The sequence below is a fragment of the Gopherus evgoodei genome, chromosome 1, assembly GCF_007399415.2.
Source record: "Gopherus evgoodei ecotype Sinaloan lineage chromosome 1, rGopEvg1_v1.p, whole genome shotgun sequence".
Classification (NCBI taxonomy): Eukaryota; Metazoa; Chordata; order Testudines; family Testudinidae; genus Gopherus; species Gopherus evgoodei.
The window spans coordinates 328,137,515-328,209,603 of record NC_044322.1 but is presented as its reverse complement, the minus strand read 5'-3'; the positions used below and the strand labels follow the sequence as shown (position 1 = coordinate 328,209,603).

The 72,089-nt window shown below is 42.9% G+C and overlaps 1 protein-coding gene across 5 annotated transcripts; it reads left to right on the top strand.

Moving 5' to 3' along the window:
* Positions 1-14,878: 14,878 nt before the first annotated feature.
* Positions 14,879-66,240, top strand: TRABD (TraB domain containing). Of its 5 annotated transcripts, XM_030549207.1 has the most exons (12): positions 14,879-15,017; positions 15,545-15,619; positions 17,164-17,261; positions 32,943-33,004; positions 36,082-36,160; positions 41,928-42,094; positions 43,851-43,991; positions 47,138-47,248; positions 53,933-54,072; positions 56,264-56,436; positions 57,967-58,078; positions 63,079-66,240. In XM_030549207.1, the coding sequence occupies exons 4-12, from the start codon at positions 32,981-32,983 to the stop codon at positions 63,254-63,256; spliced, it is 1,125 nt and encodes a 374-aa protein (XP_030405067.1). In that variant the 5' UTR covers positions 14,879-15,017; positions 15,545-15,619; positions 17,164-17,261; positions 32,943-32,980; the 3' UTR covers positions 63,257-66,240. The 5 variants fall into 5 exon arrangements, with proteins under 5 accessions (XP_030405067.1, XP_030405068.1, XP_030405066.1 ...); XM_030549208.1 differs by lacking the exon at positions 15,545-15,619; XM_030549206.1 differs by lacking the exons at positions 15,545-15,619; positions 17,164-17,261.
* Positions 66,241-72,089: the final 5,849 nt, after the last annotated feature.

The window sequence follows — 72,089 nt, the reverse complement described above, 5'->3', positions numbered from 1 at the left end:
TTGCCAAACTTTAACTGTTTGGGCTGAAATTTTCCATACTAGGTGTCTGCCTCGTCTCTGGCATGCCCAATGAATTCGATGGTCCAGGCTCCCCAAGTTGGTAAAGACCAGGTTTGAGTGTTGAGTGGTTAAGCTATATTGCCAAAGCTGAGCTGATAGTTTGATAGAAAGAGTGACCCCCTCTGCATTGTTGTTTACCCTTTTATAGGGTCCTGGCAATGCCCTGAATATTCGTATCAGTACCCAACCTACCATGCCCAAATCTTATTTCCTCACCCAGATAAATCTTGGGGAACACTTCTTCTATAGCAGGGATTGGCAACCTTTGGCACACAGCCCGCCAGGGTAAGCACCCTGGTGGGCCAGGCCAGTTTGTTTACCTACTGCTTCCCACTGACTGCAGTTTGCCACTCCAGGCCAATGGGGGTGGCGGGAAGTGGTGGCCAGCACATCCCTCAGACTGCGCTGCTTCCCGCCACCCCCATTGGCCTGGAGCAGCAAACTGCAGCCAGTGGGAGCCTTGATCTGCCGAACCTATGGACGCGGCAGGTAAACAAACCAGTTCGGCCTGCCAGGGTGCTTATCCTGGCGAGCCGTGTGCCAAAGGTTGCTAATCCCTGTTCTATAGACTAACATATTATGACATATATTCATATGTATTAATATTGATTATCTCATCCCAAAGCCATTACCTTTGCCCTAAATCATGACTTACATATTCTGCAGTGTACCCTGTGGTTACCGGTCTGTTCCAGACTCATGGTAAACACATTCAGTTCTCTGTTCGGTTCTCCAAGCAGTTCCCCAAAGACAAAAAGGTGTAACTGGTAGGCCATTTATCTATGCCAAAGGTTATAAACACTTATGCTAACTTACTCTAGCTTAATCATACAGGATATAGTCCTGTAGGTTCCTTGCATTACAGCCAAATATTATGAGAATATATACTGGAATTTGGTATAAACAAAATCCCTAACAATATAATCAATCAAACCAATTAAGAAAACACAATATAGCAATATAGCAAGCTAGCAGACTAGCCTCATGGGCTATAATACATAGTGCCTGATTCTTCACTTTTTTTGCACCTTGTATAATCATTTACAGCAGTGCAAAATGGATATAAAATGCTACCATGCTGGTACAAAGCAGCAAGATGGACTCAAGAATCAAGCCTTGAGAGTTGTGACAGAGGAACTTCTCATTCTGCATCCTCTCAGCCCTTTTCTGCATACTCTATTATAATATTAAGTGTGTTATCGTAGACCTTGCAGATCTCCATGTTTCTGTCATGAATCTGGTATATTCATTAAGCCAGAGTCAAAGTTCCTTGATGGCATCTCTGATGGCTGATGGAAAACCATCTAGTAAAAAGAGATGATTTGGCAAAAAAAAAGCATCATATCACGGCTCTACATTCAGCAGTTCAAAGCATGCTGGAATGATTCCAGGTACAGCTAGCAGAACAGCACAGGAATCCTCTGTAATACAGTTCCAGTCATTATTATCACTTCTAAGAGAGGGTCATCTTGTACAGAACTTGATTTTAGTTTATCCTTGTGATAGGGAACCAGCATGTGTGTACTCTATGAGCACAAGTTCCCGATTTAAACTAGGTTTGGTCAAATTTACAAGCATTCTCAAATATTCCATTGCCAATTATTCCACTTCATAATTAGTGAGCTATGAGGTGAACAACAGAATCCACATACAGACGTTTTTGGTTGACTTATGCTGAGAAATGCTGTTGGTCATCATCATCATCAATGGATGGTGTCTGCAGAGTCTTCTTTATTAACATCTTCAATATGTTTCCTTAAGTAGTAAATGTCACATTGTTCATGTTAGCAGCTAGGTCAATGTGTTTAGCAAAGCACTTAGAGGGCATCTTCATTAACTGTGGTACACAGTCTCAGGGCTGCCCAGAGGATTCAAGGGGCCTGGGGCAAAGCAATTTTGGAGGCCACTTCCATAAAAAAAAGTTGCAATACTATTGTCATAAACAGATAGTTAAGAGTTAATGGAACAGAAGTACTTCACATCTCTTTTGCCTGGAAAGGGTTAACAAGAACAGTGGAGCCTGGCTGTCACCTGACCAGAGGACCAATCAGAGGACAGGATACTTTCAAATCTTGAGGGAGGGAAGTTTTGTGTGTGCTGTTAGTTTTTTGGTGGTTGTTCACTCTGGGGGCTCAGAGGGATCAGATGTGCAACCAGGTTTCTCTCCAATATCTCCGATACAGGATCTTATAAGGTCAGAATAGTGAGTACTAGGTAGATAAAGCGAGTTAGGCTTATGGTTGTTTTCTTTATTTGCAAATGTGTATTTGGCTGGAAGGAGTTCAAATTGGTATTTTGCTGAAAGGATTTTAATTTTTACTGGTACACTTAGGCTGGGAGGGTATTCCCAGTGTCTATAGCTGAAAGACCCCGTACTTATTCTATTTTAAATTTACAAAGATAATTTTTACTGTTTTTCTCTCTTTAGTTAAAAGCTTTTCTTGTTTAAGAACCTGATTGTTTTTTTTTAATTCTGGTGAGACCCCAGGGGACTGGGTCTGGATCCACCAGGGATTGGTGGGGAGAAAGGAGGGAAGGGGGAGAGAGAGGTTAATTTTCTCTCTGTGTTAGGTTTACTTTCTCTCTCAGGGAGAATCTGGGAGGGGGAGAGAGAAGGAGGGGGGAAGGTAAATTTTCCTCTCTGTTTTAAGATTCAAGGAGTTTGAATCACAGTGATCTTCCAGGGTAACCCAGCGAGGGGACGTCTGGGAGAGGCAATGGTGAGGGAAAGGGTTTACTTTCCTTGTGTTAAGATCCAGAGGGTCTGGGTCTTGGGGGTCCCCTGGCCAGGTTTTGGGGGGACCAGAGTGTACCAGGCACTGGAATTCCTGGTTGGTGGCAGCGCTACAGGTTCTAAGCTGGTAATTAAGCTTAGAGGAATTCATGCTGGTACCCCATCTTTTGGACGCTAAGGTTCAGAGTGGGGATTATACCATGACAACTATAGAATACTATATTCTCGTGGGGGTTCCTGTGTGGCCTGGGGCCAGGGGTGAATTGCCCCCCTTACCCCCTCTCTCCCCCCGGGCAGCCCTGCGCAGTCTCTGAACATGGATTTAAAGTAATCATTCACGTTTGTGTAATAGACATCATGCATTGCTGTCCATTTGTAGCCTTCATTTCCTAAAAAGTGCAGCAAGTTTGGAAGGTATCCAAACTTGTCTTACCTTATTTTCCAAGCCTTCATTGGGAGAAAGTTTCTGTCACAATTAGAAGGCACCTGTTCTTCATGTTCACATGGTAGCTTTTCACCATTTTCCATAGTATGATTCCTTTCCAACAGGGTTTTTTTCTTCCCCTTATAAATCCTGACCTTTCTCAGGAAATACACTACCAAAAAAAGCAGCTCGCAGTTTTCTTGGTCCAGTGGTTTCATATGGAAAATGTTCTTGTTCCACATCTTCAGTGATTGCCTTTAGCAAAGTTTAGCTGCAAATAAGGAGCAACTGGTAGCAGCTTCACATTGTTATTATTATATGTATGACCTTCTTGACAATCAGTAGTTTTTTGTAGGTTTCTTACAGTTCTTTTCTACAGTGTAGTTCTTAGGATTTTCAGAAACCGTTTTTGTCTATGAAATAAGTACCTCCTGCAGGAGATAGTCTCTCTTTATCTCAGGACCTATCGTGAGAACATAGAAATTAACATTCTGGCTCAGACACTTTGTCCAACTAATCAAGTATCCTGACATTCATACCCAAAGTTCCAATTTTGGTGTGTATGATTATCTCATGAGATTGAGACAAAAAAAAGAGTAAAATATAAATTATATCAGCAGCAAATTCAACCTTTCTTCCAGTCTTCTTTCAAGGCTCAGGCTAAGGCAATTAGATACAATAAAATATCTGCTCCATACATTCCTGGTTTACATGATCCTATCACCAAGTATCAAGCGACCCTTTAAAATAGAACAGGGGAAAAGTTGGGATTTATGGATCAGAATACTTCTGGTTAGTAAAAGGGAGCTCTTCACCAATCATTCTTAAAGTGAAAATAACTATTTAGAAAAGGTGCCATTCTAAAAGTATTGGCTCACTCCAATCTTCTCTTATTTATTGTACAAAAAGTCCAATGACTAAATTATTGCTAGCTAAAAACAATTAAACCTTCTGGTATCCCTGTTTATATTTACTAACCAATGGAATTCATGAGACAAAGAGACTCTTCACCTACAGAAAGTTATTCTTGCATGTAAATGTTTGCAGAAATGTGGCCCATACTGTCAAAACACTAAAGAGCTTCATTTAATCTTGCTGTATGTAAGTAAAAGATTACTTAGAGATTGATTCAATGCTTATGAATATGCTTGAAGGATTAGATTTTTTGCTGCAAACATCTATTTCACTGTACCCACATAAACTGATTGAAAAAATATTTCCATTGATAATACTCAAAAGTCGCAGACAGGCAAAGTAAGAAAAGCTGCTTGAGAACATAGAGTATATTTTAAGAGTATTTACTTTGTATATTCTGCATGTGATGTTGACAATTTGTGTTTTAACAATTATATAAAGCATTAACTTTTTGTTTCTCAACATTTATTGTCATAAAATTATTGTTTTACCCTCACTGTTTTCTGACACCCTTCCTAATTTTCTGCAACTGTGAAATTTTAAATGGATAAAAAGAGGAAAATAAAATCTTAAAAATAAACATTGATATCTGTCAAAATTATTAAAAAAGATAAAATCCTGTACTGCCAAGCCAATTTATGAAGTTAATGAAAGTCTTTCCTTCCGTGGGCTTTGGATCAAGCCCTAAGGCCCTGATTCAGGAAGAAACTTAAACACATATGTGACTTTAAACATATGAGTATCCTATTATTTATTATTATATATTATTTGTACTGGGATAGTGCCTAGGAACCCCAGTCATGGACCACGGCCCTACTGTGCTATACACTCCCACAGATGTGCATGGATTTTTATAGGCAGATTGAGATAGTCCTGAAAAAACTAGCTTAAGTGGCAGTAGAGCCCTGCCTAGTGTTTACTGACGTTGTTTACTACAATGCTGGCAACAGAGACCACGGTGCTACTGTATATCAGGGGTTACTTCAGACATTTCTCAATGATGACAAACAGGGCAAATTTTAAAAAATAACTGATGTCCCAGTTGATTTGTTTGTTTGCTTACCTTCTATAAAACGATTCAGCTTGTCCGCAAACTCCTGGCACCTCTGATACCTCAATTCAATTTTCTGAGGCAATTTTTCTGGTCTGTGGCTGACAAAAGGGATGTTTCTGGAGAGAGGTATGTTTTGTCCTTCATCCGTCTGCCTCTCGTTTCCTTTTTTGTCTTCTCCTATGTCTGTCTTGTTTTCTTTCTACACTTTTGCCCTCTACCCTCTTTCACCCCCATTTCCCATTCTCCTGTATTTGTCTTCACCCACCAATCATCTCTAATTGTAGATTCCAGCAGGTCTGGTGCCTAGCATCAGGAGAGCTACTACTGATAGCTGTCCAGTGGGAGTCGTGCTGCTAGAAATCTCAGATGGAGAGCATGCCATGTTGTCTCAAAGGATGAAACGATTTGTTGACAAGGGATCATGTCAAAGGTGCTCCATCTCAGCCTGAAGTGACCCCGGCTCTACAATGTTTCCATTACATTTAAGGGGAGGCTTATGCTCCCTCTAGTGGCTAATTTAAGATAAACATTTCTTTTTAAAAAAACAACTGTACTTAACTGCCTGAAGATGCCTCTCTTCAGTACAGAGAGCTGTGGTTTCTGAGCTCATTATTGGCTGGTTTTCATCATTAACTGAGTAGTTCATATCTGATATTCCTCAGAAGGCAAACTTAATAATTAATTTGTCAAGACAAAATTATGATTTGATCTGAAACTTTTTCTTTGGTGTGTACAAACAAAGAAAGGTTAAAAGCAAAAGGTTCGGTCAAGTACAAGTGTATCTATTAAGAGAGCCAAGTAAAATGCAGCCACTTAAATAACTAAATTAATTAAGAATCAATTAGGGCGAACTTGGTTCCTCTGAACTTTTATGGGTCTAGCTACTGTAAATCTGAAGAGTGGAAGGATGATGCTAATGTAACTTTATTTGAATTTTATTTAATTTAGTCTTCTAATAATCTCTTTTTTAAAACAAGATATTTGTTTTAGCTACCCCAGGTAGGGATTACCTTTTTATTTTCTGCCCTAACTTCTTATGCAATCTAATTATTTCGAATCACATGTAACAATAATACAGCCAGACAAATTCAAATTAGAAATGAGACACAATTTTTTAACCATGAAGGTGGTTAACCACCGGAACAAACTACCAAAGAAGTGATAGATTCTCTATCTCTTCACGTCTTCAGCTCAATACTGGATGCCTTTTTGGAGGATATATGTTAGCCAAATGTAAACACACGTTTTTGGACTCAATACAGGAGTAACTGGTGACATTTAATGGGCCCCTATGAACTCTAGAAGCTATGTGGCAGATTCTCAGCAGGGTGCCATTTCTGGATTTTACCCTTAAAATCTTGCATTTACCAAATCAGAAGGGAGTCTGCCATTATGAATTGCCATTGTCCTGGAAAATGTAAAATAACTTGGATTTATTATTTATTATATATGGAAGCCTGACAATGAACTGGATTTCCTATGCAGTGGTGTATCAGAATTTCAGCATATTCTAGCCCAGGAATTGTGGACAGTCAATTACATCAACAGGGAAGTGAATTAGAGTATGTGTTCTGCAATGAGATATACAGACCCATACTGACCAGGAAGGGGTTAAGGAGAGCCTGTGAATCCAGTCAGCCCCACCCCATTATACCTGTGCAAGGTGTTAAGCCTAGAGGGAGGAGATAAAGGAGGGAGGAGATACAAGAGGAAAAGCCCAGCTCTGTGGTGGCTGACTGACAGAGGGAATAGACCTCTTGAGTTAGCATTTGGAAATAAGGCTTCGCTTGGGTCAGAACTTCAGCAGAAACTACCTTGAAACAGCCTAGAAGGAAGAACCAACTGTGGCTAGAACCTATGTAGAGACCCCTACGTAGGTGCTGGAAGTAGGCGTGTGGAGGATGCTGCTGCACCCCCTGACTTGAAGTGGTTTCCATTATATACAGGGCTTACAGTTTGGTTCAATGGCTCTCAGCACCCCCACTATAAAAATTGTTCCAGTACCCCGGGCTCCTATGAGTCAGAGCCATGTTGGAACAGGTAGGCCTGGTTCAAGACCTTTGTTTCTTTTATTTAGCATAACTAGTTTGGCTCCTTTTGTTTTAGGATCTGCAGAAGTATCAGTGGGGGAAGAGACTGTGAGGAAAGCCGAGCTGTAGGCCATAGCAGGAAGCAGCCCAAGGATATGGCAGAGGATCTGAACAGACTTCTGCTTCTGTGGGGTCCATGGGTTGGAACCCAGAGCCTGGGTTCCCCTCCCAGTCCACCAAGGGGGGAAGTGTGAAGATCCTGAAGCCAACGGCTGGCAGGTCCCCAAAGCCTGAAGTTAGGCTGAACCTCCAGTGTGACGTTGCCAGACTATTGGTGTGCTGTACTTGGGTTTCCCCAGAAGGGGCAGGGCTAAAAGCATGGGCAGTGGGTATAATAGGCTAGGGGAGGCTCTGCCTCCCCTGGCACTGGTGCGGCCGCTGGAGACCCGGTTGTGGGGTTTGGCAGCAAAGTTTTTGTTTTATTATGCTCCATGCAGGTTCCGGGGTCTGTGAAGGAGGTACAGACTGCCTCCTCAGCCGCCCTGGAATCTGCATGGAGTATCAGAAAGTGTCTTCTACATATGCTTTTCCCCTGGGCGATTGGCTCTGAGGAGAGGAGGCACGGCGTGGCTGTGGCCAGCCCCGGGCTTCTCCAGGCAGGTGAAGGCTCGTTTTGGGGCTTTGGCCAGCCTGCCCTGGGCTCCTCCGGACAGGGGAAGCTTGGCTGGCCCGGGGCTCCTCTATCTGAGGTGTGGAGCACTCTGGGCTGCAGCTGGCCTGGGGCTTCTCTGGGAAGGTGCAGGGTGGGGGTCAGGGCTTCGTCCAGCCCAGGGGTACTCTGGGGGGGCACTCTCTTGGAAGGGAAGTTGGGGGGGGGCACAGGGGTCTTGTGGCTCCGGCCATGGGGAGGGTATGGGTGGAAGGGGTGGAGCTGGGGTCTAGCCTCCCCAGAGTGGGACTCCACCTGCCACCCATGGCTTAAAATGACTTGGCTGTAAGGACAAGTCACAGGAAGAAGCACACCATGATAGGACCAGAGTGGCTGTCGACAGGGGTTGCCAAAGGAGGAGGGGAGCCTTTGAGCAGCTACACCATGCCAAACCATGAGTGAGTGCACATGTAGTGAGCAGACTTCTAGAAGTGGTGGAGAACATGAGCAATTGATCCCCCTCAGTCTGAGGGGAGAGTGACTCTGGTAGCACAGTTGGGACAACACAGGAAACTGGAAATCAACCAGGATCAAGTTCCCAAGCTCTACCTGATGGAACAGTTCACACACCTACTCCTTGCCAGGAGCAGGGACTGTCGGTGACAAGCCTTATTCATGAGAAACATTAGGGCTGCTGGGGCAGCTTTGGAGATGCTGCCATGTTCATGAGAAGTCCATGGGGATGTTAAATCAAAGGGGGGAGGGATAGCTTTGTGGTTTGAGCATTGGCCTGCTAAACCCAGGGTTATGAGCTCAATCCTTGAGGGGGGGCACTTAGGGATGGGGAGCAAAAATCAGTACTTGGTCCTGCTAGTGAAGGCAGGGGGCTGGACTCAATGACCTTTCAAGGTCCCTTCAAGCTCTGTGAGATAGGTATATCTCCATACATTATAAGCCTCAGAACAAGAGAAGGCCTAGCTAGGAGGTCCAGTGACATGAGAAGGGACCAGACCCAGGAAGCCAATCTCCAGGGGCTTGGTAAATCACTAGGATTCTGGATGGTGCTGACTGGGAAACCAGTGCTGGAGCCTCCCCTCCAGAGGCCAGGAATCTGCCTTTTGTGAGGGCACCTGGGACACATACTGTGATTGGCCTCATTGGGGCTGTAATTATGGACAGGGCTGTCCAGATAAATGGAAGGGAGGTGATGGGCCTGAGCAACCCTGGATGTATTCAAACTTTGGTTAGGGACCATTTGGTACCAATCCTGGTTACTCCCAGGAAAACCATCTATTTACAATGCATCTATGGGAATGTTAAATCCTATCCTAGCATGTGCATGCAAATAATGATAGGAAAGCTCAGAGGATCCCTGAAGCACTTGGAGGAGAGGAAGAAGATCAGGAAGAGTCAACATGGATTCACCAAGGGCAAGTCATGCCTGACCAATCTGATTGCCTTCTTGATGAGATAACTGGCTCTGTGGATATGGGGAAAGCAGTGGATGTGATATATCTTGACTTTAGCAAAGCTTTTGATATGGTTTCCCACGGTATTCTTGCCTGCAAGTTAAAGAAGTATGGATTGGATGAATGGACTATAAGGTGGATAGAAACCTGGCTAGATTGTCAGGTTCAGCAGGTAGCGATCAACGGCTCGATGTCTAGTTGGCAGCCGGTATCAAGCAGTGTGCCCCAGGGGTCAGTCCTGTGGCCAGTTTTGTTCAACATCTTTATTAATTATCTGGATGATGGGATTAATTGCACCCTCAGCAAGTTCGCAGATGACACTAAAATGGGGGGAGAGGTAGATATGCTGGAGGGTAGGGATAGGGTCCAGAGTGACCTAGACAAATTGGAGGATTGGGCCAAAAGAAATCTGATGAGGTTCAGCAAGGACAAGTGCAGAGTCCTGCACTTAGGACGGAAGTATCCCATGCACTGCTACAGGCTGGGGACCGACTGGATAAGCAGCAGTTCTGCAGAAAAGGACCTGGGAATTACAGTGGACGAGAAGCTGGATATGAGTCAGCAGTGTGCCCTCGTTGCCAAGAAGGCCAACAGCATATTCAGCTGTATTAGTAGGAGCATTGCCAGCAGAATGAGGCAAGTGATTATTCCCCTCTATTTGGCACCGGTGAGGCCACACCTGGAGTACTGCATCCAGTTTTGGTGCCCCCACTACAGAAGGGATGTGGACAAATTGGAGAGAGTCCAGCGGAGGGCAACAAAAATGATTAGGGGGCTGGGCACATGACTCACGAGGAGAGGCTGAGGGAACTGGGGTTATTTAGTCTGCAGAAGAGAAGAGTGAGGGGGATTTGATAGCAGCCTTCAACTAACTACCTGAAAGGGGGTTCCAAAGAGGATGGATCTAGACTGTTCTCAGTGGTACCAGATGAGAGAACAAGGAGTAATGGTCTCAAGTTGCAGTGGAGGAGGTTTAGGTTGGGGAGGAGTGTTACAGTGGGTCGGTGAATGGAAAGGCTGCCTGAGACAGTTTGTATGGAAAGCCCTTGTGGCATGCTGTCTGGAGTGGCTCATGCCTGAGAGTGCCAGTGGTTGCACTGGCCCTGGGTGGGGCAGGAAGAGGCGGGCGGGGGCAGAGCATGGGTGGGAAGAAGCAGAGCAAGGGTGGGGCATTGGGAGAAGGGGTGGAGTGGGAGCAGGGAAGGGCAGAGTTAATGGGAGCACCCCCTGGCAGATTAGAAACTCGGTGCCTATAGCCTGCCTGTTTATATGCTCACGGTCATATGTGTGGTCAGGAAGGGATTTTTTCCCCAGGTCAGATTATAAATGTCCTTGGTGAGTTTTTGTCTTCCTCTGCGTCTGCAGTGTGGAGCACTGGTTGTTTGTCAGGATTATGTGAGTATATCTCACTTACTCAATTTCCTGCCATTGCAGGGGCCACTGGCACTGGTGCACTTTGGTCCCTTCTGTTCTCTGCCTGTAGCACATAATAGTTTGGTCTCCTATAAGACCCTGTTCTAATTTCAGTTGTTGGGTGTAGTATGTAGGTGCTGGGTGGGGTTGGTGTCCTGTGCTATACAGGAGGTCAGAATGGATGATCTGATGGCCCCTTTTGGCTTTACATTCTATGACTCTATGAAAACCACATCCCCTCTCAACTTTCAGTCGCTTGACTTTGATGCCATCACTTCACTAGTTCTCCAGTCCCTATGAAGTCTTTCAGGGCAGGCAAGACCTGAATTACTAATATAAAACACAGGTAACCCCCTCCTTCCTGCAGTTGTTTTTTAAAAGACCACTCACCTATACACACACACAAGCCACCAACACTATTCAGATTTTCTGTATACATCATCAAGAAACATAAAAAGGCACAGGCTCGATTTGTGTGTGTGTGGTCCTTTTAATGTCTCCTCAGTGCAGTGTAGTGCTGACACAGCAGCTGATCAATGAGGTCCTGCTTTGGAGCCCCCTAGAGGAATGTATACATTTCACTAAAGACACTTCAAAAATGTTCTTCAGTGCTCTACTGTGGTTGATGGCTAGTCACTGAAGCTCTTCTGCTGATGCTATGTTGGAGCCCCCTTCTGAAATACTCTATACAGTCTAGGCACTGGAGCAGCTGTCCTGCATGGATCCCGTATCTGGAAAAGTTCTTCCACAAAATCAACAGCTGTGAGTGGTCTATAGAGTTGGGAAAAAAGAAACATTAGTTTACTCTGATTTTCTTTTTCCATTTTGCTGACAGTGCCCAGTGTTTCACCTAAACATGTTAAAGAGTTTTAAAATAATCTGAAAAAAGCACATATCAGCCTCGCTATTGCTGCCTCCCTGTTTCCCATTGGCTCTTGTCACTGGCACCAAAATTATTCCAGGTCAACAATGAAGTTCTCAAAAAGAGACACACGGTATTAAGGCCAACTCAAAAAGCCAGATAGATCTATTATGCTAAGCTACTTAGCAGACATCAATAACCTACCTAATAACTGCTAATTAATTCAATTCCATTAATTCAGCATTCAATTTACAACCCTCTCTTCCTCAAAACTACAAAAAAAAATTAGAAAAAAAGCACAGCTGTCAGCATTGTCAACTATGTCACTTGAAAAGTTCCTGCAACGGGCATCTCTAATGATACAAGCAAGCCTGTTTTTGTCAGCAGCTGTTGAGTCTTGCAACCCTTGGGACACTGATTGTAGCCATGCTGCGGCTTCCTCTGCCTGATTGGTCCCCACACTTTGGAGCACTTCCTCTTTGCTTTCAAAAATGTTGTGCACCATAAAGCAGGCTGAAACAATACAGAGGGTACAGTCAAGAACATTGTTTCTCTGCAGAAGGCCCCTCCATTTTATCTTTGTCCTTGCAAAGGTACATTCAACACCATTCTGCTCTTGCTGAAGCAGGAGTGAAAACAATAATCCTAAGTGGAAGCATATGCTCCTGTTGACATAACCAGAGTACAATGTCATAAACCAGGGGAACAATAGGTCAGCAGGGTCTCATACTATCTCAAATGAATGTAGGAATCGCCAGACCAGAGTAGATCAGTAGGTCCCATCTAGCCTGTCTTAGATGGTGATCTGTACCAGATGGTTTTTGAAGAGGGTGTAAGAAAACTTATAGTGGACATCTGTGGAATAAGCTGCTCATTGGGGAAGTTTCTTCCTAACTCATCGCTCAGTGGTTGGCTTATGTCCAGAAGCAGAAGAGTTATACCTCTTATAAATTGAATTCATCATACCTAATATAACTGTTCGTGTTCTCTTCGATGTCAGTGTCTAATCCTTGGTTGCGTGGTAAGTACAAACTATTATTACTCTTAATGGAAAGCGTAGTTCCTTGTCATATCAAGAAACACTAATATGTTTGTACTTGATTTCCACATACTACATATTTCCTAATCAGTTCAGCCCAACTCTGATAATACGTTAATCAAGTAAAATATTGAATTATTGAATTTCATCCTATTTACTTCAGACCATTTCTCCAGTTTGTCCAGATCATTTTGAATTTTAATTCTATCCTCCAAAGCATTTGCAACCCCTCACAGCTTGGTATCATCCGCAAACTTTATAAGTGTACTCTCTATGCTATTATGTAAATAATTGATGAAGATATTGAACAGAACCATACCCAGAACCGATCCTTGCAGGACCCCACTCATTATGCCCTTCCAGCATGACTGTGAACCGCTGATAACTTCTCTCTGGGAACGATTTTCCAACCAGTTATGCACCCATCTTATAGTAGCTCCATCTAGGTTGGATTTCCCTCGTTTGTTTATGAGAAGGTCATGTGAAATAGTATCAAAAGCCTTACTAAAGTCAAGCTATACCACATCTACTGCTGCCCCCCTATCCACAAGGCTTGTTACCCTGTCAAAGAAAGCTTATCAGTTGGTTTGACATGATTTGTTCTTGACTGTTATTTATCACCTTATCTTCTAGGTGTTTCCAAATTGATTGCTTATTTGCTCCATTATCTTTCCGGATACAGAAGTTAAGCTGACTGGTCTGTAATTCCCCAGGTTGTTCTTATTTCCCTTTTTATAGATGGGCACTATATTTGCCCATTTCCAGTCTTCTGGAATGTCTCCTGTCTTCCATTACTTTTCAAAGATAATTGCTAATGGCTCAGATATCTCTTCAGTCAGCTTCTTGAGTATTCTAGGATGCATTCATCAGGCCCTGGTGATTTGAAGACACCTAATTTGTCTAAGTAAATTTTGACTTGTTTTTTCCCTATTTTAGACTCTGATCCTACCTCATTTTCATGGGCATTCACTGTTTTAGACATCCAATCGCCACTAACCTTCTTGGTGAAAACCAAAACAAATAAGTTATTAAGCACCTCTGGGAGAAGAGTGATAGCCCTGTGGCCAGCCAGAGACCAACACTAATGTGACAGAACATTTTGGTTAAGGACACCAAAGTAAAATGCTGCTCATACAGTAAGTGCCATGTGATTAAAGTCTATGGAGAATGGAGAGTGGATGGACCTTGGGTTTTAAGATACTGACCAAAATACACCCTTCACCCTATTTACGTGTAGACAATAAAGAAAAAACACATGGAAAGAACACGATTAGTCTGGTTCAGATGGAAGAAAGGCTGAGATGACCGGATTTGAATGTGTGGATCTAGCAAGACTAGGAGTAAATTTTCAAAAAGCACTGAAATGACTCAGGGGCCCTAAGTGACTTAGGCCCCTAGGAATCTAAATCCCATTGCCTTTGTGATACATAGGCTCCTAAGTGTCTAAGTTACCCAGGTACTTTAAAAAAATTTACTCTAACTCTTTGCTTCAGGCTTAGCTCTAAACTTCCCCTATGTTTGAAAAAATAAAGTATGATGCACAGAGCTTCAATCTAAGCGGGTGATTTAATGATACCAACAAGACTTTAAACGTCAGAAAACCATACAATGAGACCTCCATAGATTTGTTTTATGGGGAGCCAGGTGGCCCGAGTAGGAGCTAAACCTTTAAACACACACTTTAAGCTCTGCCTATTGCCCCAATGCTGCTCCAAGGGAAGTAGGAGCAGGAGCAAGGCAGCCCTGGGTGCATCAGTAGCATCTACTGCAGTTGGTTGACTTAGCTGGTGTTGGTCCTGCTTTGAGCAGGGGGTTGGACTAGATGACCGCCTCAGGTCTCCTCCAACCCTGATATTCTAGGATCTGCAACAACAGTCTAAGAGGAAAGGCAAGCTCTGCAGAGCCCCAGACTCCCATCGGTTTCGCTATGGGCAGGGGAGCCAGCCACGTCTCACAACAGCCCCCATCTCTGGCTGCAGGCAGCCGGACTGGGCAGAAGGGATCGGGTAGCACCATCAGCCACACGCCTCAGCTCCCAGCCAGGGCAGAGGGGAAACCACGAGCAGCGGCGTGGCACATGCGCTGGCGGTGCACCGTGGGAGCTGTAGTTTATCATCCCTTGCTCAGCCCCGCTTCCCGGTACGGCGCAGCCAAGGGGAACTACAGCTCCCAGGGTGCAGAGCGACCCCCTTTTCTCCTCCCCCCTCCCGCCCCGTATGAATGACTAATACAACATGTTGTCCGGCGGCTAACGTGTCCCTCGGAGCCGGAGAGCGCCGCTCGCTTTTGCTTCTCCTCACTGCGGTGTCTGAGCAGCCGCGCGCCCGCCTCCCTCCCGAGGCACCCACAGGCGAGCGGCGCCGACAAAGTAAGTCAGTGGGGGCGGGGTGGGGGCTTAATTCTCCATCCCGGCTCGTCCGGGCTAAATGCACCGAGGCGGCGGCAGTAGCGTGTTGTTGCCATGTTGCAGCTGTGCGGCGGGCTCAGGCACAGTTTGGGGAGTCCGAGCTCCATGCGGCAGCTACACGGTGCCTGCCTGCGACAATGTGTCCAAGAATCCGGAGGGGGATGGGGGATGTCACATTGTTCCTCCTGCTTCACGTATTCCAGGCTCTTTGCAGAGATTTTACCAGGAGGGAAGTTTACTATTAAGATCCAGGATATCCGCCTTTGGCCCCCCCACCTCCACGAAACATCTTTCACTGGAAAATATCGCCTCTCTTGGTGATTCTCCGCCTTGAAGTGGGTTTCTTCTTTGGGCAAAGGGAGCGCGTGTGAAAGAAGAGTTCGGAAAATGTCATAGTTGCCGAGTTTTTATTTGATCAGGAAGTTGGTAGCATATGGGGTGGGGGGGCTGAGAAAATTCATACCCTGAAACTTCTGTAATCTTTCTAGGGGCCTTGTGACACGACAGAAACTGACCACACCATGCTATTTAACGTGTGCCACAAAGCACAGTACTTGCGTGAGGTAAAAGCTTCTAATCACTTCCTGCTCTGCCTTCCTTCAACTGCTCCATTCCTTTCCCAGGTGCTGGGGGTGGCTCCGGTTGCGCATGGCAGTCAGGTCATTAGGAACAGGGCACTTTTAAACCTATAATTACTAGAAAGTTTTATGCAGGGTACTAGTTACATGCATGAACAGTTCTTTCCATGGGAGAAATCCCTTCACAGGCAGAATTGTTTGGCATTATTTTCTTAGTCAGCAAAGTTCTGGAGCTTTGTGGAGAGTTGTATTTTTAACAAACTTCAAAAGAAAATCAGAAGCAGTCATGAAGGGTCAAAAGTGCATCGACTTAAATCAAAGGTTGCAAATATCTGTTGCTGAATAACTTCAAACAACTTTCATGGTCCCCCCCCCCATTATATAGTGGAGAAAATAATTGAAAATCAATATGAGGTTTAAATAAGATGTAAGCCTTAAGGTCTGTGTAAGGATGTAGAATATGATAAAGATACAATTATTGATGAGTGTGAATAACCAGATAGAGTGGCTGTCAGATTTGCTGTCAGCAAAGCAATGTAAGTGAAGTAGCATGTTCTCATGGACTGAACATATGGCTGGGAGGTAGGAACTCTAACCCAGGATATGCCACTGCCTTGCTAGATGGCCTTATGCAAGTTGCTTTAAACTATCTGTGCTTCAGTTCCTGCTTTTGTAAAATGGAGATGATAATATTCACCTCAGAGCAGGACTTTTAAACATTAAAGGAGATATATAAAGGAGAGGGGAAAAAAGCCATTTTCCCCAGCACGTGTCCCCTGAGCTGCATTCAGGGCCAAAGCAGCATGAAGCATTTAAAAAGGCTTTCTTTGTACATCTTGGCTTTGTAGTTTCTAAGGCCAGAAGGGATCATGGTTGTCCTCTAGTCTGATTGCCTGTGTTGTATAGGCAATGGCCATAGAACTCCCTCAGCATAATTCATAGAGCAAGAGTGGGCATAAACCCAATTTAAAGTAAAAAAATCCATCTTTAAGACAGTGGTCTTGCACGTGGTTGCAAAAATCCTTGTACAAATTCTTACTGGTTTCAGTAGGTCTGCATCCTTGTGCCTGAGTCTGTATTAAACAGGCATTATGTCAGGATCAGAATTTTGGTGGTTATGTGATGATTTGAAAACATAAGGTGCTAAGAGCTTTGGCCACTTCTGTGATTTTGTTTGTTTTTGTTTTATGTCAGTCTCAAAACAACAACCACCACTCCCCTCCTCACATTTTTGTCTTCATGCTCCTGTTTTCTTGTCAGATATTAGTATTGTGCCATAACTTACTGTAAAATAAAGAGCTTGAATTAAGCTCCAAAAGTAGTCGTGGTTCACACAGACCTTGGTAGCAAATTTTTGGCCCCAAACCTGCCAGTGTTTCAGCACATGCTTAACTTTACTCTGATAAGTAGTTCCAGTGAATTTTACGCTTGGGACTACTCCCGTGTGTTGCTGTTTGCAAGATTGGGGTATTTATTTAACCAGTTTCCAGTAAAAGTGTTTGACTTTTGGATGTTTTTGTTTTTATAAGGGTTTCCCTGTTTGAGAGTCTTTTGTTTTGTATTTACTGAAGTAAAAAACAACTTGACAACTGCTAACTCTTGCTTCTGGAGGAAAAACGCCCAAGAGGTAAACTTTGCAAAGTGACACTGTACCTGTGCATGCATGGCACTGTCAGTAGTTTTCCCCAAGAATTATCAAATTTAACTATATGCCTGGAGAATGTTCATTTTGCATTGGTCTTTTGAGTAAATAAGATGGATTCTGTTCCTTTTAATGAACCTAAAATAACAAAACAAACGCACAAAATAGAGGAAATTTTCTTCTAGGACTTTCAGTCCTGCATTTTCAACAAATGTTAAACTTACAGGGGAAAATACATTTAAAGAATGTTATCTCTAGATATTTAAATTACTTGATTATAGTGGGTTGTATGGGTTTCTTGGTAAAAAAAAAAAAAAAAGTAAAGGTATGGTTATAGAATTAATTGTCTTGTCCTTTTTCTGTTTATGGATTAAGCAGACTGTATCATGTTTCAGCAATTTGATTTTTCTAGGTTTTGAGTTGTGATGAGGGAGGGGAGGAGCTACCTGTAACATCAGCATCTTTAACCTTAGCATCCCAGTGTTCTAACTGTATCCTCATGCCTTGTTTAATTCAGTGATGACAGTGGTAAATAGATTTTTTTGGGGGGTGGGGGGGGGGAGGGAGGGGAGAGGTGTGATGATGTGATTCCTCAACAGATGACCAGACTTGCACTGTACTACTTCTGCCTCTGTATCACCTCTTTCCAAATCTGGCAACCTCTCTCTTCCTTAAGTCTCTTCTGATTTTGCAGGGTTGACTGGGGGATTATTCTCAGTCCCTATTTTCTCCAGCACCCTGGTTTTTGATCATCATAATTCAAGTGTATGTGGTGACCCTAATGAATGTAAGTGGCAATAATTTAAAACACTGAAAGGCCCAGGTAGGCTGCTGCCTCCTTATCTATCTGATGACAATATATGGTGAGCCGCAGTTTTACAGACTCTTAGAACTCAGAGATGGGAAAGTCTTGCTGAGTTTTCTTGTTGCCAATCTGTATGGAGCAGCACAGGATTTTTTCTTGACATATAACCTGTGGTGCTTTGTCCTGCTCTATGTTAAACACCTGGATTGTATTTTCTCACTTGAAGTGTGCAAGTGAATGTTGGATCTTGTTCCCAGGTGTCCAAATGTGGGTAGTGAATAGCGGCAAAGTCAGCTGTACAGGAGCCTAGGGCTTGTCTAGGCTTAAAGCACTGCAATGGTGCAAATGCTGTGCTTAGTGAAGATGCTTCCTACGCCAATGGGTGAGCTTCTCCCGTCCGCATAGATATACTCCACCTCCCTGAGAGGTCGTAGCTATGTTGACAGGAGAAGCCCTCCCATTAATATTACGCTGTTTTCACCGGGGGTTAGGTCAGTATAACTTCGTCACTCAGGGGTGTGCATTTTCCAATCAGTTCAAACTCAACTGCTGAAATATGTTGACACTAAGAAGGCAGAATCATGATCTGCAACCGACTGTGGTTAGAGCTAGTTGCTCCTGCCAAGTCTCAGAGGTGTGGGTGGTGCTGGGGAAATGTGTACAACATAGAGTAGGTCACCTTGGTGATGGTTTTGAAACAAGTTCCAATTCCTAAATTTGTGTCTGTTGTATCATTGGGCACCAGATTTCAGCTGATGCATCATGTTGGATATTTGTAGTATGTAAATGGGAAAGAGATACTACTTGGAAATGAAGATGAGTTGTCTGTAAATATTATAAGATTTTATTTATAAGCATTTAAATTGTATCAGCCTTAAATCTTTTGTACTGTTATGTTGTTTTGTGATAACAGTAAAAAGGGATATAGGAACATACCAGTTGGTTGGCTCAACTTTCATACTGGGTAAAATATTAGGTTGGGGAAGGGAATCATAGGTACACAAAAGGGAGCAACAGATGAGTGAAAAGTATAATTGATCATGACAGAACCCTGTATCTTCAGCTCCAAAACACAGGTTTGCGCCTACCACTTATGCAAAAAGAGTTATTTGGTTAGTGAGTAGTAGTAGGATCTTATCCTCTGTGGACCACTTGTTAGAGTGGGGTGGGACATACTTATCCAGCATATTACACAAGCAACATGGATTTCACAATAAGCTATCTCTGACAAAATTATAGTTTTAGTGTACAAAAGGAATGCAGTAGATTTTAATGTATGTAGACTTGAGTGAGATTTTAATTACACTTTTTTTCATTGAAAACAAACAGATAAATTGTGTTCTATCCAAGAATATTGGAGTGTCATGGGACGAGATGGCTCAGAGTTTGCTAATGGAATACAGAGCCTTTTATGTGTGGTTGCTGGTTTGAATCCAGCCCTGGTCACCAATGACCATTGTTACATTTCATGGTGGTTCTGTGATCTAAGTGAAGTACTTTAGTGGTCTCAGTCTAGTGTCCATAGGATGAACGTTCATATTGCAGTTTGCACTACTTGGCAGAGAGGCCAGAGACTGAATGTGCATCAAGGCTGATTGTCTTTCCTCTGAAGCACCTGACACTGACCAGTGTCCGAAGACAGGATACTGGGCTAGATGGACCATTGGTCTGACCCAGTATGATCGTTCTGGCATTCCCTCCTCTCTAGCACTGATCCCAAAAGAGCAGGGCTGAGGCATATTGACACGTCAGGATGAGGAAATATGCCGGCTAACAAGGATGTGTGCTATCCCTGCTTGTGAGTAAAGAGGACTTCAGACTGAAGGGTTATTGGCACAAAATTTGTCCAGCAAAAATAAAAGGGATTAGAAGTTTCAATAGGAGTCAGCACCTAGGTGCTTTTGAAAATCCCATCAAGTGCCTGAATATATTTAAAAATCTGGCTCTTGGGCTCGCAGTGCTTCAGTTAATGCAGTTAATCTCGCTTCTCTACCTCAGGGTTTATGGAGATAAATGCATTAAAGATTGTGAGATGCTCAGTTACTATGGTAATGGTGGACCATAGGAATACCTTAGACAGACATTGCAGACAATTAGACATGTTTATAAAAAGTCGTTGAAAGTTTGTTTCAATGAAAAATTAAAAGAAGTTGTAGCAAGTTCCTTCCCCCTGTTTCTAACCACTTATACCAATAATCTTTATGCATAGACTGTAATAAACAGAGCAGTTATAGAAACAGAGAAAATCTACTGTATTTCCCTAATGGAGATAATGATGATAAAATGTTGGGGGAAACAAATGCTATTTTTCAAGTTTCTGCAGAGATAATAATGAAGAATAAATATTGGCTTAAAAAAACCTGTTTTCAAAAAAGTAGTTGACCACATCACATCATTAATAGAAAGAGAGAGAATTTTTTAAAAAGCCTTTTGTTTGACTCCAAGTCATTATCTGAATGGAACAAATTCTGTAATATTCAGGTGCGTTCAGACAATGATATAGGGTCAAATTCAATCCTAGTCGGGGGGGGGGGGGGGTGAGTCCTTTCTTCTTATGCTATGCTTGAAATATGTTCCAAAAAAGTGATAGTAACAACAGAGGAGGTGAGGAATGACTCTTTAATAGTAACTTGTTTTTAGTGTCTTTCAATTAAAGTCCTATCTGAACCCTGCATTCATGTGTCTGATGACTGTGTGTTTATCCTCTGTTTGCAGTGGGGAGAATAACAGATCAGGGACAGTTTCAGATACCTAATTATACAACAAGAACTGAAACAGTGTGGTGAACTAAGATGCCACATGTTAGGAAAAAAAATTAATCGGCAACCAATAGTTTACTAATAGATTCTATCCAAGGAGACAGACAGTGAGCATTTTGACACTCCTACTCTCGCTGATTCCTTTTCCCCGCCATCAGTGTACCTGCAGTGTCCATGGTAGAGGTGGTGTTACGCATCATACACTTACTAAACATGCTAGATGCTTTCCTGAATTGACCTTGGAATACCCACCATTGGCGAGGCTGCCTGGAGAATACAAGGCCTGGTGTGATACAGTGCCGCCTTTACTTTAGGGAAATCTGCTTTTTCACTATATCCTTTATTTATTCATTTCATTTTATGCAGGATAGGTGTTACTGGAAAACCATGCCCCTTCCTTCAAAGATCTTCAAGGAAATCTGGGTAGCCAACCTTCCCCTCCCTCTTCTCCCCCCACCCCAAAAAAAAAATCTTTTAGGGGAAGATATTGCAGTCTCTTCTCCCCAATCCAGGAAATGTAAGTGAAGATGTCTGTGTGCCCAAACTGTCTTGCAGCGGAAGGATGATAATAGTAATACCACCGCATAGATCTTAGGCAATGCTTTTCATGAGGGAACTTTCATCAGTTTCCCCATTTTACAGATTGGGCAACTGAGGCACAGGGAGGTAAAGTGACTTGCCCGAGTCACCCAGCAGACCAGTGGCAGAGCCAGGAAAAGAACCCAGGTCTCCTGAGTCCTAATCCTATGCTCTCTCCACTAGGCAACACTGCTGTGGTTCAGGAAATGTCCCTGTCTCACTGCTGCTATGGGCTGCACTAACTCTGGGGTCTTTGACCTGTGGAAGGCTTTGCATACCTTTGAAATACAAATCTTCTTTTGTTGCAGTGCTGAGACCTGTGAATAGGAGTCAGGGAATCTCAAGAAATTACCCAGTATTATGTGGTTATATGTGTTACTGTATTGCACACAAAAAGAAACCACAATATAAGAATGTTAATGTTGAAAAGTCAAGCACTAGAAAGTTAGGAAAAGCCTGAATTAAGGTTTCCCATGTAACCTTAATTCAGCCTCCTTGCGCATATACATTCTGATACAGGCTTTAATTACATGATCACATACTATTATTTTTTTCTCTAGGGGCCCATGTCCTATTCAGTGCACAGAATAGATGATGCTCACTGAACAAGCAACTATTTAATCTTTTGTTTTTCCTCATTGCTCAAATTGTGGCCCCAGTCTTATTTACCACACCCTGCTCTGATGAGAGAATTACTCATTTCCGTATGTGCTTTTGTATGGCATTCATCCCTGTGGCGTCTAAGTGCTCCACAAACATTAATGGATTTCTCTTCATGAGACCTGGGGAGCTACAGCGGTATTATTCCCATTTTACACAGGGGGAACTGAGGCACACAGGCATTAATGTCAGAAGGGTTCACTAGTTTTGGGTACCCAATTTGAGATGCCATGGGCCTCTGTTTTCAAAGAACGTAACGTTTTGTAGCACTTTATTTGTTCTGTGCGCAGCTCCCATTGACTTCAGTTGCAGATGTGAGCACTCAGCCCTTCTGTAAATCAGACCCCGGGGGTGTCAAGATGAAAATCCAGAAAATGAACACACAATTAGTGACTACCTGGGAAAAGTTTGGTTAAATGGCTTGCCCAGCATCACACTGGAAACTGTGTGGCAGAGGCAGGGATAGAATCCATTTCTCCAGGTCAGTATCTAACTGTCTTTACTATGAGACCATCCTTTCAGTTCCTGCAGTCCCCAGGTATCAGAGGGGTAGCCGTGTTAGTCTGGATCTGTAAAAGCAGCAAAGAATCCTGTGGCACCTTATAGACTAACAGACGTTTTGGAGCATGAGCTTTCGTGGGTGAATACCCACTTCCTCAGATGTATGTGAGGAAGTGGGTATTCACCCACGAAAGCTCATGCTCCAAAACGTCTGTTAGTCTATAAGGTGCCACAGGATTCTTTGCTGCTTTTGCTGTCCTCAGGCTTATTTACCGCACACCTTCTGACTTTTTCAACAAATGAGGCAGGAGTCCTACAGACAACAGCCTCCTTCACTACACAACCCCAACTCATCCCCAGAGCGTGCTCCATTCTGGGTAGTGCAGCTGTACAAGGCAATTGTCAAAGGGTGAACTGATGTGGCAAGACTGTCAGAGCTCAGATGCATCCTGTTTCAGGTCAGCCCACCTTAAGTCCTGTGATCACACAATAGAAGACTGTGTCTTGGGGCTTGGCTGCACGTGCAAGTTAGAGTGCATTAAAGCAGCCCTGGGTGCCCTAGCTCACTACCTATCCACACTGGTAAGGCATATAGAGCTCTCTGACTCGAGGGCTAGAGCGCCCCTGGTACTCCACCTTGGCGAGAAGATTAACGCTTGATGTGCATTGGCTGAAACACCCAGGCATCAGTGTGAATGAGGTGTTGCATTACTGTGCTCTGATCAGCCTCCAGAAACGTCCCATAATCCCCTTAAGTCAAGTGGCCACTCTTGTTATTGTTTTGTAATCACTGCAGGAATGCGAATATGCCCTCTGAAAGCTCTGTGTCTGACAGCCGGCATGCTTATCTGCTCCAGGACAAAGCAACCATTACTGTGGAATGCTGTGTGTGAGAGAGAGAGGCTGGGGGAGGGTGGATCTGCTGCTGTCTGAACTTACAAGACAGCATGCTGCTCAGCCCCCCAAAACCCACTCTCTCTCCCCTCACATACACACAACACACTCCCTATCACACTCCACCCCACTCCCTTCATTTGAAAAGCACATTGCAGCCACTTGTGTGCTGGGATAGCTACCACAAGGCACTGCTCTCTGTGGCCATTGCGAGAGCTGCTACTGTGGCCACACCAATGCGCTTGCAGTTATCATTGTGGACAGATTGCAGCGCTTTTCCTATTGCGCTTTATGAAGGCTGGTTTAACTCAAAGCGCTCTACATCTGCAAGTGTAGCCATGCCCTTAGAGCCAGGCTGCTGGGATATAAAGGACAGCCTGAGATCAAGGCACAGGCTAGATATACAAAAGGAGTAGAGAGGCCCTCCTGAACTGCCAGATAGATGGCCTGGGAGTGCAGTCCTGCAGGGAGCAGACTAGGAAGGTTGGAAACCAGTTTGTTGGAGGAAAGCTGAAGCAGGTCTCACTCCTCCTTCTGCCTGGAGTAGTTGAGCTCCTTCAGGAGACCCCAGGACTGGGTAAAGGTTTATATTTAGAACTTGAGTTAAACTGTCTTATTTTGGAGGAATAAAATTTGAGCCCTGAATTAAAAGGACTGAAATCAGGCAGCTGAGAATGTTTTCTGATGCATTATCTGGTGAATTGGTCCATTGGTGTACACAGGAGTGCAGGGCGGGGGGAATAGTATGTGATTTTGCGCAGTATGATAATCATTAATTACATGAAAGGAGGAAAACTGGCTTGGCAGCAGCACTGCTGAGAAGGATCTGGGAGTTGTGGTGGATCACAACTTCAGCATGAGTCAGCAATGTGATGCTGTTGCAAAAAAGACAAATGCATTAACAGAGGCATAGCATGGAAGTCACAGGAGGTGATAGTACCACTCAGCACTGGTTAGGCCTCAGCTGGAGTAGTGTCTAGTTTTGGTCACCAATGTATAGAAACGATGTAGAGTAACTGGAAAGGATCCAGAGGCAAGTGACACAGATGATGAAAGGGATGGACTGCAAGCCACATGAGCAATGGCTGAAGGAACTGGGTATGTCTAGGTTGGAAAAGAGGAGATTAAGGGGGAATATAATAGTGGTCTTCAGATACTTGAAAGGCTGCCATAAAAAGATGGAGAAGAGTTCTCTTTTGCCACAGAGGGCAGGACAAGAGGTAGTGGGTTCAAATGATAGCAAAGTGGATTTAGATGAACTCTCAGGCAAAACTTCCTAACTGTAAGAACAGTAGGACAATGGAACAAATGCCTTGGGAGGTTGTGGAAGCTTCTTTGCTGGGGGTTTTCAAAGGGAGGCTGGATACATCTGTCTTCAATGGTTTAGGCACAACAAATCCTGCATCTTGAATGAGGGAGAGTTAGACTAGATCAGTGTTTTTCAAAGTTTGGGTCACGACCCAGTATTGGATGGTGGCATGAAAGGCACTGGGTTGCCTTGCTCAGCACCCAGGGACCCTAGTGGCTCTGGTCAGCACTGCTGACCGGGACATTAAAAGTCCCATCGGCGGTGCTGCCCAGCCAAGGCAGGCTAGTACCTGTTCCGACACTGCGCTGCGCCCCGGAAACGGCCAGCAGCGGGTCTGGCTTATTGGCAATGGGGAGAGGAAGGGGGGCAGTGCCTGTGGGCGAGAGCCATGCAGAGCCACTTGCGCGCCTCTACCTAAGAGCCCAACCTGCTGCTGGCCGCTTCCAGGCCGCAGCATGGTCTGCAGTGCCAGGACAGGTGGGAAACCTGCCTCTGCTCCCCAGCTGTGCTGCTGACCAGAAGCCACTGGAGGTAAGCCTGCACTCCGGTCCCCAGCCCTGAGCCCCCCTAAACCTGAAACCCCTTTCTGTACCCCAAGCTCCTCATTCCCAGCCCCATGCCAGAGCCCGCACCCTCCCAGAGCCCTGCCCCCTTCCCACACTCCCATCCCCTGCCGCAGCCCTGAGCCCCCTCCTGCACCCCAAGGCCCTTATCCCCAGCCCCACCCCAGAGCTTGCACCCCCACCCCAGAGCCCTGACCCCCCTCCTGCACCCATTCCTGGCCCCACCCTGCAGCCCTCACCCCCTCACTCCAACCTTGTGCCCCAGCCCTGAGCCTGTCCCATACCCCCAAACCCCTCATCCCCAGCTCCGTTGGGTTGCAGACATCAACAGTTTTCTTCAACGGGGTCCCCAGAAAAATGTTTGAAAATACTGGACTAGCTGACCCTTGCAGTCCCTTCTAACCCCCTATGATTCTAAGAACGAGTGGGCTGAATTAAGGTTGCACAGACAACCTTCATGCTGGCATGTCCTAATTTTCTGAGGGCTGGGTTTTGCAATCTCATTTTGGGTGGGTAGGTGGGGGGAGAGTTTAAAAAGAAAACTACAAATATCTTTATGTGGAACCATATTGATTCCCACATGGGTCACCAGCAGAGTTGGAACCTTTAGATCCAGAGCACAAACCTGGGCTAAATGAGTAATTTATAGCGCTGGTAGGTTATCTTCAGTGTAGGCCAGCCAGCAGAGAGAGGGAGATGAGGCATGTACTTTGTCGGGGGGATTCACAGCTATTGGCTGACAGCATAGGAGTGTTGAGACTAGGGCAGGGGTTCTCAAACTGGGGGTCAGGATCCCTCAGGGGATTACAAGGTTATTACATGGAGGGTCGTGAGCTGTCAGCCTCCACCCCAAACCTCACATTGCCTCCAGTGTTTATAATGGTGCTAAATATATTTTAAGAGTGTTTGTAATTTATAAGGGGCGGGGGTCACTTGCTGTGTGAAAGGAATCACCAGGACAAAAGTTTGAGAACCCTTGGACTACGGAATGTTGTGTTCCATTCCAGGCTGTGGAGGAGAGTGTTCTCTAGTGGTTACAGACCCTTCTGCCCTTGGCTCTTACCAGTCTCACCTCCCTCACATGCCCTTCTTATCTCTTTGACCTAGTTCCCCTTCCCAACTCTTTTTGACTCCTCATCCCAGTCTCAAACTCCCGCCTTCCCTCTCCTCACCTGCCTTTTTCCCTGTGTCTCTGTCTCCCTACTTGCTCTTCCCCAAACCCAACTACTTGCCACTCAAGCAGTTCCCTCATTCTTCCCCTTGCTGCCTGGGCTCCAGTAATGGGAGTTGTGGCACTACACCCTTGTATTCTTCATAGAGATATTGTAATTATATGATTATGGCATAACTATGATGTATTTTATGCAAGATAAGGCATGAGAGATATTATTGGAAAGGTTATGATTTACTGAATGTGATTATCCTATTTGTATTATTTTTGTATCTGAAGTTAGGAATATTATCTATGCATCTATTACAAATGTGTTTGCACCTGGGGAATGCCCATTAGACAGAATACAATCAGTGTGGATCGCCAGTTGGGAAGGGCCATAAAGGAAAACAATAGGTCTTTGAAGATGCTAATCTCCCACTAGGAAGCCTTCCTGGGCATGCTGCAAACAGCCTCTGAGTGATGGCTGCAGGGACATGTGACCAAGTCATCTGGTACTGGACTCCATGATAATACTAGTATTTTTCCACTGTCTGGGGGTGGGAATCAAACTGGGAGCCAAAGAATTCCTGCTATATGCAAAAACTATTTAAGGCAGGGGAGTGACATCATTGTGGTCCATTCTTCATCGACTTCCTGCCCAAGAAAGAGGACTGCTGGAAACACCTGAGAACAAAACGACTGGACTAGGGGAAGGGCTGAGCCCAGGCAGGAGTGTTGTCTGGCCTGTGAAAGAAAGATCTGGCGTTTAAAGCTGCAAGCAAATGCAGCTAGTTTTCAATAATCTTTGCAATCTATCTAAAACAACATTTAGGGTTAGAATTTGCTACTTATAACCAATTTCTTTAGTATATTAAGCTTCGATTGCATGTTTGTTTTATTTGCTAGGTAATCTGCTTTGATCTGTTTGCTATCCCTTATTATCACTTAAGATTTGTCTTTTGTAGTGAATAAACTTGTTTTTGTCTAAAACCTGTATGTGTGGAAATTGTAACTTGGGGCAGAAAGCTGTGTATATTTCCCTCTACATTGAGGGAGGGGGTGAATTTCATGAGCTTTCTCTGTGCAGTGCAAAATAGTATAATTTTGGGTTTACCCTCCAGAGGGGAGTGTACACTTGAGTACAGTAACTCCTCACTTAACGTTGTAGTTATATTCCTGAAAAATGCGACTTTAAGTGAAACAATGTTAAGTGAATCCAATTTCCCCATAAGAATTAATGTAAATAGGGGAGGTTAGGTTCCAGAGCAGCTTCCCCTACTCTGCAAGCGCTAGAAGTGGGGGATTCAACCTTCAGCCCACCCACTCCACTCCTTCCCCTAAGCCCCCACCCTTGACCCGCCTCTTCTCCCCCCTACCTCCTCCCCCTTTACTTTGCTCGCTGCGTCCTGGCTCCTCCCCTCTCCCTTCTAAACGCCAAGCCAGCTGATTGCTGCATAGGGGAGGGTGGGAGGAGGCCCGCCGAGTCCTCACTCCTCCCTCTCCCTTCTGCGCGGGGCAATCAGCTGGCTTGTGGCGTTTTGGAAGCAGGAGGGAAGGGGAAGGAGCGAGGACTTGGCGCGCAGGCTCCCCTTCCGTCCTCTGCCTCCCGAATGTGGCAAGCCAGCTGATTGCCCCGGGCAGAAGGGAGGGGGAGGAGCAAGGACTCGGCATGCCTCCCAAACACCACAAGTCAGCTGATTGCCACGGTCAGGAGGGTGGGGGAGCCTGCGCACTGAGTCCTCTCTCCTCCCCCCTCCCTTCTGCCTCCAAAACACCGCAAGCCAGCTGACTGCCACAGGCAGGAGGAGGGGGAAGGTGCTGATCCACAGTCTGCCGGCGGGCACTGGGGAGAGGGGGCCGTAGGGAGGCTTCCAGCTGTGGAGAAAGCAGGCAGCCAAACAAGGTAAGAGTGGAGCATTGCACAACTTTACATGAGTATGCTCCCTAATTGATCAGCAGTGTAACAATGAAACAATGTTAAGTGGGATGACTTTAAGCGAGGAGTTACTGTATTGGACAGTTCCTTAGCTGAGCCTTCCCATACAGAGCTGATCTCAGCATCTGTTTGTGTAGCTGCTGTTGGGTGTGTCCCTACCTGTATGTGTGCGGGTAAAGTGCAGTCTGAAGCCTGAGGGAAGGCTTGACTGGTTTGCTTCAGCAATACAGCGTATAGCAGTGGTTCCCAACGCTGTGCCCGTGGGCACCATGGCGCCCATTGGAGCATTTATGTGCTCTTGCCTAGTGTCCAGCCGGGGAGAGAAGCCACGGCCCTGTGCCTGCCGGGGACAGAGAACTCCGAGGCTGCAGACTGTGAGCTTCAGTGTTCTCAGTCCCTGGCAGGAGTGGGGCCACAGCTTAAGCTGGAGAGAAGTCACAGCCCCGCGCCTGCCTGGGACAGAGAACTCCGAGGCTGCAGGCTGTGGTCTGCAGGTGCCAGTGTTCTCTGTCCCCAGCAGGTGCGGGGCCTGCCTAGTGCCTAGCATGGGGGAGAAGCCATGGCCCCGCGCCTGCTGGAGACAGAGAACTTCGAGGCTGCAGGTGCCGGTGTTCTCTGTCCCCGGCAGGTGCAGGGCCTGCCTAGTACCCAGCAGGGGAGAGAAGCCGAGGCCCCGCACCTGCTGGGGACAGAGTACTCCGGGGCTGCAGGCTGTGGGCGCCAGTGTTCTCTTTCCTCCCGGCTTCTCTCCGGCTTCTCTCTGCAATGCCCATAACTGGTGCCAAAAAACGAAAAAACCTGCTCCAACTCTGCAGAATGGATGGAATGCCGCCCCGTAGCGTGTGCTGCTCCAGGCACGTGCTTGCTCCACTGGTGCCTGGAGCTGGCCCTGTATGGAGTAATTGAAAACATGAATGTGCTACTGGCCACAAAAAAGATTGGGGACCACTGGCGTATAGCAATACAGGCTGGTGGGTCAGGCGGGTTCAGTGGTACCCCAGTTCCAGGTGGCATCCCATTTTTTTCAATTTTTATCAATTTAAATTTTCACTATTATGCAAAATGATGCATGTGGGTGGGTTTCAGACAGTGGGAGGGGGTCTGACAATGAATGATAATAGACATTGAGATTCAAAAGAACTAAAGCTTTATAATTGCTAAAACACAAATTGTCAACATCACATGTCAAAATATACAGAGTAAATATCTTTAAATCAAAGTCTAGTTCTCAAGCAGCATTTTTCTTACTTTGCTTATCTGTAAATTTCAATTATTATGGATGGAAATAGTTTTTCATTATTTTTTGTGTGTACTGATGAGAACTCATACACAGGCTTGGAAGGATTAGAGTTTGCTTTTTAACTGGAGCTTGTAATTTACTCTTTTAACCCCCAATTGTAGGTAAAAGGCATGTGTTCAAACTTACCAAACCAGTTTGGCTCTAGAGCTCAGATGTACGAGGATGCTGGAAAAACTCTGGTTATTTGTACATAAATGAGCAATTCAAGTGCCAAGTTGACCTAGTACAGAGGAATAGGTCAGTAACTAAGGCACAGCTAATTTGGAGTTACACTTGTTTGCATTGTCTGTTTAGCATGCAAGCTGTTCAGAGCAGGAACTCCCTTTCATTATACAAGGAGTCCGGTGGCACTATAAGACTATGGACTAACATGGCTACCCCGTCATACTTCCCTTTCATTATGTTTATGTACGATGCTACTGAGGCATACAAGACAGGTGTAAATTAAAATAACATTTCAGCTTCACTCATCCCTTCCCCTTATAGTCTCGTCCTGCCCTGTTGGTGTCCAAGTTTTGCATATGTTTTTTTAAAAGAAAAATGAGGTGGAGTTATGGGGTTTTGTTCTTCACTGCACATTGTAATAAAAATAATTCTTCTTGAAAGAATGTTAACAATTTATGTGGCATACTTACAACTCTTGTCTGCCTATGGACAAATCATCAGGAACGTAATCTCTTGGAGTCTTTGTAAGTAATTTTTGTTTTGTTAATGTAGTTTGCCCCACAAGCTCAGAGCTTGATCTGTAGCTGCTCTCCACATAGCATCCCTCTGACTTCATGGGGAATTCTGCCTACAAAGAGTCTACAGAGTCAGGCTTTTAGTCTCATTGGAATTGTCTTGTGGCCTGAACTGCAATTGTTCTTCCCGTTCCCCCACCCTGTTTGCTGGGTGACCAGTAGCAGTAGACAACCCTATCGTGTGAATCATTAAGGCTGGTCTATACTACCTGCAGCTGTCTGAGCTACATGCTGATGCTTCTTGCTGCCCTTTTGGATATATTTTTCTTCCAGTATCCAATTTTAAGTGGCAACTGGAAAACAATACAAATCCATTTGAATTAAAACTAGAAATCTAGCATGCACCAAAAGACGAAAATGCTGTATTGCAAGAGTAATGAAGGCATATGTACAGTCTCTGTGTCTCATACATCCCAGTGTGCCAAAAAAAAAAAAAAAAAAGATAATCTTGGGTGAGTGTCTTCCATGATCTGTTCAGGTAGACTGACTTGATGGAGGGTGAAGTCATGCTTGATTTTATTAGATGTCATCAATGCGCTGCGTGCTGTACAGATCATAAAGTAAAACCTGGTCTCTGATCCAAAAAGCTCGCATTCTGCTGTATGTCTGAACAATATTATCTCAATGAACCAGGTTATAGAAGACTCTGATTCCAAGGCCCTGCATGCTCATTATTTCTTTATTTTATTAACATTTATTTTGGTGGGTTAACAATGATGGGTTCTGTGGAAGAAGTTTGCATAAGGAAGGAATAGTCATTTAATTCAATAGTTCTTACAATCTGCCGCATGCCCTGGACTAGAGGTTCCCAACTTTTCTTGTTGCACACTGCCTTCCAGATCTACCAGCAGCCAGTGAACGCCTACCCTTCTCATCACTGATATTTTGTGTGTTCTTCTTTAGCCATCTGTCCATATTTCACTGTTACGTACAGATATAGTTATAATGTGACGTATACAACTAAACACCCTCTCTCCCACCCCAAGTTCTGAGCTTAGTTAGACTGGACAGTTGCTGGGCAACTGAACCCATGGTGTACAGTAATTGAAGGTGAGAGCTCTGTGTATCTGTTCTCACTGGTACATCTCGAAGTAAATACCATATTTTATATAACACATACCACCTGTGTTTTAAATCTTTGTCTGAGTAGCCTATTATGAAAATGCAATAAATAAAATAATAAAATAAAAGTGACCATTACATATTTTCTCCCACACACCCTCCAGAGGCATCTCACATACCTCCAGAGGTTCACATACCATAGTTGGGAACCCCTGCTCTAGACTGTAACTGAAGTCCCTTTTTATCAACCTTGCATTATTGGGTCCAGGGAGAAAGGTGTTCCGGGTATATGATGCAGCGTGGAAGAATGAAGCTTGAAAACAAGAGTGGGACCAATTAGGCAAACTTATCTCAGCAGCCTCTAATAGGATGACCAGATAGCAAGTGTGAAAAATAGGTGTGTGTATTGGGGGGAGGGGGGTAATAGGTGCCTATATAAGAAAAAAACCTGAATATTGTGACTGCCCCTATAAAATCAGGACATCTGGTCACCATAGTCTCTAAACAGTCTGATTCTAAGTTACACTAAGGTCTCTTTATCCAGAAAGAGAACTATGCAAAGGGGCCTTAGTGCTATTGAAAGGCACGCCTCTTTGTTCATAATGTTTTGTGTGATGTATGACGCCAATATAAATGTTCATTATGGGAAGCAAAAACTAATGCCTGCTTTCTCAGCCTAGGGCTTGAGAGTCCACCAGTTGGGTCCAGGGTGTGGGCATTTGTGATCACCATCCTTTTCTTTAGCCAGGTACCAGAGGAGTCCCCAGAATAAAGGAGAGGGTGCATGAAACTCTTTTCTGTTGTGATATGGGTCATGTCAGGAAAAGGTAGAGAAGCACATACAGTGGAACAACACATTTCCTATTACCAAGACCTCTCTTCTTCCTTCACACCGTCCCTCGTATTTCCATTTGTATGTAGCTGATCTGCAGAAATGACCCATAGAAGCTGCGAGGATACTTAACATGGAGTATGGGTCATCTTGATTATCACTTTAAGTTTTTTTTCTCTGCTGATGACACTCATCTCAATTGATTGGCCTCTTACAGTTGGTATGGCTACTTCCACCTTCTCATGTTCTCTGTATGTATAAATATCTTCTTGCTGTATGTTGCAGTCTATGCATCTGATGAAGTGGGCTGTAGCCCACGAAAGCTTATGCTGAAATAAATTTGTTAGTCTCTAAGGCGCCACAAGTACTTCTGTTCTTTTTCCATAAACAAGTTTGTGCAATATATCTTTAGGTTGCTTCTATTGTCTTTTCTATTTATCTGGAGAAGGTTGGGGGTGGAAATGCCTATACTTTTCAGGTTTTTTGCTTTAGTTTTTCATAAATGCTCCAACCTTTGCTAGTTATAGCCCTTAATCTTTTATTTTCCCCCACCCACCTTTTGATTTTTTACAGGCCTTTTCGGATTGGTGAAATTAAACTACACTTCAGTAATGCAGGAGGAGCAACAGTCCGAGGTAGGGTTGGGAATAACCTCTTTCCCAGTAGTGATGATAAAAGGCACTTTTGACAAGGCTTGGAATCAGCAGGGTATTTAAGCACATGCCCACTGTTATCAGTCCCAAGCATTCAAAAATCATAGGATTGTCTTAAAAATAATGAGATTAACTGTGGGTTCTTGTTATTAGATGTCCAGATTTGGGACCCCTAGGGTTTATTTTCAAGCTTTTTCTCTGCAGCTGGGAGAGGTAGAAATTATGCTTTTATTTTTAAGTAAAAGCTAAGATTCTCACCTAATTACCTGACTTCAAGGGCTCGTGGTAAAACTGTAGGAGTAACTTCAAGCATGTGAGCAGTCCCATTGTAGGCACCTTAAGTACCTTGCTGGATCATGGCCTAGATGCCTTTTGCCATCCTTGAATTCCTACTATTTCCTTTCTTCTCTTTCAACTCACTTTCCCATGTTCCTGCAAATACTTTGATATGGAAGACTCTGTGTGCGTGTGTGCGTGTGCGTGTGCGTGTGCGTGTGCGTGTGCGTGTGCGCGTGCGCGTGTGTGTGTGTGTGTGTGTGTGTGTGTGTGTGTAATAATCATAAAATTAAGACTTTGTTTCATCTGGCAAATAACATTTACCCCCACATCCCATTCAACCTCTTTATGTTGATAAAGCCATTACAAATGACAGAATTTAGGGGTGTTTTTTATGCCACACATTTGAAAAATATAATATGAAATATTATTAATGTTTGAATAGAGTTGCTTCCTCTGGAAGGCTCAGAGAATGGGTACTCAGAGGCTGAGTGAGTACTTGATTATATTGTCAAGTATCAGAGGGGTAGCCGTGTTAGTCTGGATCTGTAAAATAGCAAAGAATCCCGTGGCACCTTATAGACTTAACAAGGATTAAACAAAGACTGTGAATGGCTTGCCAACTACAAAACCAGTTTCTCCTCCCTCTGTTTTCACACCTCAACTGCTAGAACAGAGCCTCATCCTCCCTGATTGAACTAACCTCGTTATCTCTAGCTTGCTTCTTGCTTGCATATATATATATACCTGCCCCTGGAAATGTCCACTACATGCATCCGACACAGTGGGTATTCACCCACGAAAGCTCATGCTCCAAAACGTCTGTTAGTCTATAAGGTGCCACAGGATTCTTTGTTGATTATATTGATGATTGTATCCTGTCTATAAATATTTTTTTACTGCAGAACAGGTATGTTGTGCACTGCCTTAAATTATTTAAATTGGGTACTGCAGAGCTGAAGCCAGAAAACAGGTGGAGAGTTTGATTGCTGCTAGTTGAGGTTGGGAGCCTTACTGCATCACAGTCAATGGCAAAAATCCCATTGACTTCCCTGGGAGTGGGATTTCACCCCTAGTATTTAACAACTGAGAATTACTGACTTGACTAATGAAATGCCCCAAGAGTTTGAGAAGTAAAACTTCTTTGCTAAAAGTAGTATAAAGCTTTCAATCATCAGATACACTTGGTCTGTCTTTACTTTAGATCTTATCAATTAAAGTGCCCCCAAAAAAGGCATCTCTAGGTAAAAATATGAATTAAATGGGATCTGTGGTGGGGTAGATGCTGTTGAAACTGCCATGTAGGATGAACTTGAAGTCACCAAATACATGATTTATTGTGGTATGTGTTTGGGTTTGGGTTGTTCATCTTGGTTCAAACTTGGATGCATAAAGGTAGCAGCTATATTTGTACTGAAGCACCTAAGTTGTCTGTGTTCAGAATTTTAAATATGGGTTTGGATATTTAACTTTAAGCACCCAAGTTTGGAATTGTTTTTACCTTGGATCGCAACATGGTAAATGTAAACTGTGCTAGAATTTCTGTAAGCAGAAATATTGTGGTATGAAAGAATAAGGTTGAGGTGGTGAAAAGTCTCCTCCTATGAGGCATTGTTTTGTTTTTTGTAGGAAGAAGCTAACAAACTTGATGGTTTAAAAACAGGAAGTGTACATTCTTTGGAAATTACTTTGGTTATCAAGTAAATATTGGTAGGTGTTGATTCATTACCAGTGCTTTCATTCAGAAGGAACTCTGAATAATTATTGAGTCAGAGCCAGTCACTGGCGTGTGAACATGTTGATGAAGAATTCCAGATCCTCCCAAAAGTTACCAGAAAGAATTTGAAATAGCGCCCTTGCCTAAACATAGCTCACAGTTGGGCTTTACCTTGTTTGTAGTATCTTTCGGCATTAATTATATTTTTCTGCCTTGCTTGGGTATTTGGTCAGTCCCAAAACACTGCGGGCTGAATTACAGGGAGCGTTGTCTGTAGTTGTGTGTTGTTAAAGCTTATATGTTAACTATGAATCGAAGGGATTTCACTAGTCAATGAGTTGTCTCAAATTTCACAAGTTGTAAAATTTTCAGGTAAATATTTGGACATCAAGTCAGATAGACCTCAGTCCTTCAAAGAGTTACCGTGTGCTTGACTTCATGTCCCATTGTCTTGAACTATTCATGTGTGGGAAGTAGCACGTGCATAAGTGTGTGCAGGATCAGGCCTTATTTTGTGGTCGGTCTGTCTGTCTGTCTGTCTGTCTGTCTCTCTCTCTCTCTCTCTCATACATGTAATTTAAAATGACAATACAAACAGAACCTTTTGAATGAATGTAGATAGCTTGTGATCTCTGATTTGCACTCTTCTCAGACTTCCAGTGGTACACAAGTTAAAAAGCTGTGAAATACAGTGTTTTCCATATGTAGCAATGCTTTTAGAATCATCTGTGCACAGTGGTTTCTAACACACACAATTCTTCTCTATAATGTTTTAAAGAGAGTAGTCTGCTCGATTAGAATGTTTAATCAGATTGTCTAAGCTCTGTATTAGTTATAAATACTCTCTTTCAAAGTAGATTTTAAATGTCTTTTGAATATATTTTTTTGCATCATAAATTTCCGGCTTACAAAAGAGCTGTTGGAAAAATCAGATTTTGGGCTCAGTCTCTGTCTAACTAATTTAGTTTATTAGTTTGAATCCATATATAATATTTAAACAAGGAGAGAGGAGTATAAACCACTTCATTATAATTCTCATTGTCCTTTGAATTCTTATTTCATGCAGGCTGCTGCAGATCCAATGTCCTCCTCTGATGCACTGGAAGATGACCAAAAGGAAACTTCAGACGCATCATCGAATATTTGTATGCGTTAGTTTGATCAGGAAAAAATAAATATCATAACCGTAGAATGTAAAGCCAAATGTTTGCACTACTAGCAAGAATGTGGTTACTAGTCTAAAAAGGAGCTAATGACCCTGTATAAAAGAGGTAGACATGTAAGTGGGGGAATTCGATCATCATTTGTGTCAAAGCTCTACCGTAAAGGCCAAATCTGAAAACATGCCCTTTTTTCATCATTGCTATTAGTTTAGGGGGGTTTTTTGTCAGTAATCTACTCCCATATTTTAAAACTAAAGTAAATATGTTCTGTTGTTGAGATTATAGTTGTATGCAGCTTGTGTTTAAGCAGGGACTTTCTCTCTAGGCAATACTTGGGTATGTACATATTGAATTCTGTGTCATGGCACCACAACGACAGTGATATTGCACTAGGTCATGAAGACATTTTGTCACTGATGCGATGTTATCCTGTTGCAATGGCCAAAATAAATTTTTGTCTGGAAATGTAGGCTTGCATGCCATTTTAGATCAGGACTGTCTGGTGAAACGTAGGAGAGTCCTGACTTGCGTACTGAGCCACTGGGTCAGCTTAGTGAATAACTGGAAAACTGTCTGAGGAAATATGGGGACTCTTTTATGACTTTTTTTTTCTTCTCATGAAATATAAATTCTGTCTGAATTTATATTTGAAGGTATGTGTAAGGGAAAGTACTGCTGATTTAGGTTGCTTGGCGTTGACCATGAAGTAGGAGGCTATCAAAAATATCCTCCACTTAAAGGAAAACTGCAGAGGATTTCTCTGAAATCCTCTGTCTGAGATGTACGCACACACACAACACATTTGGAGGGGAAAGGCATACGATAAATTACTAAATTATAGGTAAATAAAATCTGTTACATGGTTCTGCAGTTTATCTGTGTCTTTGACACCTTACTTGCACTCTGATTAATCCTTCTCTCTTGGACTATTATAATACTCCAGACCTCTGAGCAACTTCAAACTGCTGCTAACTTGTAGTGCAACTTGCCAGAGAAATATTTCCTATTGGCTTGTAAAGCAAGTTTGTTGCAAACAAAATAACACTTATCCACCTCTTCCATTTTTTTTTTTAACTATATTAAATCTTACTTAAAAAGCACCATTCAAAGCAGTTTGCTTTTCCTATTGAAATAAATGGGAATCACTCTTTACCTCAGTTCCTGGCTCTTCACAGGCTGTTTTCATGAATTAGGTCTGGTCTACACTGAAAAGTTACATCAGTATACCTATTTGTCTCATGCAAGTGAAAAATTCATACCCATGTGAGACATAGTTAAGCCGACCGAAGCCCTGGTGTTGACAGGGTCTCTCATGAGTGTGAATTTTTCACACCCATGAGAGCCATAGCTATGCCAATGAAAATGTTCAGTGTAGATCATCCCTAAAGAGGCTTAGATTAGGATTTGGAGCCATTGCTAGTGTAGACTGCACTATACGTGTTCCCCCATGTACAGGGCTTGTCTATACAAGGAAACTTACTGTTCTAGTTACACTAGTATAACTCCCTGTGTGGAGACTATTTCAGAGTAAGAATGCTGCCTTCTGGTTTAGTTTATTTGCTTCCAAAGGAGCTCTTCCAAACGTGCTGGAATATGAGTGTCCACATAGGAATTATAGTGGTATAATTAAGGTGGTATCTCTGCCAGTGCATTTTAGTCCTGGTCTGTACTCATCTTGAGCCTTTCCTGAACAGAGCCTTTTGTGACTTGAATAATATCTGTTAAGAACTAGGATATCATCTAATCCTGTGTCTAACATTACTAGGGACCACATCACCCCTTCCAGAGGCAAAACTTACAGGATGGGATGTTTTACTGGGAAATCTCAACAAACCACAGATCACAGGACTGTGCCTGCAGGGGCCCTGTAGTCCTGAAATGGCTGCCTGGCATCACAGCTTCACTGGATTAGCATTGACTCCTCCCCTCCCCCCAACAAGGCACAGTTGTTCTTCTTCGAGTAATTCTTCCTATCGATTCCAATTAGGTGTGCGTGTGCCGCGTGCACAGTCATCAGAAAGCTTTTTCCTTAGCGACTTCCATTAGGTTGGCTGTGGAGCCCCCTGAAGTGGTGCCTTCATTGTGCTGAATATATGCTCCTGCTGACCTGGCCCCTCCTCAGTTCCTTCTTGCCACCAGTGACAGTCATTGGAACAGCAGTTGCTTGCGTAGCAAATGCTTCCCTTAACGTGCTTAGTAGCCATTAGCTGTAGTTTAGTTAGTAATTTAGTTTGTGTATATAGTTGTAGTTCACCCCCAATCCCTTCCCCTTCCCCTTCCCCAGGTTCCAGGGCATGCCTCGGTCCCAGGGATTTAAGCCTTGCAGAACCTGTGGTAAATCTATGCTAACAGCCGACCCCCATGACTCATACCTAAGGTGTCTAGGGGAGATTCATCAGACTGAGAAGTGCAGGATCTGCAAGGCATTCCACCCCAGGACTAAGAGAGCGTGTGATTTTCGTCTAAAACATCCCTTGATGGAGCCCACTCTTCACCCCCAGCCTGTCGCGGATAGTCAGGACCAGGAACCGAGCATATCCGTGTGGAGCGCCCCGGCATCTGTATGCAACACAGTGCCAAGGAAGGACTCTAGTCTAAGAGACCCTCGGCATCAGTGCTCCCTGGCACCACAGGCTGTGTCAGCAACCCAGCACCACTTCCACTCCTCTGTGCTGCACAAGAGGCACAGGAAGACTGATACGGATCATTCCCCTGTGCCAAAGACAGCGGTGCCGGCAGGCGTGGCAGCAGTGCGTCCTATCCAGGAGCATTCGGTGCCAAGAGCACAGGAGTCGGCACTGTTGACTTCAGTCCTGTCAAGGGGACCATTGAGTCCAGCGCCCAGCAACACTCCTGAAAGACAGTGCCAGGTGAAGGAGTTGAAGCTGCCCTCCACCCTGGATGCTTTTGAAGCTGGCAGCGATCCGATCGCCATGATGACACCTCAGCCCTAGTGAGTCAGAGAGAAGCCTCTGGTGCCACAGTGACCAGCTCCATCTAGAGGCAAGCCAGCCATGATGAGGCAGTCGCCCTCCCCAGCTCGACACCACTCCCCACCTGGACTCAGTGCTCGCTGTCCCGGAGCAAGTACTCGAGTTTCGTCGATGGTGACTCAACTGTCGGACAGTGTGTGAGGGAATCCCCTTCAACAGCCCCCATCCTCCTTGTCTCTGCTAACGGATGCGTAAGCTCTGGGATGGGGCGCATATTTGGGACACCTCTAAATGCAAGGTCGCAGCACGAGCTCTCACGCCATATCAATTCAAGGAGTTGAGGGCTGTGCGTTTAGCCTGCCAAACCTTTCAGGCCCAGCTACAAGGGCAGCGCGTGGCCGTGATGACAGACAACACCACGGCCATGTTTCACATCAACGAGCAGGGTGGAGCCCATTCCTCTCTACTGTGTCGGGAAGCCCTCCAGCTCTGGGAATTCTGCAAAGCCCACTCCATTTGCCTGGAGGCGTCCTATCTCCCAGGAGCACTGAACGAATTGCGGACCACCTCAGCAGGTCCTTTCACAACCATGAGTGGTCCATCCACCCAGATATGATCCACTCCATATTCCAGAGGTGGGGCTTTCCCCAGGTCGATCTGTTTGCCACCCAGAGCAACAGAAAGTGCCCACAATTCTGTTCCTTCTGGAAATGCAGCCGAGGCTCGCTTGCAGACACATTCTTGATCCACTGAATGGGAAGTCTGTTGTATGCTGTTCCGCTGATCCCTCTCATGCACAAAGTCCTACTCAAGGACTGCAGAAACAGGGCAAGGATGATTCTCGTTGCACTGGCATGACCTCACCAACACTGGTACACCATGCCCTGGAGCTGTCAGTGAATGCCCCAATCACACTGCCACTACTTCTGGACCTGGTCTCACAGGACCATGGTCGCCTCCCTCACCCCAACCTCCAGTTCCTCCACCTCACAGCCTGCAAGCTTCATGGCTAAACCCCATGGAGCACCTGTGCTCAGAACTGGTAAGAGAGGTCCTGCTTGGCAGCAGAAAACTCTCCACTAGGGCCACATACCTAGCAGAGTGGAAGAGGTTCATGTTCTGGTGTATTCATCACCACATACCTCCACTCCAGGCACCCATACCAATCATCCTGGAGTACCTGGTGCAACTGAAACAGCATGGTCTTGCAGCATTGTCCATCAAGGTGCACCTTGCCGTTAGTTCAGCCTTCCACCTGGGAGTGGCCAGATGTTCAGTCTTTGCCAACCCTATGGTTGCCCATTTCCTCAAAGGCCTAGAGTGACTATACCCACAGGTTAGACAACTGCTCCCTGCGAGGTACCGTAACATGGTCCTCTCCAGGCTAATGTGGCCCCCGTTCAAACCATTGGCGACTTGCTCTCTTCTCTACCTCTCATGGAAGGTTGCCTTTCTGGTCGCCATTACCGTCAGCTAGGAGGGTGTCGGAGTTAAAGGCCCTCACTTCCAACCCCCTCCAGATGGTTTTCCAGAAGGACAAGGTACAACTCAGACCTCACCAGGCCTTCCTCCCAAAAGTGGTGTCATATTTTCTCACCAACCAGGACATTTTTCTGCCTGTCTTCTTCCCTAAAGCCTCACGCTAATGTCTGAGAACAGAGGCTCCACGCACTGGACGTTTGGCAGACCCTAGCTTTTTACATCGAGCGTACGAAACCGTTCCGGAAGTTGAATCAGCTGTTCTTGGTGGTTGTGGACCGGATGAAAGGCCTCCCGGTCTCATCTGAGAGGATCTCAGCATGGATCACGTCCTGTATCTGGACATGCTACGAGCCAGCCAAGGTTCCAGCTCCAGTCTTTACGGCACACTCCACAAGGACGCAGGCATCTTCGGTGGCATTCCTGGCTCAGGTTCCAATACAAGAGATCTGCAGGGTGACAACGTGGTCCTTAATGCATACATTCATCTCTCATTACACCATCATCCAACACTACAGAGATGATGCCACATTCGGCAGAGCGGTGCTCCAGTCAGCGTTCCCATAACTCTGACCCCACCACCTAGGTGGGGCTTGGTACTCATCTAATTGGAATCGATATGAGCAATCACTTGAAGAAAAAATGGTGGTTCTTCGAGATGTTGTTCATGTCCATTCCACTAAGTCGTAAATAACTGGCAAGAAGGAACTGAGGAGGGGCCAAGTCAGCAGGGGTATATATTGAACGCCATGAAGGCACCACTCCCGGAGGCTCCACAGCTGACCCAATGGGAGCTGCGAAGGTAAAAACTTTCCAATGACTGTGCATGCGGCGCACGCACACCTAATTGGACTGGATATGAACAACACATCTCGAAGAACAACAGTTACGAGAAGGTGAGTAACTGTTTGTTTTTTCCCAGAGAACCTGAGAGAATCTGCAAAAAGTGAATACTACCAGAGGCTGTGATCTCTGCAGGGCATGATGTGCCTTTCCTCCCACCATCCTACTTCCACCTCTCACATCTTCCTCCCTCCCTCCCTCCCTACTTCTTGAACTGCATGGAGAACCAGTTTCAATGCCCAGGGGGTTGAGGTTGGTACCACAGAGGCACCGGAGCCCTTCTTCAACAGGGAGGGACCGAGATTCATGCATAGAGGTGCCTCCTCAAGGCCTGGATCTCAGTAATGATACGGTCCCAGGTTTAAAACCAGGACAATAGTGTTAAAACAGTAGTATATTAAGTCTGCTGAGCTATTGAGTCACCTATGTATTTTTTTTAAATAGTTTCATTCACATGCAGTTTATAGACATGCATATTTTATTAAATTTTTTAGCTGATGCAGATGCATTTAAAATTCTCCTGGAGATGAAGATGAAGAAGAGACAGAAAAAGCCCAATCTACCAAGCACTGTGACTGAACTCGTCACTGAGGAAGGGTCTAAGGTGTTCGTGGTTGGTACTGCCCACTTCAGTGACAGCAGCAAAAGAGATGTAGTGAAGGTAAATATGCAGGTGGAGCCATTCAGCAACATTTTATTATATGCCTGGAAAGTTAACAAGAAATTAACTTGTTTTCATAACAATTAGAACTTTGCTATAGTATTAGGGCATCTTGGGATTAGGGTAGCAGAATGTAACTGCATGATTCAGCTATGACTTTGCAACTAACACGCATGGTAGTGTATAGGATTGGGTAGAATCCGTTTAAATAGCTTCTAATAGACATCCCTATCTTCTATTGCAGAAGCCACTAGATGCTTACAGAGCAACAGTGTATTTATGTAGCTAGGCCTTGTATGTTTGTATACAGTCCCTAAAATCAGTTATTTGGAACCCAGCTGTGTCTGTGTTGTTTCCTCATATTCTTAAAGTTATGTAGAGAGCAAAGACGTCACATCTCTAATCTTGTACAAAGTGCCATGAGCGCTGTTGTATTCACACATGGTTGAAACCTTGGTTTTACATCTCCTGCAAAGTATGGCACCCTTTATAGTACCTGGGTTAATGATTCAATACTGCTGTGGCAGGTTAATTAATCACCATATCACAAGTATGTGGCTGAGTTGAGAATAGAATCTAAGTCTCTTGACTCAGCCCTGTGCTTTCCTGGACTCCTTCCCTACGGTTAGCTTGTTGAGTTGACAGGATTATGGTACAAAGTTGTAAGCCATCGTATTTAAACAATAATTTGATTAAAGTGAACTGCTAGCAAGTCCCATATGTTATCAGTAATTGCCATAAAAGCACCTAATGGTATATTTTTAGGGCAGATGCAGGTATAGTACAAGTAGCTAGCCTTAGGGCTTGCATTCTCACCTACTGATACTTTAATGACAGACATGCCAGGAAACTATAACATTGTGATGCTAACACATGATCATATATTATTGCATAGTCATTTGGGATCATGCTGAGAATGGAAGTTGGAAGGAACTTTTAATAACTGTGCATGCTAGGACTATGGGAAGCATAGACTCGTAGACTTTAAGGTCAGAAGGCACCATTCTGATCATCTAGTCTGACCTCCTGCACAGTGCAGGCCACAGAATCTCACCCACCCACTCCTGTAACAAACCCCTAACCTATGTCTGAGTTATTGAAGTCCTCAGATTGTGGTTTGAAGACCTCAAGCTGCAGAGAATCCAGAACAGACCTGTAAAAACTGAGATTGTTTCTCAAATTTTGGGGCAGAAATAACTGAATCAGGACAGGTGTGAAGAGCTAGCAGAGCTCCTTGTCCCATGCAGGCCTTGCAATATAGATGGCCTCATCACTCTGCTTGGCCACTGGAAGCTGAGCAGGATGAAACCTTTGCTAGGATCAGTCCCTCCAGTACTTTGGACTCTTGATTTAGGCCTTGCTGATGGAAAGGCCTGTCCTAGCTAGGTTTGTGACGCAGAAGGTCATAAGTACCATTTACAGTGAACTTTGCTAACATGTAGGGAAAACGTTAAAATCAGATTTTTCTAACACAATTGTTACTCCATGTTCCTGTCCCCAGATGGCTGGCAGGTAATGCCTTTCATTGGCTTCCTTATTTTTCTTCAAATAAGTAGGTGCTAAAAGCATGTGATAACTCAGAGCAATATCAATGGCCTGAAGCAGTTTATTTTTCATTGTGTTAATTGAAAATTATTTGTGGAATGAATTCCTATTAAGCCCCATACCTTACAAATAGCTCATGTAAAAAATCAATATTTGCTGCATTACTTCTCCATCTTGTCCACATTTATGTAAATAAATCCATCTTTTTCAGACAATACAGGAGGTACAGCCTGATGTGGTTGTGGTTGAGCTTTGCCAATACAGAGTTTCTATGTTAAAGATGGATGAAAAGACATTACTAAAGGAAGCCAAAGAAATCAATCTGGAGAAACTTCAGCAAGCTATAAAGCAGGTATGATTACCTAAGTGAAAATTATGGCTGCTACCGCCTTCTATCAAGCCTACTAGCACTTCAGCCCTAGTGTGATCATAGCTACAATGGTCTGGGTTTGTCTACATGGGGAAATAGGCTGGAATAGCTGTTGTGAAATAGGTACTCTGCACTAGTTCCCCATATGGGAACTCTTGAAGTGGGTTAAGCTAAACTGCACAAAAGCACTGATAGGGCTATGTTTCACACTCCCCTAATCCGAAGTGTGGGGCTGTGTAGACATAGCCTTAGTGCTAAATAAGAGTGTCTACATGGGGAGCTAGTGCAGAATAGCTATTGCGCTTTCAGTTCACAACCTAGCTTATTTTGTAATAAATTCACTGTGTAGACAAACCCTCAGAGTTAAGGTTGTTTGTTAAGCCTTGGTTTCAGCAGTTCCTGCCTTTTCAGTGCTTACAGCCTTGATTCTACAATTGGATTTGTACAGGGATCCTCTTTGATGTCAGCAGGGCTCTGCCTGGGTTTCACCATATCGAGCCTGTTGCAGGATTGGAGAATAACTTTGCAACCTTAATGTTCATTTGACACTATTTTATGGCATTTTAGCCATACATCTTGTTTGTGTGTGTGTTCTGGGTATTTAATTTTTATATAGTTTCTGAGTAGTATATTTGGTTGCTTTTCCCCTTCATTATTAATTCCATTCTACATCATGTTAATATTTGCTATTTGTGTTCTATTGTGGATCAGTTGTCAGTGGATTAGCATTCAGGTCATATCCAAACTGGCTGGTTGTTAATGTGTGGGTGTGTATGTAAATATAAATTCTGTCCTTTATTATCTGTATCAAACAATGAACTTGTATTTGTGTTTTTAATGAAGTTGAAATTACTCACTGGGCAGTGCGAGTAACTCAATATTGGACCTTGTTCCATTTAAATTATTATAATTCTTGTGCTGTTCTTTGAATGACCATTTCAAAATCTAAGGTCAATTAATAAAGTTACCTATGGATGAGGTCCTTTGTATGTAGAAACACTGTGCATTTTACCCATTCCCAATAGTAATCAAGCCTGCCTTGAGTGGATATTTTCAAAGGCACCCAATTCCTACTGACTCTCAACAAGAGCTCGCCCCCCTAACTGCCATCTGTGCTTTAACAGTTTCACCTACTCTACAGCATGCCTGGCCATTCTCAACAACCTGCTCCCTGTTTGTGACAGCGTGATATGGTGTTAGAGCAGTGTGAAACGCCCTGGATTAGTTAGCAGGGATTTTTGAGGCCTCTTTTCCAGTTTCAGTTCTTAGTGGTTCACATCCCAAGTTTTGATTTGCCATGGAGACCCAAAACACAAAGCAAAGCTAAACCTAAACAGCAGAACTTTGCCTTGATTTCAGTCAAAGGGTCAAAGCCACCCAGTCATCATCCCAGGATCCTTTAGCAATAGCTGATAGGGAGTGCTGTGCTGGGGAGAAGGGAGGGTTTCTGAAAAGTGGGCAGTTCGGTACTCTTGGAAAGGAGCAAATTCCAAACCATCAAACCCTATAACCAAGAGCTACTCTACCTCTCATCCTGATTTCCCCTCCCGCACCTTGTGCCTGAAATGACCCACCCTCCCTGACGCCAGGTGCCCATTTACTTCCTCAAGCTAGAAATTGGCCAGAAGGGGTGTGTCCAGAGGGTGGTGTTGTGAGGCCAGGCCAGGTCATGGGGAACTAACAAGTGGTGAAGTGCACCAGGAGTGAGAAGTCATCAGGCCAGGGGAGAGTGGGAGGGAAGAGGACAGGTGGTGAAAATAAATGTTCGTTCACAGAACACATGGGACAAATGCTTCCATGAATTGAGGAGAGATCCCCAGCAAAATATGTTTTGTTTTTTTTAACTAAAGCGGCTGAGGCTGGATTCCTGCTGAGACCACTTGCTGCCGTTTGCTCCTTTAGGACAGAATGTAATTAATTAACGCTTGTGCTATGGGTTTTCTTTTTGCACAGTGGTGGAAACACTGCATGCTGGTTTGTAGCAGAAGGACACGACTGCAGTGTATTTCAGTCAATCATGTTCTTAATCTGCCCAAAACCCAGTGCTTGTCCTATTTGCTTAGACTCAAGAAAATAATAGGTGATAGGCTGAAGCAGATAACAGCAACTAGCAGCGCAAGTCCAGATAAAGAGATTTAAAGTCTTAAATAAATGAAAATGCGCAAATAATTATGTGAGTAAAATGCTACTGAGCGATTACTGAAATATAAGGATGGGGGCTTGTATTTATTGTATTGTCTGTCCACAAATACATCAGGTTTTTAAAAAAAAAAAAAAAAAAATTCTTCTCTTGCTGGGATCTCCTGAATTTGTGGAAGCATTTGTCCTTTGTGTTGTGTGACCAGACACTCATTTTCACTACCCTTCCTCCCTTATTCTGCAGTCCCAGGGCGAGTTTAAAGCTGTCTTCCCTTCATGGAAGCTGGCAGTGCTACAGTTTCCAGCCCCCTAAGTTGGATCCCTTCTTATGCCCACAGGGTGAATCAAGCTCAGGGTGTTTCTTTAAGATCTCATCTGCAAGTCCATGAACAGGAAACTGCTTGATGCTCAGCTTTTCTGGATTAGAAAGAGGAAGTTCTGGTTTGACTCATCCAGTGTTCGTCACTGTTTGAAGAATCTAACTGTTTCATGCTTAGACTGCTAAGTGTACCCCACTCCAATATCCCTCTAGCAGGGCAAATGCAGAGCAAATATGCTCATGTTCTGTGCTGCTTATATTTGGAGGAGAATGCAGTGTTTGTTCTAATTTATTCAGTTACAAATGTGTGGTATGAGCTACTCTTGCTAGTCGCATGGACAGATGCTTTCTTCTCACCTTGGGCCGGGAGGGCTGAAACAAGACTGGCTTATTTAATTATTTCTTAAACACATTTTTCTTTGAGCAAACAATCTGTTGTGTAACCAAAGAGCATTTTTAACAATGATCCCACATATAAGTGATGAAAGCAGAAATAATGGGAGCTGTGTTCAGCAGTAAATCAGCTCCAGTGGGCGGCTTCGATGTTTCTTCATCAGAATAATTGATAGTTCTCAGTGATTGCTAATGGCACAATGTCTGTGGGTACTTCCTAGTAATCCATACAGTTTGATGGTTCCCGTTTTAATGTCTTTTTTCCCTTTTCTGCTAGAATGGAGTCATGTCAGGACTAATGCAAATGCTTCTGCTGAAGGTCTCTGCTCACATCACAGAACAGCTGGGAATGGCCCCAGGAGGAGAATTCAGGGAGGCTTTCAAAGAGGTAGGGGCTGGATGTTGGTTGTTTCTAAGGTAAAAATATTGGTCTCTTGTACCCCAGTCAAACTAAATAAAGTCACTTGTTTGGCCAGAGCGCTCTTTTCTGATCCCTTTCTTATACATGGTGAGGCTGAGAACTAAAGATCTTTTACTTAAAGGGGAACTGCAAAGAGGAAGGGAAAATGATGGCTTTTACCCCTTTACTGCCCCTTTCTGGTGTATATATGGATGGTTCCGTAAAGACTTGAAAAATATTTTCGGCTTTTGTCTTCTCCCTAGAAATAGTGGTATTCGGTTCTTACGTCTCTGTTTTATGCTGAGGGATAGTGAAATCACAGTAGGTCTCCAGCTGAGAGAGAGGGGACGCTAAACATTTCATATAGAGCTTTTCTCCCAGTTTTGGTCCTTCAGTGAACTCCTCACAGGTGGAACCCTGTTCCCATGCAAATTGGGGCCTTTGTCTGGAGTAAAAAGGATTTGCATGGGTATCACAAACCAACACCCCTGTCTGACTAGACCTCTCCTGGCGAGAGAGAGCTGCAGCTCAGGTTTCAATATGTCCTGATGTTGTCATTCTAGTTCTCCGGATCAGCATTTCCCCAACTGCATTGGAACCCTCTGTGGGGGAGGTGAGACCAGGGGGCCAGAGACTTTGAATTAATAAAATGTACCACTTTTGCAATGATCAAAAACCTAATTAATGATTTAAATATACAAATTGGTGGCTGTTAAAATCAACAATTCCCACAGTTTTCTCTATATTTAGGCTAACATGTTATGTAAAATGTTACCTCAGATAGCACTGTGTGGTAACTATTGGGGCAATACCAATTTTTTTTTTTTTTTAATCCATGTTTTTCCTATCCCTCATTTGAGAGGGATAAGGTGTGTAAGCAGGCTGGTCAGCACTTTGTCTCTGGTGATCCAGATGTTGAACGCACATATAATGGGTGTGAGAGGAAAAACTGCTTCTTAAACTGGCAGTAGAACCATGTGGGGAACACGGCAGCATTAACATGGATAAGGACAGCCTCAGTATTGAGCTGTCACTCTTGAGAATAAGGGATGGATTCTGCTACACTTGTGTTTGTGAAAATCTGCTGCTCCACTCCCCCTGCCACCACTTATTTCCCTTTGTTGTCAGTAGCAGGAAGAACCAGCTACCCTGTGAACACCACCTAGAAGATAAGAGTGTAGCCAGTCCTGCAGAGGGGTAAATCTCCCCTAAGCTGGCTGAGACAAGATGTCTCTTCATGAGCCTGGTGTGCTTTGAAACTTGTTATAAATAGAGCTTATGGGGAGGCACAAACATTAGGAGAGTCAATGCATCCGAAGAAGTGAGCTGTAGCCCATGAAAGCTTGTGCTAAAATAAACGTGTTAGTCTCTAAGGTGCCACAAGTACTCCTGTTCTTTTTGCAGATACAGACTAACATGGCTGCTACTCTGAAATAGGGTTGTGACGGGAAAGTTTGGGAATCCCCAGTTCATAAGATCCTCCAGCCAAAACTGGAGTGGGCAGGGGGATTCAAGAAGTCTTATCTCTAATATAAAAAGACAAACTGAAAAAAAAAATCCTTGCAGATATCTAATAGTAGTAATAAGGGAAAGGGCACATACACAATCTTTGTCTGGTTGGCTTTCAGTTCACTTTAAGCAGTCAGTGCCAGGACAGAAACTTGTGTGATAGTAACATGAACATGCTACAAGAATTTCATGGTGCTCCTGCAGCTTAACAATGCCAGGAAAACTGCTTTTTAGCTATATGCTATAAGTCATGGGGAAATAGTCTGAATCCTAGGTAGAAGGTCAGACTTTGAAAGGAGTGAACTGGATGTATTAGGAAACTAAGCACAGACCTACTCCACTCAAAAGAACAGGTGTATCTGTGGTACCTTAGAGACTAACACATTTATTTGAGCATAAGCTTTTGTGGGCTACAGCTCACTTTATTGGATGCATAGAATGGAACGTATAGTGAGGAGATGTATATACATACAGAGAACATGAAAAGGTGGGGGTTCCCTTACCAACTCTAAGAGGCTAATTAATTAAGATGAGCTATTGTCAGCAGGAGGGAAAAAAAACTTTTGTACTGATAGTCAAGATGGCCCATTTAAGACAGTTTGACAAGAAGGTGTGAGGATATTTAACATGGGGAAATAGATTCAGTGTGTGTAATGACTCAGCCATTCCTAGTCTTTATTTAAGCCTAGATTGATATTATCTAGTTTGCATATTCAAGTTCAGCAGTTTCTCTTTGGGAGTCTGTTTTTGAAGCTTTTCTGTTGCAGAATTGCCACTTTTAAATCTGTTTCTGTAACCGATTTAAATCTCAATGAGATTGAAGTGTTCTCCTACGGATTATTGAATGTTATAATTCCTGATGTCAGATTTGTGTCCATTTATTCTTCTGCGTAGAGACTGTCCGCTTTGGCCAATGTATATGGCAGAGGGGCATTGCTCCACTCAGTGTCTCCTGACATTTCAGTTTTACTACATGGATCTTTAAATGCTGAATTGTTTTGATGCAGTCAAATTGAGTGAATAGAACAGTTGACTGCAGAGCTTTAATTCAATAATTAGTAAGTAATAGAGTTACACTGATCATGCTATGTCAGGGTTGTGCTATGAGGCACGAAGCTGAAGAGTAATCTGATGGAAACAGTGCGTGTCTAGTCCTTTTTTGGAATGGAGGGGAAAAGTAGCAAGAAGGTTGTATAGTAATATGGTAACTAGTCCTGACCCATATTGTTCTACCAGATACTCTGCGGTGTCAGATACCCTCGTCAGCCCATTGGAAATCCTGTCTCTATTTTAGACATAAATTTAATAATGCTGCTAACTTGATGCCTCCTTTTTTTCTGAAAGTCCATTATCAATTGAAGGAGAAAAGTTGAATCCTGCCAGTAGACTTGTTTCTATATTTTGTAAATACATTTGGTTTGATTCCTCACTGCCTGCCCCTTATGTAGTCGTTTACTCCTATGCAAAGTGAAAATACTATGGTATGAAATCAACATGGTGGCATTTTACAACCGCTTTGTACAGGTGTCAATGGCTCCACAAAATGCAACGCAGTGGGGAATTATGCCTGTTCTCTTCGAAACTCCTAATGGATTATACTCCCAGTACTATTGTAAATCTAGTTTTGTACAGGCTGTAATATAAAAATGATTTCTGAAATAGTTTAAGAGGAAAGAGGGTGTCAGCAGGGATGCTGATGTTAGTATCTGCATTCACAATAATCTCAAGGAAATTTAATGTCATAATCTGAAAAATGTTGTTTTCCAGTTTTTCTTTTTTCTATAATCCAGTGTGTGTTTAAATGAAACACAACTGACCAAATATGTTTTATACAATGCTGCATATCTGCATGGAATGTAAATCATGAACACTAGGATTATTGCAGTCCTTTGGTGGATAGTTAGTGGGACACATTTTTTTCAGCCTAGCCTTAACTCTTCTTGCACTTGTGGTTTTGTGGAAACTAGTTAAGTAGTGATTATAGGCATAAAATTGTGCCCATAGTTGTTTGCAGATATAATTAAGGTAATCTGGATGACTGAGTACCTGAGCTGCAGGCACAATCAGGTACCTGATTTCCAAAATACTTTTACAAGAGCCTGACCTTGTAAATCTATCCCCAACTCTCTGAGCATATGGTGATGTCAGTTTAAAGTAAAATCTTAGCTCTTTTTAATGCTTATCTTTGTTGTCTCCATTTAGTCATAGCTACCTGAATCATCTAGTAAATGTAAAGGCTCAAAAGATCACTTGATGATAACACACTAAGGGGTGAAATCCTTGTCCCTTTGAAGTCAACAGCATCAGGATTTTGCGCTAGGAATTACCTCTGCAATGTTAATGAACTCCTGTGTATTAATCCAAAAAGGATAAATGGGACTGAGGCCTTAGGATGAGTTCAGTGATCTGCCCAAGTGACAGTGGTCCCAATCCTGACACGCTGCAGGATCAGGTCCTTGATGTGATCTATCTTATTGATCATATGAAAGACACTTTTTTGTCCCAAATGAGTTCCTGTACAATATATAGTTACATTAAACTTAATGGTTCCATTAAATATTTATGAAGTGAACCTTTGGATCTGTGCTTTATTTGGTTTCATGTTCCTCTCCCTTGCTTGCCATTTGTCACCCTGGCAGCCGTGAACTGGCTCTTCTGTGGTATCAGGCTTAAGATGTTGTTTCTTGCTCAGCAGGAGCCAGGCAGAAATATGTTCATGCCAGTTGAGAAAATAGTACCCATACCAACTCTCAAATCTATTCTAAAACGATACTGATCCGAATCCTCACTGACAGGACAAAGTATTTTGAAATCATGTTTATAAGGACCTTTTTGAGAGGTGGAAAAAGAGGTTTGCCTTGGGGTCCACCTAACATGGAAGTCATGTGTTCTGTAATAGAGCCCTGTCTAGATCCTCTAAAAGCAAAATTAAAAATCATTACAATCATTTTTGCTTTTGACCGTATCCAGATCTGAATCCAAGTCTCGATCCCAATCCTATCAACTGCAATCACATGCAAAAAGCTTTCTTCTGCCTCGCCCAAAAGCTGGTGACTCTATCGGTAAGGTGCAAAAGATAGAGAGGGTCAGTGTGCTGTTTGATATGAATAGAGCCCTGGGTTTTTATTGTAATAACTGTTTCATTTCATGGAAAAAGTATTCCGTTATGGGATATTACATTGAAAATGTAAATGTTATTTACCTACAAAATATAAAATTCTTTTTTGAGTGCTAGTCCCTGTTTGTCTTCCAATGGTGCACATGTGCACGATGCGCCTGAGTCTGGAAATTTTAACTAGCAGTGTGCAGTAAATCTCCTCATGATCTCGACAGAGCATAAGTGGCAGTGTGGGCTGACGCCTCTCCAGTTCCTTCGTATTCCTCTCCATCTCTGCCAGACGAGCACAGGCAGTACCAGGAGCTATTGTAGATGATTGCCAATGACCTCCAGATAGCACTGGAGCAGGTCCAGGACCCACAACACTGGCTCTTAGATATTTTGCAATCTGCAGGCCCAAGGAAGGTGGCCCTTCCACTTAATGAGGCCATCATGAAGCTGATCTGGCATACTCCACCCCTCACGTGAGGTGCTATTTTATCACCACCCTGGGAGCTGAATTCCTTTTCTCCCACCTTGCCCCCAACTCTGTTACAGGCAGCTATGGAGAGGGCTAGGTCGCAACATCAAAGGACCACTGACAAGGACTCAGAGGTTGGAAAAAAGTCTTTTTCTCTATGGGCCTGCAATTCCGTATTGTTAACTATCAGGCCTTGTAACAATATGATTTTAACAACATTTCCAGGCTGGTGGAATTTAAGGACAAACTTCCCCCTAAGGACAGAGCCCAATTTCAGACCTTCACAGAGGAGAGCAAGTTAGCAGCAAGAACATCTCTCCAGGGTGCAGTAGATTCAGCGGATGCAAAATCCATAGGCCTGGCTGCTAGTATAGTCGTGAAGAGGGATTCTTGGCTACAGTCTGAGTTTCCCCAGGGAGATGCAGAATACCATACCTACCCCCAGAGCCACCAACATAACAGGCACTTCCCTTCTGAGTTGGGATGTTCAGCTGAACAACTTCACTGCACAAGGTACCTGGACTCCACGGGAGGCCAGACTGCACATTAATGTATTAAAAGTGAGAGCAGGGCACCTGGCTTGCAGACCCTTTCTCCTGCTTATGCATTTGCTCCTTATCCAAGTGACGTCAGACAATATCACTGTGATCCTTTACGTAAACAAACAGGACAGAGCAGGATCTCTTCCCCTTTGCCTAGAAGCAGTCAGGCTTTGGAGCTGGTGTATAGGAGCCAGAGGAGACAAGATTTCATTCCCTTGACATCAGATGTGCTCTGGTGTTCTACCTGCAAAGGACCAAGCCTATCAGAAAATCACCAAGACTTTTTCTCACTATAGGAGAAAGATGGCGAGGTTGAGCAATATCCTCTCCGAGAATCTCTAAGTGGGTTTCTGGATGCATCAAGTGCTACAGGTTAGCACACATACCTCCTCCTGATGGAGTCAGGACACAAGCCACCTCTACAGCATCCATGCAGGACATTCCAATACTAGATATACGCAAACCAGCCACCTGGAGCTCCTTTCATACATTCTCTGTACATTGTATGCTAGTTCAGGCCTCTGCTGCAGATGCAGCAATGGGAACTGCAGTACTGCAAGCATCTTCCTCACACTCTGCTCATGTCTGAGCATTGCCTGTCAGAATACATGGGACTAACACTCGAGAAGCAATAGAGGTTACATACCTGTAACTGGCTGTTCTTTGAGCTATGTGGTCCCGATCTGAATTTCACTACACATCTACTATCCCCTCTGCTTTGGATCCTGATGGATTTGAGGTAAGAAGAGGAACAAGAGAGGCATCAGCCTGCATTGCCTCTTGTGCATGTGTAGGCCAATGGCCACTGCTTGTCAGAAATTCTGGCATGTGGCATGCATGCATACCTATGTGTGGAATACAGATAGGGACCACACATCTCAAAGAACTTCCACTCACCTGTAAGTAACCTCCGTTTGCCTGATGTTTAAGTCTGACAATATTTTCCCTTGTTTCCTTAGTGTTCTTCAGAACACTTAGGTTAGTGTAACTAGTAATGGTGTCCTAACAACCTACTAACAGTTAATGTGTACCTTCTCTTGCAGGCTGGTAAAGTACCTTTCTGTAAATTTCATCTTGGGGACAGACCCATCCCTGTTACGTTTAAGAGAGCCATCGCTGCACTTTCTTTCTGGCAAAAAGTCAAGCTTGCTTGGGGCCTCTGCTTCTTATCTGACCCAATCAGGTATGAATAAGTGTTTTTTAGCTTTTATTTGAAAGGTAGATTATAAGTACCCGCTCCTACATGTTGCTGAGCATCCTCAGTTTCACTTCAGTGGGAGCTGAAAGTCCTCAGCAATCTGTCTGAGATGATTGGGCCCGCAAACAGCCAAAAGGAAGAATGATCAGTAACTTCTTATTCCCGTCCAGCCTCCCCTGCACCCTTTGGTAGAAGGAGGGATTGTGACAGGGACAAAGTGGAGCTGCATTGTACCAATTTGCAGCTGTTTTATGGTCCCTTAGAGACCTGCTGTCATATTTCAGTTTGAGAGCTGAGATATGATAACCAGCTCTCTATGCAGGGAGGTTTTGGCACAGGAGAGAATATGGTCCGTGACCTTTAAATGTCTGACTGTTCTGTTCATTAATATCCTCCTTGATAGAGGGTCTTTGTTAGCTTTCCAGGGAGTGTTACAATAATGCAATGGTTCCCATTCCTATTGTTATGATTTTTCCCCCCTCCAAAAAAACAGGTAGGCTCAAATTTGGCTCCACCTGAATTGGGGCCAAATAACTCTGCAAAAGCAGCATTAATTTGCATGGCTCAGGAGTGCATTCCTAGATGCCCTTGCAATTTACTTGTGCTCCCCGCAGATGTGTAATGGAGACATACAGAATTCTATCTGTTTCCTCTGATTCATTGCTTTGAGGGGACCCATTTGGAGGTGCCCTTCTATTCCTCTCCCTGTACACGTTCTCAAATGCTCTGTGTTATGGTGACCGATCTTGCTGCTTCAGAGCTGCTTGACAGGCCCCAGGAGGAGCAGTGTCAATAATGCTCCTTAACTGGGCCATGATGGTAGCTCCTTCCCTCAAAGCCTTGGTACATTGTCTCAGGTGTGATGCCAATTTATGTACAGTAACCCCTCACTTAAAATTGTCCTGGTTAATGTTGTTTTGTTGTTACGTTGCTGATCAATTAGGGAACATGGTCGTTTAAAGTTGTGCAATGTTCCCTTCTAATGTCGTTTGGCAGCCGCCTGCTTTGTCCACTGCTTGCAGGAAGAGCAACCCATTGCAGCTAGCTGGTGGGGGCTTGGAACCGGGGTGGACCGTCAGCCTCCCTATCAACTCCCCGCTCCCCTAAATTCCTTGTGCTGCAGCTGCCCAGCAGGCTATCAATTGCCAGCAGTTCAGCTGTCCCTCCCCCTACTGCCATGTGCTGCTCCTGCCCTCTGCCTTGGAGCTGCTCCCCAAGACTCCTGCTTGTTGTGCAGGGGAAGGGGTGAAGGAAGAGGAGGGCTGTCAGAGTGTCTGCCTCTCCCCTGCTCCTGCACCCTGCTTACCCTATCTTCCATAGAGCAGGAGGGACACACAACAGGTCTCAGGATGGAGGGAGCTTGCTGGCAGCAGCTGCGGTCTCAGCAAGCTGATCTAATTAACAAGGCAATGTACTTAAGAGTAAGGTCAGCATACTTAAAGGGGAAATGTGCATCTCTCTCTCTCATACACGGATGGTCTCTGTCTCTGTCTGCGATGCTGTCTCCCCTCCCTCCATTCCTGCTGCCTTGTAGAATGTGAGAGTTAACCCTTAAGAGCTCAGCCAATTGCTAGTTCATCATTTAGCAGTAAGGCATTCCTTGGGAAATATTCCACCCTCTGACTCCTCCACCTCAACCAAGCTTCACAGTCATCATCACTGTGTACCAGTATTAAATTGTTTGTTTAAAATTTGTGTGTGTGTGTATATATGTGTGTGTGTGTGTGTGTGTGTGTGTGTATATATGTGTGTGTGTGTGTGTATGTGTATATATATAGAGAGAGAGAGAGAGAGTGAGTCTTTTGTGTGGTGAAAAAAATTTCCTTGGGAACCTAACCCCTTCATTTACATTAATCCTTATGGGGAAATTGGATTCGCTTAACATCGTTTTGCTTAGTTGCATTTTTCAAGAACATAACTACAATGTTAAGTGAGGAGTTACTGTATTTGTTTAGCTTCCCATGAGTAAGGTGTAATGAATGACTGCTATTGAATAGCTTTTACATGATTGGCCACTTTCTTTCCCTTTCACTGAGTTCAAACACACTGCTTAGAATATGTGTCTATAGGGAGGTAGTTTTGCTTTCTCAGGAGGTGCAGGAATCTTATAAGTAAGCATGTCTATATTGGACTTTGAGAGCATAATACAGACATTGGGACTGTCTCTTTCTTTCAGTAAAGATGACGTGGAGAAGTGTAAACAGAAGGATTTACTGGAGCAGATGATGGCTGAAATGATTGGAGAATTTCCTGATCTCCATCGAACAATTGTATCAGAGCGAGATATTTACTTGACCTACATGTTGAAGCAAGCAGCTAAGCGAATAGAACTACCTCGTGCTTCAGAAAGTAATTGCTTTAAAACAGATTTATAACTTGTGTTTAGCAAGCAGTATGTTCTTAATGTAGTACTCCATGATTTTCCTTCCTCTCGGGAATTCTGAAAAGTTTTGCCGTCTTGCTTGTAGACATGTACCATGTGTAATAATTGAGATGTCTTCATAAATTATAATGCTTAAAAAATAAGGGAAAATATCGTTAGATTAGTATGAAATTCTTAGCTTTACAAGAGTGCTTTGAATAATGGATTCCTCCTTCCCGTCATGACTATGTCAAAACAGGAAAATACTAATGAGGCTGCTAAAGTTTGAAAAATGCAGGCATCAATTCAGGGGAGAGATGAGGCAAAGACCTAGGGGATAGAAAAAAACAGCTGGATTTTTAAGGACATTGTATCTGAGGCTTTTCATTTATTGAATTGTTAGCTGAAGAAGTCTAGTGCACAAACTGTGTGCGCGTGCACGTGTGCACGTCACAAGCAATTTATGGTGTCAGAAAACACTTGTGTGTGAATTGCTTAATGAATCAGGCATTTATTTTTTATATTGTATTTATTTATTATTTATATGTTGATTTATCCCCATCATGCTGATCCACCATACCTGTCAGAAAGAACCAGAATAGCACTAGTTATGTTTCTGAAGTGTTGCTGCAGCATTTACTCAAGTTGGGGGGCTAAAACTTTATGCAATGTTTTGAGGGTCATATAATCAAATAGGACCTCAAAATTTGCTCCTGTAACTTTGGGCTAAATAGTGAGTGCATATTAAAAGGTGATTTGAGGCTCCTTTTATTTATGTTTGAGCAAAGGATACTAAGTGCTTGAAACACAAATTCGAAATGCCATTCCCAAAACAAAAATAAAGACGACCATCAGATGCTTTAAAAATAGGATAATTGCCCAGTCATGCAAAGAGAACCAGGTGGGCCAAATTCTGTACTTCTGAGGATCCCCACTGAAATAAGTCGCACTCTGTATAGGCAGAGGGGTCCAGTTTTGCAGAGCTTCCTTTGCAGGTTCAGGGCCCAAATGCATTTTGCATTGTACCCTGATGGCCACTAGACTCAGGTGACCTAGATTTCCCAAATTCCAAAGATGGTCAATGGAGAGGGACTTACCACGGTATGTGAGCTTCCAATACCAAGTGCTTATTGGTTTGCCCTTCAGAAGCAAATAAGAAGGCAATGCAAAGACTTCACCCAATTCTGTGTGCTCATGGGAGGCCGTACTAGTGAGGAGCTGCATTCTGCCCCAGCTGGAGCTTCTGGGACTTAGAGTAGCACTTGAGGTAGTCAAAATAAGTTTTTTGTTTTGTTTTGGGGGAGGGGGTTTCAAAAGAGAATTTTGTCATTCAAATATTTTCTTTTTTTAACTTTTTGAAAAAATTTGGTTCATGTTTACTGGGGGTAATTGTTTGAAATTGTTGCCTTGAAATATGAGATTCCTTTTTTTTTTTTTTTTAAAGATTGTTTACAGTTTGGCAATGTTTTTTCTCACTGGAGAAGACTGATATATTTTTTTCCCCTCTTCTCTCTTAGCTGAACCCAGAAAATGTATCCCGTCTGTTGTAGTTGGAGTAGTTGGGATGGGTCATGTGCCTGGAATAGAAAAGAACTGGAACACTGACTTAAACATCCAGGAAATCATGAGGTAACTTTCTCTCCTTTTTGTATATTGATTTCATAGCTCCTCAGCTTTACAATCTGCACTAGCCTTTGTTTTTAATGCTTTAGACATCTTGCTCAGGTCACCCAGAACTGTGGGCCTCACTGGTCTGCCTCAACAAGAGTGAGTTTTGCTGCTGCTAAGCTGTGTGTCCGCTCCCCACTTCACCAGCTTTTCTGCCTGGCCAGCAAACTCTTCAGGACTCTGTCAGTCCAAACCTTGCCTTGTAGGTAAGTTAGTGAACCCCAGTTCCCTGGAGACATCTCTCGGGAGTGTCCAGTCCCTCGCACTGGATGCTGTTATTAAGTTCACTGCCTCCAAAGAGATGGTGCCCACATTAGCTTGTTAGGTTAGCTGAAGACCCACATTTCACAGCAGCACTGAGAAAGTTTTGTAATAACACATGAATAAGTTTATTATCAAATAACTTAGGTATAAATGATTTCAAGTAAGAGTATGCTGTGTTGTTGTAGCCATGTCGGTCTCAAGGTATTAAAGAGACGAGATGGGTGAGGAAATATCTTTTATTGGACAGACCTGAAGAAAAGCTCTGTATAGCTCAAAAGCTTGAGTCTCTCACCAACAGAAGTAGGTCTAATAAAAGATACTATCTACCTTGTGTCTTCATGTAAGAGTGAAAGAGAGATGAAAGGTTACTGACAAAACATGCTTTCTAGTGACTAAAACTTAATGTCAGCAAGTTACAATCTTTGTCAAAGCAGGTCTCTCACCTATAGTCCATTCCCAGAGACGTCAGCCCCCTTGGTTGAAGGATCCACCTTTCTCAGATTTCTAGAGCTCTGGCCTCTTGTGTCTTTTAGTGGCCAAAATGTTTTTTTGTTTCTACTTATAATTCCTAAAGTCCATTGTCTCTGTTTCAAGAGCGAGGAAGGCTTCCTAGGGGTATAGCCTCCATCCCTCTTGTGAATGCTAAGTGATCATCTCTGCCCGGCTTGCTAGTTTGATAGCTGCATTTTACTGCACGTGTAAATGTACTTTCATTGTTTCTGGGCTTTTGTTGTTTCTGGCCTTATCAGGCTCAATGTACATTGGAGACACAGTCAAGCAGGCAAAGCAACATTCCTTTGTCTAGGACAGGCTGGGCTTATGCATGATTGACAAATACCTTTTACAAACATATTTGCAGCACATATCTATAATTCTTTATACTCTGCATGTACATATGTCACTCAATATTATTAATGACCAGCATATGATCAGTTTGGGTAGGATACCTTACATGACACTTTTTAGATACAGGTTGTGACAACAGTGAGGAGGGGCAATGTGTGTGCCAGGCCTGATGTGAGCAATGGTATGGTGTGCCCTCTGCCAGTTGGCATTGTGGGGCTCTGGGTCTGTCATAAACAGATAGCTAAGGGTTAATGTCTCTTTCACCTGAAGCACCTGACCAGAGGACCAATCAGGAAACCGGATTTTTTCAACTTTGGGTGCAGGGAAGTTTGTGTCTGAGTCTTTGTTTTCTGTCTGCCTGCTTTCTCTGAGCTTTGGAGAAGTAGTTTCTACTTTTTAATCTTCTGTTTCTAAGTGTAAGGACAAAGAGATCAGATAGTAAGTTATATGGTTTCTTTTCTTTGGTATTTGCATGAATATAAGTGCTGGAGTGCTTTAATTTGTATTGTTTTTGAATAAGGCTGTTTATTCAATATTCTTTTAAGCAATTGACCCTGTATTTCGTCACCTTAATACAGAGAGACCATTTGTATGTATTTTTTCTTTCTTTTTTATATAAAGCTTTCTTTTAAGACCTGCTGGAGTTTTTCTTTACTTCAGGGAAATTGAGTCTGTACTCACCAGGGAATTGGTGGGAGGAAGAAATCAGGGGAGATCTGTGTGTGTTGAATTTGCTAGCCTGATTTTGCATTTCCTCTGGGTGAAGAGGAAAGTGCTTTTTGTTTCCAGGACTGGGAACGGAGAGGGGGAGTCACTCTGTTTGGATTCACAGAGCTTGTGTCTGTGTATCTCTCCAGGAGCACCTGGAGGGGGGAAGAGAAAAAGGATTATTTCCCTTTGTTGTGAGACTCAAGGGATTTGGGTCTTGGGGTCCCAGGGAAGGCTTTTCAGGGGGACCAGAGTGCCCCAAAACGGGTGGTGGCAGCAAGTACCAGGTCCAAGCTGGTAACTAAGCTTGGAGGTTTTCATGCTAACCCCCATATTTTGGACGCTAAGGTCCAAATCTGGGACTAAGGTTATGACAGGGTCACAATGCTACAGCAGTGAAACGGTGTATAATACTTGCAGGTTGTTCTTACAACAAAGATGAGAGAAGCTGTAAATGGAAAAAAAAATGAACATAGTTGGATTTCTGGAGTGATGTATCTGATCAGAAAACGGTCTTGCCATAGAAGAAAACGTATTTATCTGTGTTTAGTGCTTTTAAAATGAATGTAGGGTACGTGATTCAGAGGTGAAACCTGCAGTATGTGAAACAAGAAGCTTCAAATATAGCTTAACCAAAGAGTGAGACACTCTTGACCTCTGGGCTTTGGTTGTATTCAGGCAGCGCTGCCTCTTGAAGTGCAAAATCACAGTTTCTCATAATCCATTTACTAAGAATAGCAATGAAACTGTGGCAGAACAGGAGACTACAAAGGCTAGCCCCACCTGCTCAGGATCTTTAGCAGCTGCTGTCCATGCTGCCCTGGCTTCACTGCTATTGTCGCTCAAGCTAGTTTTAATTTTTCAAAGCTATCATGGGTGTGTCTACATGTGCTGCAGTCACACCTCCGGATTTGCAGTGTAGACATACTCATGGTACCTTTAGAATTCAGCCCAGATCAGCAGGTTCCAGAATTCGCCATTTGATTCCCCCCCCCCCCTTTGAATCTAATATGCCCCATCATTGTAGTACCTGAGTGCCTCAAATTCTGTAATGTATTTATCCTCCCAATACCCCAATGAGGGAGGGAAATCCTTTTATCCCCATTTTACAGAAGGGGAACTGAGGCACAAAAAGGCTTGCCCAAGATCACATAGGAAGTCTGGGAATTGAACTCAGGCCTTCCAAGTCTTAGGTTTGTGCCCTAACAACTAGACCATATCTTTTGACAGCTGGTTAGTAGTCTCAGTCCAGTTGCTAGTGGACAGAGATCCAGATCATAGTTATAGTAACTGGCATTATTGGTACATTTGTTTTGCATTTTCATTAGTGAGGTTGAAGGCTGAATGGCGTGGAAACTGACCTGCCTATCTTCATGCCTGCACAAGGGATCCCTTTAAGTCAGGCTTAAGACATTTTGACTGAACTGACACTACTCAAGGCTGTGACTGTGGGGGAGTTGTCAGTCCAGCATCTTTCATAAGACACTAAGTTTGCTTAAATTCTCCTGTTTTTTTAATAGTATAAATAGGTGTGGCAGAATTTGTTCTAAAAATTATAAAATATGAAAAGATATTGATAATTTTTAAGCATTTTTCAATTTTTATCAGTTTACATTTTCACAATTGCAGGAAATTGTGGTATGGGTCAGACAAAAATTATTTAATGACAATGGGCATGGATTCAAAAAGTGAAAGCTTTATAACTGTCGAAACACAAATTGTCAACGTCATGTGTCAAAATATATGAAGTAAATATCTTCAAATTGAGTTCTAATTTAAGCAGCATTTTTCTTACTTTGCCTATCTGTAAGGTTTGAATATAACCAAATAATGGAAATAGTTTTGTCAGTTTGTGTGCGTATGATGAAATTGACGTTTACTGCCATTTACTGATAAAAATCAAATCCTCGCAAGCTTAAGTATAAAGCAAGTAATAACCCTCAGAGTACAGCCATTCTCAAACCCTGACTACTTGGCTGGAGGATGAGCTTTAAGCTTTCTCAGCATATTTGAGAAGCACAGTTTGTGGGGTTATGGCTATGTATTCTCTGAGTATTCTTCCTAGATTTAAAGTTCTCTTGCTGTACTGCAGATACCGTTATTATGCTTCAGGAGGGGCAAAGTGCTCTGGAAATAACCTTTCTTAGGATTCAGAATCCAAACGTGTATCCATTTACAGATTTTTGGATCATCCCATATTGAACTTACTGCTAAGTGCAATCCCCTTTGGGTTTATATTCAAATGTGATTTAAATTAGTTGAAAGGCTGAAAAAGAGGGAAAAGCAACTAATAAGAGGATGTAAAAAGATGGAAGATAAAGTAGCTCTCTCTCTCTCTCTCTCTCTCGAGTTGTAACGTTTTCCAACCCCTCAAAATACAAGGATCTTGTTTATATTAGGAAACTTTTATATCTTTGTAACTAAATTAATTTAAAATCAACCTAGTAACCCTGTGCAAATCTCTAATATATGTACACATTTAACCCAGTTTAAATCATGGTAATATAGATTCCATTTAAAACAGTTTGTCTGTATTACAGGATTGCACCAATGTAACTAAATGTAAATACACTTATTTATACCAGTGAAACTTTTCTAGTACTGACAAGTCCTGACCCTCTTTAAATCTTCATACTGATGTTTAACTTACGCCACCTCACACATCACCTTTGATTTTGGTTCTTTGTAGTTAGGTGAATAGTCCCATTAAAAACAATTCTGTATAGATTTAAATGTCTCCACAATACTCCTGACAGCATTCTTTGTGCTTGTTAGGAATTCTGATGGTAAAAGAGGTCAAGCTCCTTAAGGAATTAAAAGTTGTGCCCTACGTGACTGGAAAGGTCATTGGTCCAGATCCTCAAAAGTATTTAGACTTCTGCTGATTTCAGTGGAAGTTAAGTTAAGAGCCTAAATACTTTTAGATTTGGAATAAGATGTTGGATGTAATCTATAACCTTGAAAGAATCATTTGCTCTGTCTTAATATACCTATTCCATGCAAGGGCTCCTGGTACTAGTAAGGAAGTGTGTTGTAATGAGAAACATTGTGGCAGAAATGATCAGTGTTTAATGAAAATATGGAAGGATCTTTTTCTTCCAGCTATGTGAATGATAACTTTGTGTTTATCACCTTTACTTCAGTGTGCCTCCACCATCAACTTCGAGTAAGGTTCTCAGATTTGTCATAAAGGCAACGGTTTTCGGACTGATGGGATATGGCTGCTACCGGATAGGACAAAGGACAGTTCAATTTATTCTCTCGATGCCAACAACACAGAACTGTCTTCAAAGGCTGACAGAAATTAGACCTCGACATTGAACGCCCAGTTGAAATACTGTCTGGAGATAATTGCAGAAAAGAGTTCTAAAGACAACACATGCTAATTGGGATGAAAAAGAGGGACTGAGGATTCTTGTCATAGGTTCCGTTTGATGCTGAGCAGTGCTGAATTGCTGTGAAGTGAATGGGTTGCTATTAAAAGCTACACCAGCTGTGACCTAATGAATAAGTCTGCTTCCTGATAAGTGTGTGGTATGAAAGTACATGATTCCAGTTTGAGGTAAATGAAATATGTTACACATATATATTATATATCATATTCTATATTATGTGTATATATAATATATATTTATGATGATGTAGTACAGACAGCGTAAAGAGTGTATATTCTTGACTTTTTTCAGAGGAACAGAGCAACATAAGGTAACTTAATTGTGTTTCTGCTCAACAGCGCAAGGACATCTCTGAGTAGTGTTTCGGTATAATAATACCAAATGATCATTCCTGGTGCTAAGCACCTATAAAATGATTTAGAAGAATATCTTCTTACAGAAAATTTTGTATACATTTAGTTTTTTTTAAACTTCAGAGCTTTCAAAAAATATCAGAACGGTACAGGCTGTCAGACGTACACCGCCAAGTTTCTTTGAGCCTTATTAAAGAACTGAAATGTTGCCTTGAGAATTACACCTTACCTTACAGACATCAGTAATAGTTTTCTCCTCTGTTGGAAAGGTACATACCCTTATCAGCAGGTGTTGCTTAATTTCCAGTGTTTACAGGGCACTCTGTTCCTTTTGGGTTCAATTATTTAACCGTATTAGTTAGCCAAATCCTGTTGGCTTTAAGTTCAGTATTATAAACTTTTGAGGTTAGAACTACTTACTGTCTAATTTACTTTTCACATCGCAAAGCTTTCTTTATTTGGACAAGATGTCTGGGGTTGATATGCAGTACTTGATCTTACTTTTCTCCCCCCACACATGCAATGTTTTGTTTATCAGTAAAATTTTTCAGTGGATGAGTATTTTACTTATTTAATAGAAAGAAAAGCAAAAATCAATTAATTTTTTTAAATAGCTATGGGGTTGGAGTTTTTTTATCTTTGCTGTCTGTTTGTAGAATTATGGGTATGACTTCAACTACTGTAACGTTAAACACTTTTTTTCAGTACATCTACTTCTAACCCTATGTTCATTATGTATCCATAAGACAGGGTTGCCCTTGATTATAAGTGCCCTTTGAAACAAACTATTCCCTCCCCAATGGTGTAGCAATCATAATTGTCATATCAATAATGTTTTAATCTCTTATTTTATGTTAAAGAGGTCCATGTGATACTGGAGCTCCTATGCAACTGCAGATTTGTTGAAGTGAAGTCCATATCTGTTCTGATACCTTTATGTGGGGAGGAGGAACTGAATCTGAGGGATGGCAGCAAGGAGAGGGTGATTTTGGTTTTCATACAATTCAATAAGGTTACCAAACTGTGCTTGGTTATTGATAGAGTATGTTTCCAAAGTCTTGTGTGGGGGAAATGTCTTCACACATTTGCCCAACATTTTTGTGTCTGACCTTCATGCAGTGTCTTTTTAAAAGCTTTTTCTCTTTAACCCTAAAGAAATGAATGGCCTAATCCTGTTTGCATTTATGCTACTGACATCACTGGTGAGCTGGTATATCTGTTGGGCCTGGTACTCCATTGCCTTGCACTTTGTGTACTTATTTAGATCCCAATCCAGGAAACCACTTGTGGAGATGCTTAATTTAAAGGATGTGTTTAAATCCATCCTGATTAAAACACATATTTAAGTGCTTTTCTGAATTGGGGTGTGCACCTGTGCAAGGGAGTGTAAAATACTACCTACTCAGAGTGGCTGTATTTCGTACTCGCTTTTCACAGATGTAAGCGACAATGCAGGACACAGCGGAATTGGGTCCTTCGTCTTCAGTTTTCTATTTATTAATGTTTGAAACAAGCAGTGATCTGCATTGAGCTTGAAGGCAGAATTAGCAAAAAACTGACTAGAGTGACCACCGGAATTCTGAGTCTTGTTTTTTTTGTAATAATTTAATAAACTGTTTAGCAGTCCTCTTTGAATAATTTTATTATATTTTTATGTACATTTTTAAAGAAAAAGCTTAAGCCTATTCTTCTCCTGGCTTTAGTGACCTACCAAAAGATTGGGAGTTTTTTCCTCTCCTGAGATTTCTCTAGGAGGTTTAGTTCAATGTATTAATGTTTTGCTTTAAAATATCTGTGATCATATCTGTGCTCAGGTAATTTTACACAAAAGAAAAAAAACTAAGGAAAATTGCAGACAAATGAGCCTTAAATTTGGGTGGGGCTAGCACTAAATGATTGTCTTGGAGCATTTTCACATGTTTAGTGTGTTTGTTTTTTTCCACATCTGCACAATTACCCACACCCCTGGAAAATGGTTACAATGTCAGTTACTCTTCAATTTTTATGACAATTTGATTATTACCAAAATTTATTGTTTTTAAGTGTATTGTTTCCCTTTCTGTGTCTCTTAAAATATATAAACAGATTCTTGAAACAAGCTGTTTGTTGATGAAGAATTTGTTCTCAAACTGGCAGATCATCAAAACCCACAAGTGTTTATCCTGGGGCAATCAAATGCCTTATGAATTTGCAGATCTAACAGCCCTATGAATCCACATATAAGTAGTATATGTTGTATACTTGATGTGCTATACTATCTGTATAACATGCTCAATGTGTTACCCTCCATTAATTTCCCTCAGTGTTCTAGCGTCAATCCTTTAAGTGTTAACAACATCCAGTGAAATTTAAACATATGTTGAATTGTCCCAGCCCTCACTCAACCCTGTGAAGCCATATTGTACTTTTTGGTAAACTGTGCATTTGCTTTATGCATTTGTACATCTTATGTCAATTTGAAGTATTTTTAACAAGCGTGTGCCTTTTAGTCTACAGCAGTTTCAAGTAAACAGCAGTATGTTCTGTGTTATCCAAATAAAATATTTTAACCACTGTTTCTCGTGAAGCCATTTATTTTTGGTATTAGTCATCATTTTTAAAAAACAAATATTGGTCAACTAAAGTAGATGCAAAATATGCACATCACCTAATGTATTTTTCTAAACCATGACTATGGTGCTGAACAGCTTGGCCGAAATCCAGCAAAGCACTTAAATCCATGCTTAAATTTGAGCACATCAGTAGTTTCATAAGAAGTAGATCATGTGGTTAAGTGCTCTGCTTTGGATCAGAGCCAGAACACTCAGTAGTTTGAAGGACTGAGCCTCATAAGAGGCTAAAGGTGAATGAATTTGTGGCAAAATAAAACCAGAATGTATTTAATCTTGAAAATTGGACCAGATTAATCAAAATAACCCTTGCAAAAATATATGTGCAAAGCTTTTATTTTGTCAGGATAATGTTTGTATTGAAAATAAATCCATTTGTAACACAGTTATAATAATAGGTATATCGATCTCTTAGAACTGGAAGGGATCTTGAAACGTCATTGAGTCCAGCCCCCTGCCTTCACTAGCAGGACCAAGAACTGATTTTTAACCCCAGATCCCTAAGTGGCTCCTTCAAGGATTGAACTCACAACCGTGGGTTTAGCAGGCCAATGCTCAAACCACTGACCTATCCCTCCCCTTATAAATTAGATATATAATAGTCAATTTACTGAGACTAGAATATTCTATGTGATTTGCCACTCAACTGCCTTTGCTTTTTGTATACATTCTTGTGAAGAAAGGGAGCTTATGCAGCCCTGTGGACATAAGCATTAAGTCCTGTTATCCTTTCTTAGCAAAACTCCTGCTGATGGCAATGTGAGCTTTGACTGAATGAGTGCTGAATAGGCCATTTAGATGAGAAGCAGACGCTGTTTTTAAATAAATGTTAAAGTGCTGGCCACCGAACTTCCCTCTGACATGCCACTGAAATAGTTAAATAAGTTCTGGAAGTACTGTCTCAGTTGGGGCCCAATCTGGCAAGGTGTTGAGTGGAGGGGGGTCCTTGTTACCTTCCAGAATTGGACCCTCATTTTGCGGCTGAAAAAAAAATGTATCCGGGGCCAAAAGAAAGTCTTAAAGTAAAATAAAAATGACTACACTTTCAGCAAAGATGATCAATTAGCTAACCCAATGGAAATAATACACAATCATTGGGCAATTCAGTGTATGAGGGGGAGGTAGCTAAATCAAAGGAATGCCATGCTCTCTCTTCTCCCACCCGCATTCTTTCTAGTATGTTTTTAATCTACTCTTTTATATAGGAATAGAAGCCACCTGCTCTTATAATCTATTGTTTATCACTGCTGTATACATACATTTGGCCAAGATAGTAGTATAATTAAAGGTCTTTTTTTAATAGACGCTGACATAATACTGAATCAAATTTTAATTACTGAATTAAAAATCACCCAGAGTTCCACTGGAAGTTGCTTATTTGAAGCTATGCATGTGAAATGTAAAACCCTTTTAAAAGTGCCAGTTATGAGAAATATAACAAGTTATCTCAAAGTGCCAGACAGTAGTGGGAACTACACATTAAAAAAGAGGAAAATTGTTAATTGTGTAATTCTAAGACAAACTTGTAGTTATTTGCTGTTTCCCTCTGAAATTAAAATAAACTTTAATTTTAGACTTTGGTGTTTCAGGACTGTTTCTTTGCAAGTCTGATAACTCCTATCTAATAAATTATTTTTACAGCTGCACTAATGAAGGGCCATATCCAGCATGTGGCTAAGCTCATTCACCTGCCTTTTGATATTGACTGCAAGTCTGAGCTACATTGGGGAGCAGCTGAGTGTCAACTAGGCTAAAATGGGGAAATACCACTATGTGGCAGATTCCCACGGCACTGCGTAGCCCTTCATGCCAGCTATGTGAAGTGAAGGAGAAACAGATTGAACAGATGTTCTGCTCAGCATTTCTATGTTGAGGCAGATGTATTACTTGTCAAATTGCCATGTATATTGTTCTTCTTTTGCCTGCTGTATTCTTATTGGGAGGGAGTCAGATGAGAGCTTCCTCTACTGGGGGAGCCAATGGCAGCAAAGAAATGGAGTTATCCTTTCTGCCACCATTAGCAGTGGGGAAAAGGTAACTGAGAGGCACAAGTAGCAAGGAGGTTGTGCCATATTTTTCTTCACAGGTCCTGACCTTCAGCTGTGTGTCCCCTGCCTCTTGCTTGATGCCAGGTCCTTGTGTTCCAAGAGGCTGTGCTGGTGCAAAGGCAGCTCTTAAGACCTCGCAGCTTTCCTTTCACTCATCTGGAGTGTTCTTTATATTTTTTTTAAATACTATAAGGGGAAGACTTCTGATTCAGTTTGTTTATCCAAAACAGCAGTCATGCCATCACTTCCACCTCTCACCCAATCCCAGCATTGATGCAAAATATTTTAGATGTGTGCTGTGCTGAGGAAAGAAGTGAGAGTTCAGCTTTTTTTTAAAAAAAAAAATTACCCATAATTCTTTTGTTTAAATAAATGCATCTCCTCCCAGCAAAGTAAAACTCCATGTCAAACAATGGTACAAACTGCCAGCCGTCAGCTATGAAGGTAACACACAATAATGGTGCACAAAATAATTAAGGTCCAGTTTCTGACCCTCTGGTATTTTGATTTATAGCAGAGGCCCATAACTGCAAAAGCAGCCCCTCTGGTTTCAGTGGAGTTACTTGCAGAATAAGATATTGCTCAATATGAGTAATGCTGGCAGAATCTGGTCCTGTTTTACTTTTAACTGCTGTGTTCTGCATGCTTTAAAATGTTCAGTTCCATTAACTGGCTGCAAGTGGTATGACAATAGCAATATATTTTTTTTAAGTGGAGGTAACTAATCTACTTTGGTAAGAGAATAGTAGTATTTTGAAATGTTCCCCAGTGATGGCAAATTGAGAACTATGTGCAACTTTTATTTTTTGACTATGGAAACTGTTATAGTACTAAACTTACATCCAGACACAATCATGATTATTAGCAATACAAGCACCCTATATAGTAACTGCCTAGAAGTCAGTCCCAGAACGGGTGTAATTTCTGAAGTTCTTTCTCCCTCTTCCCCTCAGCCTTTTGTTACCATCGAGTGAGCTATCCAGATAGCACCGGTGTTACTTTAATAAATCATGCAATGGTTGCCCATCTCTCTTCCATCTTCTCCCTGTTGTGACTGACAACAGACATAAATCTAAGCAATTGTTGTCTTCCTCATGTTCAATCCTTTCTCTGTCCTATAATGGGATTATGACATTGGAGATAAACCAACCAACCCTGTCCAGTGATGCCTTCCTCATCCAAACTGACTCAGAACCTTAGGAGAATCATTTTGCCACACAACAACTGAAGAACTTCTGTGTGGAAGTTGGTAATATATAAAACAAATTAAGATGAGGACAAGGTAATAGCAGAGTCACATTGTGATGATTAAAAATATTTTCCTAATGTTGTTTTTCCATGTGAGCATCCAGGGATGTCCAATGCACCATGAATGCAAAGAGAGGTGGTTCACACAATAGGAAATTGAGTGGAGAGTTGAGTTCCCTCTAAGCTGTGTCACCACGCAGCAGCTCAGGGCTGCAGTGGGGAGAGATGCCTTTCCCCCAGCCCTGGACCTGCTATGGCCCCAGCCCTGGTCCAGATCTGCCGCAGCCAGGGGGGATGTGCCCCTCCCACAGCACCAACCCTGGAGCTGCTGAAATAGGGAGAGGCACCTCTCCTACTGAGCCCAGGTGCTGCTCCAGGAAGAGAGAGATGGGGGAAGTTCTCTCTTTCCACCATAGTCCTGGGGCAGCCTGCACACAACCCCTCCGGCCCCACCCCAGAGCCTGCACCCCCAGCCAGAGCTCTCATGCCCCGTTATACCTCAACCCTCTGCCCCAGCCCTGAGCCCCCTCCTGTACTCCGAGCCCCTCGGCCCTGCCACATGAATTTTGTTACATTGCCTCCATATTGGTGCATATATCACACATCACCTCCATATTGGTGCAGATAACAAAATTCATTCTGTACATGCGTGGGGAAAAATTAGAGGGAACACTGGTGGAGAATGGTCCCTTTTAAATTCCCCATTTACACACACCTAGTAGCATTCAGGAATATACATAAGAAAGCCAAACAATATTAATTCATTAATTTAGAATCACGGTTTGTCATTATTCTCTAGATGTATACTATAGGAACCCAACAGTGAATGAGATCTCTGCTGAGGGCCTCCAAACACAACCTGAAGACCTAGAACCATCGACAGCTGGGCACAGTTAGCACCTAGTTAAAGGAGGTTCTATGGAACTTGCAGTGGGGAAAAGGGCCTAATGAATGTCAAGTGAACCCCAGCAACTTGAAACCACTGTATTTTGTCCAACTAACACTAATACAAACAGGACTTATCTGTCTCTGGCTGGAGAATATATAAACAGAGGCATGATCTGACACAACTGGTTTCTGAAATCTCAGAAGGAATTCTGAAGCTGAAGTATAGCCTTGTTTGGACTTAAGTTTTGGTGCCTTGGAACAGCTTCTACATATAATTTTCAGCAAGTAGAAGATGGCACTAAGTAGATCTTAGAACTTTACCAATGCAAGTATTAATACAATGGGGAACTGGGGCTTGGAGTGCATGCATGTGTACTTGTTAAGACCCGTTAGCCTTCAACTCCCAGATAATTTTTATAATTCCTAGGAAGGTACTGAGTCCAGAGGTCATGTGACCAGCACTCTGGGGTCCATTTTTGGAACTTACTGTATGGATATTTGCCCTGAGTTCATCAGCATAAGGGGAGACCAGGGATGAGGCTACTAAAGGGAATGATATGTCTTCTACTGTAACAGATGACTGAAGCTGGAAAAGCTTCTAGTAGTTATTACCCCAATATTTTGTGTTGATTTGCTCTGTTAGGGATTTTCTTTGCTCAAATCAAGTGACCCTTGAAGAAAGGCAACTACGGCCATGCCTACACTAGCAAGCTTACAGCAGCCCAGCTGTACCAATGTAAGATAGCTCATGTAGCCAGTCTATGCTGCCAGGAGAGAGCGCTCTCGTCATCATAAAACCACCTCCACGAGTGGTGGTAGCTATGTTGGTGGGAGAAGCCTTCCAGCTGACAGAGCGCTGTGCATTTATGTTGGCAAAAGTTACATTGCCCAGGGGGTTGGATTTTTTTTCACACTCCGAGCGACATAAGTTTTGCCGATATAGGTGGCAGTGTAGACATGGCCTTAAAGTGATTGGTTGGAGTTTTATTTTTACCCTTCTCTAGCAGGTAAGTCAGTGGGCAATTTCACATGATACAGATATCTGACTACCCAATACTGTTTACTGGTGATTAACGCATTGTTATGGCTTTAACATATAGTGATGGTGTGATGTTTAACTAGAATTGTGTTAATCTGAGTATTTCATTCAAAAGTGATATAAGGAGCTTTCTATTGCAGTATTGCCAACCTCAAGTGTTCAAAAATCATGAGATTGGATTTCAAATCATGAGAGAATGTAAAAATAATAGATTTTTTTATTTGCTTTCTGCTTTTTGAGCCTTTTAAGATGCACTGGGGTCACATTTGAAAGCATTCTCCATTGGCATGAGGGCTAGAAATTTGCCTTTTCTTTAAGAATGAAGGATGAAATCATCACACATCCACTTGGCTCCCAGAGCTTGGGCTTTAAGGGAAACAATAATTATCATGAGGCTCATCACAAAATCATGAGAGTTGGCAACAATTGTGTGTGGCTCTCAACCTTTCCAGATTATTGAACCCCTTTTCAGGAGTCTGATTTGTCTTTTGAACGCTTAAGTTTCATCTCACTTAAAAGCTACTTGCTTACAAAATCAGACATAAAAATACAAAAGTGTCGCTACACCCTCTTA

Coding starts and splice junctions, on each gene's coding strand:
- TRABD (XM_030549206.1), top strand. CDS start 32,981: ATGCAGGAGGAGCAACAGTCCGAG. Junction 47,249..53,932: donor TCAGGGAGGCTTTCAAAGAG/GTAGGGGCTGGA, acceptor CTTCTCTTGCAG/GCTGGTAAAGTACCTTTCTG. Junction 54,073..56,263: donor TTCTTATCTGACCCAATCAG/GTATGAATAAGT, acceptor TCTTTCTTTCAG/TAAAGATGACGTGGAGAAGT.